The sequence below is a fragment of the Vicia villosa genome, linkage group LG5 (assembly GCF_029867415.1).
Source record: "Vicia villosa cultivar HV-30 ecotype Madison, WI linkage group LG5, Vvil1.0, whole genome shotgun sequence".
Lineage (NCBI taxonomy): Eukaryota > Viridiplantae > Streptophyta > Magnoliopsida > Fabales > Fabaceae > Vicia > Vicia villosa.
The window spans coordinates 31543616-31615704 of NC_081184.1; the positions used below are offsets into that span (position 1 = coordinate 31543616).

Consider the following 72089-nt stretch of genomic DNA (forward strand, 5'->3'; position numbering starts at 1 on the left):
AAGTTCCATTTTCTGCACAATCAAGTTTGGAATGGAGTTCTAGAAGTTGTTCATTGTAGCATTCAGAAGCAACTTGCAAATGTTATGAGTAAAGCTATCAAGACTTGGCACTTTATTCACTTGATGGATGAAATTTGTGTTGTTGATTTTTAGTCTTAGACATGAATGGATGGTGTTGAAGTGTAATCCAAATTCAACACATTTAATTTCAATATTTCCATTTCAATTTAATTTGAGTTTCATTTAGTTGTTTCTAATGGTATAAATTGGAACTCAAGTTTCCATTTAGAACATAATTCACTTTGTAATCGTTTTTAGTTTGAAAGAGAAAGTTAATTAGAATTATCTCTCTTCTTCGTCTTCATCTTTGTGAAGACAAGCTTCTTCAAGGGTTTTTGATGAAGACAAAACATCACCATAGCTTTTGGCAAAGGATTTGGATCAAGAATTCTCTCAATATACAAGTTTAATCTTCAATATATCTTGATCAATTGTAAGGTAAATAAGTTAAAGAAAAACTCACTTAGATATAATTGTGTAATCAATGGAAATATCACACATAACATGCATTGCATTTAAAAGGCTTTTGGTAAAACTCATTTCAACATAAAAAGCTTTTTTCAAAGTGTTTTTTGGTTTTGTAGTTGAAGTAATCGGTTACTGAAGCTTTGGTAACCGGTTACTGAGTTTCTCAAAAGATCTCTCTCTGGTTTTTGTATGGGTAATCGATTACCCTGGTTTCAGTAATCGGTTACCCTGTTAAAAATTTGAAAAATATGAACGTTGCAATTGGGTAACCGGTTACCCTTCTTCTGGTAACCGATTACTGCTGAAGCATCACATCTTTTCTTTATTTCTTCAGCCATACGAAATTTCTTTTTAGCCATGAGTTTGCATCTTTTTGAAAATGTTTTTGCAGCCTTTTGGAAGGGTGTTTTATCTTATATAAAGGCTTCTTTATTCCTTTTGAAAAACACACATACTATCATTTTTTCATAATCATTTTGTTGTGCTCTTGCTCTCAAATTTCCATTGTGTTCAAACTTCTTTAAAGAAAATTTTCAGCATACACTTTCATATACTTAGAAAATTTTCTTCATCATTTCCATTGAGTACGTAATAACCTTTGTGAGAAAACTTTACTTATTACCAAATATATTCAATCACTTGTAATTCTTTATGTTTGTATTGATTACATCTTATTGTTCCAAGTGTGGATATAAGATTGTAAGGTTGTAACCTTGTTGTCCATAGTTTTGGAAACAAGAGGTATCCTTAGGGAGGGTGTTCTCTTAAGGACTTATTGAAATCCAAGAAGGGTGTTCTTGGTGGTTGTCTCTTTAGAAGGACTAGGAAGAGTCTTGTAAGAGTCATAACATTATAGTAAAATCTCTTGCTTGTTGGCAAGGGGACTGGAGTACTCTCGATCTGTGAGGGGAACCAGTATACATCGTGTGTTCATTTACTTTCCGCTTTTATTGCTTTCAACACACTCAACAAGATCATAAAAGAATAAAAAAAGAAAAATCTACCATCACCTAATTCACCCCCCCCCCCTCTTAGGCGCACATATTAATTAACAATTGGCATCAGAGCAAGTTATAGGTAACTTGTTCCTAAAGATCCAGAATGGCTTCCGCAAATCAAAGACCGGTTTTCAAAGATGGTGGTTCTAACAACAAGCCTCCATTGTTTTGTGGTGAATATTTTGACTTTTGGAAAATCCAAATGAAGGCTCATCTAGAAGCACAAGGAGAAGAAGTTTGGGAGGCTATCCTACAAGGTCCTCATGTTCCTACAACGGTCGTTAATGGTGTTGGATCGGAGAAACCTAAAGCGTCATGGGATGATAATGATAGAAAAAGGGTTCTTGCTGACAAAAAGGCGATCAGTCTTCTTCATGGTGCTCTTAGTATGGATGAATTCTTCCGAGTATCAACATGTACAACATCAAAAGAAATTTGGGATACTCTTGTAGAAACTCATGAAGGTACCGCTGAAGTTAAAAGATCAAGATTGAATACTTTAAGCCAAGAGTACGAACTGTTTAGAATGAAGCCCGGAGAAACTATTCTCGATTTGCAAAAACGATTCGTACATTTGACAAATCACTTGAAGGCACTTGGTAAGACTCTTACTACCGAAGAACTTAATCTTAAAGTGCTCAGATCTTTGACAAGGGAGTGGCAACCAAAAGTGACGGCGATATCCGAAAAGAAGAATTTATCAAAACTTACTTCCGCAACACTATTTGGAAAACTTCAAGAATATGAGACAGAACTTGGAAGATTGGAAAAGCATGAGAACTTAGAGAAGAAATCCAAAGGCATTGCATTAAAAGTAGATTCAATAGAAAGCAAAATGAAAGATGCATCGGATGAAGATGAAAACTTCTTGCTTCTTGTAAAAAGGTTAGGCAAATTTTTTGGTAATAAAAATAATATTGATAATACTAACTATGTCAAAAGAAAGAAATTCTCAAAGCATAAAGATAAAGAAGCATCCACTTCATCACAAGAAGTTACATGCTATGAATGTGGGAAACAAGGACACATAAAGCCGGAATGTCCAAAGCTTTCGAAGAAGAATGGATTCAAAGGCAAAAGGGAGTTCAAAAATAAAAAGGCCTACATAGCATGGGAAGATAATGAAGTAAGTTCCTCATCGGACTCCGATAGTGACGAAAGTGCAAACCTAGCACTAATGGCATCACACCACTCCGACGATGAAGAAGGCGAGGTTAGTTATGATGATTCTCTTTTTGATAATGGTGCGCAAGGTGCAATAGAAGAATTATTAAAAGAATGCAAAATTCTCTATAAAACTATCTCATCTCAAAAGAAAATAATATAATCGTTAGAAGAGAAGGTTAAGATAATTGAAGTAGAACATAAAGATGACAAAGAAAAAATGATTAGTGTTCAAGAAGATAATGTTGCATGCAAGAATTGTGAATCACTTTCCTTCCAAATTGTCCAATTAAAACGTGTTTTAGAAAGATATGAAAAAGGGCAAATTGGATTGGAAAATGTTCTTAGCACACAAAGATACTCCAATGATAAGAGCGGACTTGGTTTCTCTAAATTTGATAAACCAACATCCAACAAGACTATCTTTGTCAAGGCTAGTAACCAACCAATTCAAGAGAAAGTGATCAAGCCTAAAGTAATGCAACATTATCCTAAAAGGAAGAACTTTGTTAAGAAGAAATCTTATCCTCCTAGATATAGAAGTAACTTTGAACCTACTTGTTTTTATTGTGGTATTATTGGTCACACACCCAATGCTTGTTATGTAAGGAACTTTAGTGTTCCTAGTGGACATTATGTATGGGTGAAGAAAGGAACTAACTATGATGGACCCAAATCCATTTGGGTACCTAACAAAACTTAATTTGTTTTGTAGGTATGCTTGAAGACCACTTCAAACCTATGGTATCTAGATAGTGGTTGTTCAAAGCATATGACAGGTGACCTAAACCAATTTTCAGATCTAAGGTTAAAGGCCAAGGGTTTTGTCACTTATGGAGACAACAATAAGGGAAGAATTCTTGGCAAAGGCAAAGTTGGTGCACCACCTTTCACATCCATTGAAGATGTTCTTTATGTTGAAGGACTAAAGCATAATCTTCTAAGCATTAGCCAACTTTGTGACAAAGGCTTCAAGATCAAATTCACTAAGGAAGAATGCTTGATCATCGATGAAGTCACCAATGAGGTAAAACTCAAAGGTACAAGAATTAATAACATTTTTATGATTTCTTTAAATGATCTATCTTTGAAAGTAAAATGTCTTTTGGTAAACAATAATGAATCATGGTTATGGCATAAAAGAGCAGCCCATATTCATATGGATCATTTAAATAAGTTAACCAAACATGATCTTGTTATTGGCTTACCTAAGATAAAGTTTGTCAAAGATAAACTATGTGATGCATGTCAAAAGGGAAAGCAAACCAAATCATCTTTCAAACCAAAGAATGTGGTGACTACAACAAGACCACTTCAATTGTTGCATATGGATCTATTTGGTCCATCAAGGACAAGAAGCTTCGGAGGTAATGTATACGCTTTAGTTATTGTTGATGATTATTCTAGATATTCTTGGACTTTGTTTCTTGTGCAGAAAAGTGATGCTTTTAAAGCCTTTAAAAAGTATGCAAAACAAATCCAAAATGAGAAGTCATTAAAGATTGTATCCATAAGAAGTGATCATGGTGGAGAATTTCAAAATGCATCATTTGAAGAATTTTGTGAAGAACATGGTATCTCTCATAATTTTTCAGCACCAAGAACTCCACAACAAAATGGAGTAGTTGAAAGGAAAAATAGGTTTCTAGTGGAACTTGCAAGAACAATGCTTAGTGATGCAAATCTTCCTAAATACTTTTGGGCGGATGCGGTTAGTACGGCATGTTATGTTGGAAATCGAGTAATCATTAGACCTATCTTAAAGAAGACTCCATACGAACTCTTCAAAGGAAGAAAGCCAAACATTGCTCACTTTCACATTTTTGGATGCAAGTGCTTTGTTCTCAACAATGATAAAGACAATCTTGGTAAGTTTGATGAGAAATCCGACGAAGGTATATTTCTTGGTTATTCTCTTTCTAGTAAAGCATATAGAATTTATAATAAAAGAACTTTAACTATTGAAGAATCTATGCATGTATCTTTTGATGAGACTAACACCTCCAAGGAGGAAATAGTTGTTTGTGATGATGATGATCCTTTAGATTTACCCACGGAAGAACTTTCAAATGATACAATTGTGAAGGCACCGGAAGAATTTTCAAATGATATAATTGTGAAGGTACCGGAAGTACAACAAGAAAGTGTTCAACAAGAAAGTGTACAACAAGAATCAAACACCAATGATCTACCAAAAGAATGGAGAACTCATAGAGATCATCCTATTGACAAAGTGATTGGTGATATTAGTCAAGGAGTTTCAACAAGATTAAATCTCAAAGATGCTTGCTTACACATGGCTTTTGTTTCACAAATAGAACCATCCAAGGTATCTCAAGCACTAGAAGATGATCAATGGATTCTTGCCATGCAAGAAGAGTTAAATCAATTCGAGCGAAACGATGTTTGGGAACTTGTTCCTAATCCGGGAAACAAACGCATCATTGGAACCAAATGGGTATTCAAGAATAAGATGGACGAAAATGGTATAATTACTCGAAACAAGGCAAGATTAGTAGCACAAGGGTACAATCAAGAAGAAGGTATTGACTTTGAAGAAACCTTTGCTCCGGTAGCTAGATTGGAGGCGATAAGATTACTTCTTGCGTATGCATGCTCACTAGACTTTGAACTTTTCCAAATGGATGTAAAAAGTGCTTTTCTCAATGGTATCATCAATGAAGAAGTTTATGTAAAGCAACCTCTCGGGTTTGAAGACTACAAGAATCCTACTCATGTCTTCAAACTAAAGAAAGCTTTATATGGACTAAAACAAGCACCAAGGGCTTGGTATGATCGATTAAGTACCTTCCTAATCGAAAAAGGGTTTGTAAAGGGTAAAGTAGATACTACTCTCTTCATTAAAAAATTCAATCGTCATACTTTATTTGTACAAATTTATGTAGATGATATTGTTTTTGGGTCAACTAATCATGAAATGTGTAAGGAGTTCTCTTCAATGATGCAAGGAGAATTTGAAATGTCCATGATGGGAAAATTAAACTTCTTCCTAGGTCTCCAAATCAAACAACTCAAGCATGGAATCTTCATCAATCAGTCAAAATATTGCAAAGAACTAATCCAGAAATTTGAGATGGAAAATAGTAAAGATAGTGCAACACCAATGGGATCTGGCACCTACCTTGATCCAGATGAACCAGGCAATCCTGTCAACATCACAAAATATCGTGGAATGATCGGCTCACTTTTATACTTAACGGCAAGTCGACCAGATATAATGTTTAGCGTCTGCTTATGTGCCAGATATCAAGCCAACCCTAAGGAATCTCACCTTGCAGCAGTCAAACGAATCATTAAATATCTAAAAGGAACAACCAATGTCGGCTTATGGTATCCTAAAGGTAGTATGAATACTTTAGTTGGTTATTCTGATGCTGACTATGCAGGTTGTAAAACTGATCGCAAAAGCACTAGTGGAACATGTCACATTTTGGGAAATGCTCTAGTGTCATGGTCATGCAAGAAACAAGCAAGCGTGGCTCTTAGTACTGCTGAGGCTGAATATATTGCAGCCGGAAGTGGATGCGCTCAAATCTTATGGCTCAAACAACAACTGCTTGACTATGGTTTAAACCTTGGTTGTATTCCTCTAAGATGTGATAACACAAGCGCGATCAACATAACAAAAAATCCAGTGATGCACTCCCGCACAAAACACATAGATATCAGACATCATTTCATACGGGATCACGTGTTCAAAGGTGACGTTGAGATAACTTTTGTAGATACGCAAAATCAACTTGCAGATATTTTCACAAAGCCGCTTCCGAAGGATGCTTTCTATAAAATCCGTCGAGAACTTGGCATTCTGGATGAAAGTGATCTAGCCTAAATCTTCACCAAAATATTAAGGTGCTTTCTTTCTATGCTTATCATGTTTTTCCTATGTTTATTTTATGTATTTTTTTGCATTTTTTGCATAAGTAATCGGTTACCCTGGGCATTTTGCGCAAAAAAAAAAAATAGTGTTTTATTTTGAGTAATCGGTTACCCAGATGAGAGTAATCGGTTACCCTGGGAGTTTTGCGCAAAAATTGTTTTTTCACTTTGAGTAACCAGTTACCTAAAACCCAGTAGCCGATTACCCTGCGTCCAGCTCTGTTTTGTTCACGTTTTTAGGTTATTTAAATGTGTTTTTTACTTTATTTTTTCTCCTATATTGCATATGTGGCATACATGCATGCATCATATTTTTTATTTTATTTCCTCTCTCCTCAAATCTCCTTTTTATCACTTCCACCTACCTCTCATAAACCTCATTCAACTCATTCAAACCTCTCATAACTTTCACATTCAATACATTCAACCTTCACATAACTCTCACATTAACAACTCTCAAATTCCCATAAACTCTACCTATTATATAATATACCTCAAACCCTCCATAACCTAACATCTCTATCATCTCCAAACCCTAACTTTCATCATGAGATCTTCAAGAAGCAACAAGCATATGGATGGAGATTCTTCAAGGCATCCGGCAGCACCTTCCTTGAAAGCTCGACGTCTCACCTTCAATATCCGCAAGAGACCTCTAATGGCAACAAAGTATGGTATGTTGCATAAATTCCCTAACACTAGTTTCCAATTTCCGGAATTGCTTAGATATCAAAAAGTGGATAGATTTGTTAGTGACCATGGAGAAGTATATGCGGATTTAGTGAAAGATTTCTATTGTTCTTTTGAAATTGGGAATGATTTATCTTTGTCTAGTGAGGTTCAAGGGAAACAAATTTCAATGACCTTAGAGGAATTTAGGGAGTTTTCAACTATTCCTACTACCGGCTTGGTTATCCTTCACGGCATGACACCTCCATGGGAGAACTTTTCTAGGTATGGCTACTTTTATGACATTTCAAGAGAATCGGTTAGGGAGAGTTTCGCGGCCAAGGCTAACACGGCGGACCGTTTGGTTTTACCGGCAAAGAATTTAACCGTAAGTGATCGAGTGCTTCACTTTTTCATTAGCTATATTTTGATTCCAAAACACTCTAACCACTCTCAAGTGAGTGATACCGAGTTGATGATTATGTTTGCGGTCAAAAACCGCATTAAACTTGATTGGGCAACTATGATTTTAAGGAATATGGAACATCAACTCAAATTGACGGGTGGCCTACCCTATGCTAGAATGATTTCTCGCCTTTTGCCTCAATTTGATATTGCTCTAAGAAGGGAACCTAAAATCATGATGACTAATGACAATGAGATCGACACTTCAACCATCACCAAAAATACCGGCATTTTTCAAAACCGGGAAGGTCGGTTTGTTTATCGAGATGTTGAACCACAACAACCAAATGTTCACTACCAACCTCCCGATATACCCGAAGGAGGATACACAAATGAAGCTATCTACAACCTTCAAATGTTAACCTACAACAAGGTGTGTGCTATGGACACCTATATGATCAACCGGTTTAACAACATGCAACTCCAAATAGATATGCTTCACAACCAAAATGAAGAGGAAGAAGAGGAGGAAGAGGAAGAGAACATGGATGAGCAAGAATAGTCATTTCATATTATCATTTAGCTTATGTTTTATCATCTTTGTTTGTTTTACTTTTATGTTATTTTCATCAAAGTTGTGTGTTTAAATTTCATGTTCTAAAAACAATGTTTGCATTATGTTAGTATGTTTTGAAATTATTAAATTTGAGTTATGTTTGGTTTCAAAATATCGTCTATATTCTTTGTAACTTTTATGCACTCTAACTTTTATTAGTCTTTCATTCCTTTTTGTTAATGACAAAGGGGGAGAAAGATCTCAAAATTATATGATTGCTTTTACTAACCATATGTAGCTCAAGAAGCTCAAGAATACTTAATTTTCAAAATCAAGAAATACTCTTACATAAAGGGGGAGTATTGGTGATAGGGGGAGCAAAAGTCAATCATAAGGCAAAAGCAATATTATTCATATTTTCATCTAAGATTGGTTTGTCATCATCAAAAAGGGGGAGAGTGTGAAGACAAGCTTCTTCAAGGGTTTTTGATGAAGACAAAACATCACCATAGCTTTTGGCAAAGGATTTGGATCAAGAATTCTCTCAATATACAAGTTTAATCTTCAATATATCTTGATCAATTGTAAGGTAAATAAGTTAAAGAAAAAATCACTTAGATATAATTGTGTAATCAATGGAAATATCACACATAACATGCATTGCATTTAAAAGGCTTTTGGTAAAACTCATTTCAACATAAAAAGCTTTTTTCAAAGTGTTTTTTGGTTTTGTAGTTGAAGTAATCGGTTACTGAAGCTTTGGTAACCGGTTACTGAGTTTCTCAAAAGATCTCTCTCTGGTTTTTGTATGGGTAATCGATTACCCTGGTTTCAGTAATCGGTTACCCTGTTAAAAATTTGAAAAATATGAACGTTGCAATTGGGTAACCGGTTACCCTTCTTCTGGTAACCGATTACTGCTGAAGCATCACATCTTTTCTTTATTTCTTCAGCCATACGAAATTTCTTTTTAGCCATGAGTTTGCATCTTTTTGAAAATGTTTTTGCAGCCTTTTGGAAGGGTGTTTTATCTTATATAAAGGCTTCTTTATTCCTTTTGAAAAACACACATACTATCATTTTTTCATAATCATTTTGTTGTGCTCTTGCTCTCAAATTTCCATTGTGTTCAAACTTCTTTAAAGAAAATTTTCAGCATACACTTTCATATACTTAGAAAATTTTCTTCATCATTTCCATTGAGTACGTAATAACCTTTGTGAGAAAACTTTACTTATTACCAAATATATTCAATCACTTGTAATTCTTTATGTTTGTATTGATTACATCTTATTGTTCCAAGTGTGGATATAAGATTGTAAGGTTGTAACCTTGTTGTCCATAGTTTTGGAAACAAGAGGTATCCTTAGGGAGGGTGTTCTCTTAAGGACTTATTGAAATCCAAGAAGGGTGTTCTTGGTGGTTGTCTCTTTAGAAGGACTAGGAAGAGTCTTGTAAGAGTCATAACATTATAGTAAAATCTCTTGCTTGTTGGCAAGGGGACTGGAGTACTCTCGATCTGTGAGAGGAACCAGTATACATCGTGTGTTCATTTACTTTCCGCTTTTATTGCTTTCAACACACTCAACAAGATCATAAAAGGATAAAAAAAGAAAAATCTACCATCACCTAATTCATCCCCCCCTCTTAGGCGCACATATTAATTAACAATCTTTAATCTTGTGCACCAACAAAAAAATATGTCATGTGTTTCTGAACTTTGAACCAGAAAAAGGTGTTTTCATTTTCATCGTATTCCTCAACCATGCTGGCCTAAGATTCATTGAAAAATCTCCTCTTACATTAGTTATTTTATTATTTCAAATTTTTTACTTGGACCTCCCCAAGACATGTCACTTGTTCTTTCTCAATAATTAATGATGCATATACAAACTTACTTTGAAACTCATGGCTATTACCATTTGGTTACTTAATCACTTGTCTCCCTTTATCCACTAGGTTAGTAGTGTAATATCAAGGCTCCAAATTAACTAATTCCTCTAACCTATTATGACTATTTCCTTTTTAAGTGTGTTGCTTCAAAGAGAAGGAATAAGAGGTGTTTTACCTTTATCTTTTCTTATGATGATGCCATCATTCTTAGTGATGTTCTCAACACCATTATGTTATTCACTTCTTAAAGGTAAGTGTTTCTTACCTTCCCTGACGTCCACAAACTTAAGTTACCTGTCCATTTTAGTCTTAGTGCAGGTTTAGTTTGACTTTTTAAAGGGTCAAAACCAATTTTAAATTTTAATTGTGAAGAATTAATTCTGGATGATTTTAAGATGTTTTGTTTGATAAAAGTAGAATTAATTCTGTCTTTAGAATTGATTCGATTTGATACTAGAATTTGAAACTTCTGCCTCTAGAATTGATTCTGAATGATTTTTACACTATAATTTATTATTCAACTTACTTTTATATAAATGTATCTTTATTATTCAACTTACTTTTATATAAATGGATCTGTTAAGAAGTGTGGTTGGGCCTAACTCAACCCTACAAAACCGGCTTGTAGGGTGAGGATTGCCCCCACTTATAAGGACATGTTCAGGCCATATATTGTCCGATGTGGGACTCTTAACACACCCCCTCACGCCCAGGACTAGACAACTGGAGCGTGGAAATAAACGGTGGGTGGCCCGCCCGATAGCGGAAACCATAGAAGGTGTTCCACCGGATCTTAAACGAGGCTCTGATACCATGTTAAGAAGTGTGGTTGGGCCTAACTCAACCCTACAAAACCGGCTTGTAGGGTGAGGATTGCCCCCACTTATAAGGACATGTTCAGGCCATATATTGTCTGATGTGGGACTCTTAACAGTATCAAAACATTAATCAATTATGCTAAATTCAATTATGATAAAATTAATTCTACCAAACTCAATTCTACTAAAATCAATTATGTTCACCGTCAATCCAAACACACGCTTAACCTAGGCTTTGTAAAACAAAAATTTTAAGCATTATGTTGAATAATAGTCACCTTGATACAATTTTTTTTCAAAGTGTACTGTAATAAAGAAAATAGAGAGTAATTATATTTTTCTTAATGTGTAAAAGTTGTAAAGTGACATATAATAACAAATACAAAAATTCATTAAAAAAGATATAATACATATAAAATTTACCCGTTAATTACATTATCAATTCTTGTTAATATACACACAAAAAATGTCACAACATTTTATAAATAGAAACGAGGTATATTATTATATAAACAAATCAAAGAAATGCAATGAGATAATTAAGAAACCGATAACATTGGTGAGAAATACATGTTATCTTTGACTTTGTATTTTGTAAAACAAACCTATCATCAACCTTTATTTTCTCTTCCAAAAGATGAAGATTCTGTAACATCCAATGAACAATCACATTTTGAAAAGAACATAGAAAAAGGTAAATGTTTTTTTATGACAATCTTGTTTTTTTGCATTACAATTTGTAATTAGTAATTAACCTTTTCTTCTGATTTTGCATGAAATTTGGTTTGTTGATCATTTCAAAATGAAGATTGTTTGATTCTTGTCAACCATGGGAAGACAGAAGCATTCTGATTCATATCCTGAGTATAGTAAAAGCCTCTTTCATATTATTAAGCATCATCCATTATGTCACCATTTCATACAAAAAAGACAGACATACAACAACTGTGACGACGACGAAAGAACGGTTACAGGTTAGTACTATTTCACATCTCGTCGCTTAGAACATCGACCATGGTTTAAAAGAAAACAGATACAAAGAACGCATGAAATATGGTCATGTATCTTGTATACAGTTTTAAGTTTTCGAAAACCTTGTGCAGGTTAACCACAGTTTAAGTGTGACAAAACAAATAGGAACCCTATTTTGTCATGGTTTAACCCTGACAAATATTTTAGATACTTTTTTAGCTACGATTTAAACCTGACAAATTTTAGGCCATATACGGTAGCCCGTCTTGCACGCCATCAAAGACGGCTCTCTGGTGCAAGACATTAAATCAACATTCATTATATACAAGATACTAAATTCATGTTAGAATTTTTTTTATCAAACTTTAGAAACCATATTAGAATTCATGTCATTTGCTTCAGACATTTGAAAACTTATTACTTAATCTCATTTGCAGGAACTGTAATTGCACAAAGGGATGAAGCTTTCTCTTGTGACAAAAGAAAGAACATAAGCCTTGACAAGTTAAGCAACTTAAATGTAAGTTCTAACCATCATATCATATTAGAATATGTCTATCGTTAGTCGGTTTGGTCATCAGATGTGTCTTACCGTCCTACGCCAGTTAGCTTAGTGTTCGATTGTGTCTTCTAACAGTAGCATCTAATTTGATTGAAGCATGACAGGTTGAAGAAAAGGTGACACCGCATTCTCCGGTTGGAAAAGGGTGTTCACAATGTGATGTTGCTACATCTAGCAGCGATTACTCGGAATGTAACTTATGCTGCAAGCATCATCGGTCGGTGAAAAATGACTTACTTGCGCCACAAGTAAATGATAAAAAGAAGCATATATTTGGTGTTTCCACTCGTCTATGCAAGCATTTTGTTGGTGGTTTGGAAACAACCAACATGAACAAGAAAATATTATTAACATTTCGTCATGATCCCGTCTTTTCTTTGGTCTATCACTTTCATAAACAACAGCATTTGCAAAGAGCGAAAATGACACTAAATAGGTCTGAATCATTTCCTTTTCCTTACTCATTATCAAGACGGAAAGAAAGATTATACACCGACAACGAAACAAAAAAGCCGGTTCTATTTGTGTCATCAAAAACTGCATGTGAACAGGTCATGCCATCGGTAGCAAAAGCGAAAGTAAATGGAAATTTCAATATGAATGAAGCATTTATAATAGTAAAAGATGTTAAGTTTTCTTCGGTATCTGCAAAGGGTCAAAATAGTCTCAAACAAAAAATTGAGAATGTAACTGGCGAGAGGGGTAAAGAAAAGATTCGCGTTGCAATGGATTCTGTCATTCATAAACTTCCTCAAGGACAAAGGCTATCGGATCGATTGAAGAATGAAATTTTGAAGAAATTGAAAGAACCTATTATTAAAAGAGAAGTTCAACGCAAAAACTCCATAAGAAGGACCGTGTCGCTTCAAGAACCGCTCGAAAGTTATTGTAAAACGCTAGAGAGCAGCTTCAAAACAGAAGCAAGAGCCTCTCAATCAGAGAAACTAAAGTTAGAAAAACAAAGGTCGCATTCGCCGTTGAGAATGTTGATACCTCTTCAAAGAATTCTTTCATTACCTGATCTTCAATCTTTTTCCTATACTTCTCAGAAGGGAGATTTTTCTGATTTTACCCCGGAAAATCAAATCATCATAGATAAAAATGATTTGGTGATCAGTAATATCTTGAAATCATCAGGTATGATATTCGTAATTTATGAGATTATTAGTACTTCTCATATAAATAGTGTCAAAGTCAGTTGTAGTTGCAGCATGCCGCAACCCGTCTTAAGTTTTTGGAGGCCTGATTAAGTTAGTTACAGTTGAATTGAAATGTGGAAAAATAAAAAAAAAGCCACATATTTTGTCATGTTTTAAGAGTGATAAATTATTTATGAGGCTCTATAACATTGATTTAATCATGTTAAATTTTAGACTCTGTTCAGTAGTCCTCATTACACGCCTTCAAAGACGGTCTTGAGTTGCAGTTACTTACTTTTTTATCTAATGTTGATAGGTTCAATTTCTAAGTCAGTTTCTACCGACAAACCAAACAATGTTGCTCAAAAAACGGAGATTCGAACCAACAAGTTGACCTATGAGATTCCTCAAATTCATGTGGACACCAAACTCAAAGATGAGTTCAACTATGTGAAATATGTACTTGAAATATCTGGATTCACAACTAATGATAGCACTTCAGCATGGCATTCTAGAGACACTCCACTTGATCCATCACTATATGAAGAAATGGAAAATGATCCTGAATTTTGTGGTAAAGTAAGTGGTGAATGTAATCACCATGTATTGTTTGATTTGATTAATGAGACAATGTTGGAGATTTATGGTAGGTCATATGGTTACCTTCCTTCTTCTATTGTAGGGTGTCATGTTCTCCATAAAGTATGGACTCTTATGAGTAAGTCTTTGTGTTTAGGATATAAAGTTGGCCAAAAGATAGATGATCATGTAAGTAGGGATTTAGCAAGAAATGATGGGTGGGTTAACATTCAATTTTATGATGAATGTTTTGGTTTGGAGGTGGATCACATGATTTTTCATGATCTACTTAAGGAAATAGTGTTGGATTTAGCTTTGTTATGAGACAATTATTGAAATAATAATAATCTTTCTTAGTTATGTACATTTCAATTTTGACTCGATTATTATTATGTTTTAATTTACAAGTATGAAATATCTATTATAGATCAATAATAATTAATCTTTGTCGGGAAGTCAGTTAGACACGTAAAGTGACTTTGTTGAATTCTAACTATTTAAGGTGTCTGAGTCTCTTATCATTTGAGTCATTAGATGTTATCTCTTAATTTTTTTTAGTAATTTTGTATTGAATATTTTCACAAGTTTATTTTATAAACCATTAGAAGAGAAGTTAATTATAAGTAACTTATTTTTCACAAGTGTATTTTATAAATCATTAGAAGAGAAGTCAATTATTAGTAGCTTATTTTAACAAGTGTATTTTATAAACAATTGTCAATTTTATCAGTGGTTAAATTTCTTAGGTTGAGTGAAATTCCAACAAGCCCGTCTAGCTCAGTTGGTAGAGCGCAAGGCTCTTAACCTTGTGGTCGTGGGTTCGAGCCCCACGGTGGGCGATTTAGCTATTTTTTTTTCAATTGTTAGACTTAATTTTTGTGAACTTACTTCAACATCCTCAACATTCAACCAATTAAGATTACTATCAATACTAACTCAACACATTTTCTCTTTTGATTGAAATTCGAAAAGGCCGAGTTTAAATTCGATAAAACTCGGAAATTTATACCAATAAACAATTGTGTTTTTGTTGAAACTAATTATATAATCCACATTTCTAATGTTAAAATCAATATGATTAATACAATAATGCATATGTTACAATCACTAAAACAAGAACATCAAACAATTGAAATTAGAACATTTCCTCTCTCATGCAAAATGAAAGGAAAAATGTAATCCATATATTAAAGGAAACAACAAGACTGTTCAGATCACACCTGAATTGTGTGTCTTCCCATTGCTAATAGCCACAATCTGTGCCACTCTGCAGCGATATGAAACTGCTTCTACCAAAAAGCTTCATTCTCTGCCCAATATCTGGCCCATGACATTATTATGCTCTTGCCAAAGAAATAATCTAACTGATAGAACTTACTCTTCCTATGATAACAAAATGATACCTATAAATAAAATGAGAGAAATACAACTTCTATGGAAGACGTCGTGAACGGAGTTTTGGGTTTTGGTCCACAGTTTCAAGTCCATAACACAGACATGATACTGACACGTCAACGCCATTTTAGAAATACAAACACATGTGTCGGTGTCAGACGCTGGACACACCTCCAATCTAAAGTGTCGGTGGTGCATTGTAAACAATGGGAAGATTGGACCAATTTCAAGCCATTCAATAACTTTCTGCAAGACTCATTTGCAATAGAATTTATTTGAATTAAGCTCCAGCAAGAGTATGTGATATCTTGAGTTTTCCATTTACAAGAATATCATAAGTAGTATCATCCGGCACTAGACCTTTATCAAGCATCTCATCATGCAGTCTAAAAGCCTCTTGCAGATTACCCTCCTTAAAGTGTCCAGCAATTAAAGTGTTATATACAAGAACCGAAGGAGTAATATTATTCCCATTCATCTCCTTTAGAATCTTGTCGGCGTTTTTTAGCTGTCCATGGTTACAGAGTCCGTTTATTAGAACTGTATACATGACGATATCAGGCACGATACCCTTGGAAAGCATCTCTGAGTAAAGATCTAACGCGAAACTCAATTTACCTTCTTTCAGAAGCCCACCAATCAATGAGGTATATATCTGCAAATCACATGGAACCTTATTCTTTACCATTTTCTGGTGCAAGTTAAGCGCTGCTTCCATGTTATTCAAATGTCGGAAGCCACTAATCATGCTGTTATAAACAACTGTGTTTGGAGTCAAACCAACGTCCAAAAGTTCGGCGAAAAATTTGCTTGCACTTTCCATGTCTTGCATCTTGCAGAAACCATCAATGAGAGCACTATATGCAGTAACATCCAATTCCATACCCTTGTATTTCATATCATTATGCATTTCCAAAGCAAGACCAATCTTATTACATTTGCAAAATCCATTAATTAAAGTAGTATAAGTGATAACATTCGGAGAAACTCCGTTTTCGCACATCTCCCGGTAGGCAGACATTGCAGATTCAATCGCACCTTCCTTGACAAATCCATTTATAATGCTGTTATAAGTAATGGAAGTAGGAACAAAACCCTGCTTAATGAAATTGTTCAATTTGTCATGTGTCTCAGACATGCGGCCAGTTTTACACAAGCCGCTTATAGCGGTGTTAAATGTATAGTCATTAGGCGTAATATTTGCAGCCTTCATTTGCTCAAACACAACAAAGGCTCTCTCCGAATCACCCTTTCTGAAAAAACCATTTATTAAAAGAGTGTATGTAACCACACTCGGTTTCAAACCCCTTTCAAGAATATCATTCAACACACTATACGCATCATCCATGCAACCCTTTTTGCAGTGACCAAGTATTAAGTTGTTGTAAGAAACTAGCGAAGGTGTAATACCCCGACTCGTCATCTTGTCCCATAATTTACAAGCCTCGTCAACCTTATTGGATTCACAGAGCCACAATAAAACAATGCTGTATGTAACAACATTAGCAATACCAAGTTCAACCGCCTCATCAAGCAATCCATACGCATTTTCAAGCAAATTCTGTTTCCGGAATCCTTTCAACAGAGAATTCAAAATCGAGACAGTTGGCTGGATTCCCATAACTTTCATTTGAGTGTAAAACTCATACGCCTTCTCCATATTCCCAATCATAGAAAACCCGTCAATCAAATTCAAGAACATAATCGCATCAGGAGCAACACCACCCTCAACAATCTCATCAAACAACTGCACCGCAAGACTCACATCTCCCCGCGCACAATACCCTTTCATCAAGCTTCTTGCAACAACCACATTCACAGGTAACCCAACGCTCACCATCTCATCCTTAACCCTCAACGCCTCTTCAACATTCCCATACTTCACACAAGCAACAACAACAGCATTATACGTCCCCTCAGACGGCACCCACCCCATCTCCCTCATCTCCTTCAACAACCCACACGCCAAATTCAAATTCCCCAACCTACAAACCGCCTGAACAACAATACTATACGCAGCCGCATCAAGCACCAACCCTCTCCCCTTAGCCTCCTCAAAAAACCTCCCCGCCTCCTCAAACTTCCCTTCCTTCAAACACCCACGCATTACCACATGCAAAGTATAACAATCCCCATAAATCCCTCTCTCAACCATTTCATCAAACACCTCGCGTGCACTACAAACCATATTCCTCCTCCTAACCATCGCACTCAAAAGTATATTCATAATTGGAACCCACGGAACCACATCATGATCCAACATAGTTCTAAAACACTCAACCGCATCCGTAATCTTATTCGCTCTAACAAAACTATTCAAAAGATAATTCAAAACCCGCGAATTGGAATCGGACTCCGAATCCGTTTCGAAACCATACCTTCCCGAACACTCCAGCAACTGCTCTACAAGTATCTTAGCAGAAGGAGTAGCATCTCCGGAAACATATTGGTTGAGCAAACTTCGAACATATCTGTGAGTCTCTGGGGTGGAAGATAGAATCTGAAGCAGTAAACAGATAACATCAACGGTTTTGATGAAGCCTCGTTTTTTCTCAACGGTTTTGAAGAATTTGAAAGCGGATTTGGGGTTAGATTTGTGGGTTAAGAGGGTTTCCAAGATTTGGTTTTGAGAGAGGCGTTTGGAGGGATGGGGTTCGGGTGAAGTGATTTTGTCGGGGAGGAGTTGTGGTGGTGGTGGGGTGGTGGAGAGATGGGAGAAGAAGCGGCGGAGAGTGTTCGGGAGGATTGAGGTAAGGTTGTTGGAAAACCTTATTTGCATATTGTCGATAGAGATTGTTCGGATGAATTTGAAGTTTTTCGGAAATGATAATGATTTATTTATTTCATTGTTTGTGAGCATGCATCGATGTTAATGATTCAGTGAGGTAAGGTTGTCGGAAAACTTCATTCGCGTGTGGTGATGAAGTGACGGCGGGGATGAGAGTTCAACTTTCAATTTGAAGGTGATCGGCGGCGACGAGTAGTGTTTGGGGAGAGTGGAGAGTGAGGTAAGGGAGGAAAAGTATCAAGCAATTTTTCATGGCTTAAATAAAATTATGACGTAATTGCAATTTTAGTCCTTTATTTTTGTTTTTTTTCAATTTGGTCTTTTAATTTGTTATTTTTTTTTATTACTGGTGTCTAGTTCCCTGGCGACTAATCCGGTTTGGAGATCGTAGTTACGGAGATTGAATCATGGTTCTCTATATCAAGTCTGACGCCAATTACCACTGAACCAACTCACGTGGTTCCCTACCCATTTGAGACTAATTTTGAAATTTTGAATGACATTGTCAATATCATACTAGTAAGATACCCGTGCGTTTTAATAAATGATTTAATTACAAATGAAAAATATTATATAAATTTAATTATATTAAATAATTATATAAAAAAGAATCTGGAAGATGAAGATAAAAAAAAAATGAAATTTTAACATTTAAAAATAAAAATTATCTCTCAATTTATATTAATTGTTGATTAAAATAAAATAGATACTTTGTTGATAATGACCCGTGAAATAAAAAATTTATTTGATCCGATATAAAATATATTTAAATACAAATGTAAAATGAACAATAATCATATGAATTTAATTGTATTAAATAATCTTTAAAAAAATCGTGAAATGAAGAAAAGAAAAAAAATTTAAAAATAAGGATATTATTTCTCTAATAAAAACAATGATTGATTAAAATAAAATAAGTATTATGTTGATAGTGACCCGCGATATTACAATATTTTTAATTTTATTAAAATTAAAAAATAAATTATTTTTTAGAGTTGATACATAAATAGAGAAAAAAATTAAAATGAAAGTAAGAAAGTGTGAGAAGAAAATTTGAGAGAAATTTGAAATTTTAATTAAGAAAGAGAAAGTGTGTAATGATCGATTAAAATAAATTAAAGGGTTAAATAAGTTTTTTGTCCCTCTAAATATCTCAAACTTCGTTTTTAGTCCCTCAAAAAAATTCCTTTAAAGAATGATCCTCTTAAAATTTTCCGTCCACACTTTTGGTCCCTCCTGTCAACTTCTGTTAATAGAAGCTGATGTGGCACGCCATGTGACAATGCCAGCGTGGCAAGATGCTGACGTGTCATGCCACGTGATTAAGGTCAACATGGTACTTGAACTTATAAAATTTCGTAGTTAATCGGTAGCTAAAATCGTAGCTAATTTGTAGCAAATTCAAGAAAAAAAAATTATCATATTTTCCATGACTCATGATTCTTCTTTCTGAGCATAGTCTTTGAATCTTTACAACAATTATAGCCAACACAATTATTACTTAAAAAAAATGTAATTACAAAACAAATAAAATCATGTTGTGATGCACCATTGTAAGATTGTTGGGTGACTTGAAAAAGAGGTTGTTGTTATTGTTTATGTTGTTTAGTGGAGTCACTATTCAACAACCATTAGGATTTTATTATGTCCATATATTGGTTGGTTTTATATTAGACTCAGTAGGTTTTATATTATATACTCTGGTTGATTTAACAATATTCCACGCATGCACCTAATAGAATTTGAAGTATACATTTGATCGATAACGTTGTTAAATCCCTTTCAAACAACAGTAGGGAACATGCATTGCATACACTCACAAATTATGTTGATCCGTATCATATACCTTTCCTCTTAAAATATTTCTTATTTACAATCCAAGAAATCTTGACAAGATACTAAGTTCATATCAATACATAGCTTCAACGTAAATTCATATACCCAATGGTTTACAATATTTAAGACAAGTAAACACGCATTTAGGCTTACAAAATGATATATCTGCTATTGTTTGAGTGAAGATTTACTCAAGAGAAGAGTGTCGTGAATAACTTTTTTTCTAAACTAACTTGAGGTGTGCATGCTGAGAAAATGATTTAAGCCACTTCAACTATATGTTTATATATTTTGGCTCACTTCCCTGTATGTAAAAAAAATGGGCATAGAAGGATCTATATTGTATCAGTCTCATGGGGTTCTGTAAGCTTTTATATAAATATCCCTTTACGAAATAAACATGTCCTACTGGGTCTATAATATAAAACCAACAACATATAATGGACATAATAAAATACTAAGTAGTTGTTTAATAGTGACTCCACTAAATAATAAATAATATAAACAACAACAACCTCCTTTTGAAGTCATCCAACAATCTTACAATGGTGCATCACAACATGATTCTGTTGGTCCTATAATTGTAGTTCTTGTAATGATAAACTTTTTGGTTTTTGAATTTGCTACAGATTAGCTAGGATTTTAGCTACTGATTAGCTACGAATTTTTATAGGTTCCAATATTTTGTTGACCTTAGCCACGTGGCATAACACGTCAGCATCTGGCCACGCTGGCATTGCCACATGGCGTGCCACATATGCTTCTGTTAACGGAAGTTGACAGGAGGGACCAAAAGTGTGGACGGAAAATTTTAAGAGGATCATTCTTTAAAGGAAATTTTTTGAGGGACTAAAAACGAAATTTGAGATATTTAGAGGGACCAAAAACTTATTTAACCCTAAATTAAATAGTGTATTGATAGTGACCTGTGAGATAAATAAATATTTAATTTTATTAAAGTTTAAAAAAATAGATTATTAATAATTTTTGTGATTAAATGAAAAAAAATTAAAATAAAAGTAAGAAAGTGTGTGAAAATGACATGTGAAAGAAATTTGAAAATTTAAGTAAGAGAGAGAAAAAGTGTGTTGGGGAGAAAAAGTTGGTTATTGAAAAGTTAAAAAGTTGGACCAATGAGAGGCCGACAATTGGCACTTGGTTATTGAAAGGTTGAAAAACTGATATGTGATTTTGTTAGTTACCGAATTGCCCTTTTTTATTTGTAAAGAAATTTTTAACTAAGGGCATAATAGTCAGATTGGTCAATCTTTTATTAATTGTTTGTATAGTAGATTGCTTAATGTTGTGGTAATGACAAGGTTCAATTTCAATCAACACTTTGATATGTTAGGCAAAGAATATTAGCAACCAAAATAAATGGCTTTCAGCTATAATAACCAATAAACATAAATTATAACTGAATAAAGCGATAAAAAACGAAAGATTTGTTTACCTAGTTCGATCAAAAGATCTACTTTGTGGGAGAGAGTAGTTCTCTAATTCACTATACTCAGAAAGTTGTTATAATATATTACAGATGAGTTACAATAAACTAGTCTTCGCATTTAGAGTTCCTAAGAACAACCTTGAAGATGCCCAAGAACAAAACCCTATTTTCTACCCAATTGTTTCCCAACCTCTTCAACTCTCAATATGTTAATCATTAAAACTAAGATTTAAAAGTATTTTTTAATTCCCTTAGATAACTCCAAAGGTTTCCATAAAATTTTTGTCTTTCTATGTTTTTCCATGAGAAGACCCAAAATCCTATAAACCCTAAGAATGTCACACTACAAAACACTGTAGAGATACATATTTATAATTACTAAAACCTAATATACAAAACCCAAAAACACAACTCTTTTTTGCCTAGAAAATTTAACAAGCCTACAAATATGATTTTTCAATCTTCGTTGACTCCACCTGCTTTCAAATACCTCCCTAAAGGTCCTTCTTTATGAATTTTGCAACATTTTAACCTCATTCAAAGCATAACATCCAAGGTTAGCATAAATGTCCCTTTGAGAAGCTAAAATCCTCCTCCTTACTTTATCATGAGTCAAGTGATAATCAAAAAATTTTGTAACCGTTCTTTCACTACTACAAGTATCCATAATAGGAAACTCCATCTCAAACTGAGTTTTCTACGTTATAGTTTCTAACAGGTTTATCCCTTAGTTTTTACTATCCTTTCTCTGAAGAAATTTTTCACCAACCAAGTAAGTTGCTTTGACATCGGCCCTTCCCTAGAAATTCAATAACAACTCAGCGGCCACATGCATTTTTATCCCTAGTTTCTCTGCAAAATTCATTATACACTTCTGAAAAAGCCTCAAGGCACTTATAACATCTTGACATCAAATCTCATCGTTCTTTCTTGTCATGAAAGCCTCCATTAGTTAATTATGAATGAATAATAACATTTTAACCATCTAAAATATATAAACCACATATTTAAGACCCTTTAGTAATAATCACTTCATCAAGCGAAATCCTCAACACTCCACGTTCAACTTTAGTGCAATAGCCTAGATCATCAAACATGCATATAGATAATAAATTTCGCTTGAGCTCTGGAACATATCTCACGTCATGAAGAAGAAATTCACGATCATCAAACATTTTAGGTATGATCGTACAAATACCATGAACCTTACAAGCCTTATTATCACCAAGGCAAACTACTTCATGTTGCACCAGCTTCAAAGTCTCAAATTATTCTATTCTTGGACACATGTGATAAGAGCAACCTGAGTCTATGTTCCGACTATCTTCAGTTTCCAAACTCGATACCACTAGTGCATCAGCATCATCATAACCATCTTCATCTGAGGCAACTGCAACTTGAACATAATCATCATTAACCATCAATGATTTTCTAACAATCAAAACATTTTACCTTTGATTTATCAAACCTATTTGATTTACACATCTCTCTAAGCCCAGTTCCTCCTCTTGAGACACTTCAACATTCACCATTATCTTTAATCTTCAAATATTTCTCTTTTGAAAGTTCTTTGGATTTTACTGTCTTCTAGACTTCATCCGAAGTGATAGTATCTTCCTTACCATAAAGAAGGGCATCCTTAAAGTGTTCAAAGGATATGGGTAATAAACTCAACAAGAGTAAATTCTTGTCCTCATCATCAATTTCCACTTCAATATTCTCAAGATCATCAATAATCTTGTGAAATTATGTCAACTGTTTTACTATGGATTTGTTCTCCACCATTCAGAATGAATAGAGTTGTTGTTTCAAACATAACCTGTGAGGCAAAGACTTTATCATGTAAAATAATTCAAGTTTTGCCCACATCAAAGCAGCAGTGTGCTCACTGACGACTTCTCTTAGAACTTTATCTTCGAGACACGAGATAATGGCGCTTTCGACCTTATCCACCATCTTGATTCTTTATGCTTTACTAAGGCGTACAAATTTAGTTTTAATACAATATCAAAACAATTTTCTTACAATGTCAATAAATTAAAATAAATCATTTATATATGAGATTAATATATATATATATATATATATATATATATATATATATATATATTGGAAAAAAAATTATATGAATATTCAATCAAATCATATCATATAAATATTAAAAAAATAGGTGTAAAATAATTTTATATTATTATATGATATTTTTATGTTAGTAGTATCACAAAATTGAATGATGATATAATTATTTTATACCATTATTACATTAATTTTAATATCATAAATATTTATGAAAATATTTTAAGAATAATACTTAATTTTAAAAAGGGTCAGGCTAACATGTGTCCTAAGGGCACATGTTAAGGATATTATAATTAGAAAAAATTAAATATAATTAAATATAATAAAATCATATTTAAAGTTTCAACACATTGAATGCACATGTTAGTTTTTTTCTAAAATTAAATATCCATAATTTTATATTTGGTGGTTAATTGTTTTATTGATTTAGTTAGACGAGATTAGATGTTTTTTTCAAGAACTAAATGAAAGTGAGATTTAGATTTTTTTTTTAAATCATTGAAAATAAATTCTATTTTTTAAAATAAAAAGGTAATTAAGCTGCCCAATTTTACATAAGAAACAAATTATGATTTGATTTTAAAATAGAAAAAAATTAGATTCGATTTTTTAGGTATTGTTTATACTATTTTTCAATAAAAATATGACAAATATATAATATTTATATATATTTATTATATTTTCATTAAAAAATAATATAAACCACACTTAAAAAATTATATTTTAGTTTTCTCATTTAAAGTATCCTACTACATACATATATTTATATCCAATCAAATCATACCATATAAATATTGAGAAAATAGAAAATGCATTTTCAGTGTAAAATAATATCATATAAATATTGTTAGGTTTAGATTTTTTCAAATCATTGAAAAGTAAATTAATTTTTTTAAAACAAAATCAAGTTATATTTACAAGGCATATATATAGGTAATAGGTTATATCATTATATATATAATCGCCGCCATCGTTGTGCACTGCTCCATTAGCCATCATATAGTAATTCTTTTTCAATACAACTAACAGGGTGTTACTAGAATTGATATCATCATGTCCACTGAATTAGCAAGACTTGATGATAATACAATGGAAGTTGAAAGCATGACGGTGATGATGAGTAACCTTATGAAGAATCTCACTAATGATAAGAATCTCAATAATGATGTCTCTGTTGAAACTCTTGCGAAGAATTTCAACGATGATATCTTTGTTGAGATTTTAAAACATTTAAATATCTTTGAATCATCTTCCGTGGCTGATCGATTTTGCCAAGCATGGCGCAAAGCTAGCGACCAGGATTGGCAAACACTTGATTTCTCGATGTTGAAATCCAATTATATCAAAACTCAAGTTGTGCCGTTTGTTTGGGTTAGTTCTCGCTTTAACAACAATTTATACAATTTGTTGTTTGCTGCATTGAACTCCAGTCATGGAAATATCAAGACTTTGATTTTTCATTACAATTTGTATCTCGCAGATGATCAATTCGTGTACACAGCTAAAAGGTAATTAAATTTTTCAGTGATAAATAAACTATTAAATTATATGATATCAGAGCCTATACTAAATTATTTGTTGGCGACATCATTCACGCATGGGGTCATTGAGATCCAAGCGTTACGGAACCTTAGAATTTCCGCTTTCATTGTTATCCATCCTTAATCTAAATTGTGGTATTTGATTTGCCTTCGTTGCAGCCTTCAATACTATCATTGTCAACTGTATAGGCTTTGAAGGAGTGAATTTAATCTCACATTACATAGAGATATGTTTATAAGTGAGGGAGAATCTTCTTCTTACAAATCGGTTTTACATTTTAGGATTTACGATTTATGGTTTTAAAATGATGAGTTAGGTTTAACTCACACATTTTGAGATTGTACAATTATTCTCTTGATTTTATCATCCAAAAATTCTTATAACATTTTAATATGATAATTTATATATCGTAATTATATTGTATATCTTGTAACAGGTGTCCACTTCTAAGACGATTAGTTTTTGTGTCATGGAATAGAATCATGAAAACATCAATTAAAGAAGCTATTAGGGGATGGAAAGATCTAGAGTCAATGACAATGCCTAGCATGTATAGTCCAAAATATGTATTTAAAGAAATTTCAAAGAATTGCAAGAATTTCAAAGAGTTGAAGAACATGGGACGTTTACATATGCGGCTTGCTTTGGCTCTCACTAAGCATCTTCCAAACTTAAAGGTTCTAAGTATTCGATGTTCAGCTTTGAATATGGAAGCTCTTATTTTAATTTTAGAAAAACTTGAACATTTACAAGTGCTCAATATTTCACATTCTTGTATTGTGAAGATCGATGATTATTACAATGAAGAGTATAGGTTTATTGATGAGATTGACCGTAGAATTATAAGTGAAAAGGCTTCTAGGTTGTGTGAGTTAATCCTATGCAAGGAAGAAACATCATGCACCATGTGTCGGAGAACAAAATATGATTGTGGAATTCCTAGGTGGTATAGGTACGAGGAAGGAATTTGGAAGGATGATGAAGTTAAGTCTCTTGCCATTTGAAGTGTGACTTTTATTGTATTTTTTTTGGAATAATTGGATGACTTGGGATTTAAGCTCCAGTTAGCATAATATATTTTTGAGTTTAATGAAATATATGTTTGAGAATAAGTTTTTTATCATAAGTTTATATTTTATTTGATTGGTTTATAGTCTATTTTCTATACTTTATTTTAAATACTATTTTAGTTTATAAACTTATAAGTTTTTTTCACTTTTAAATTTATTATTTTAACAAAACCTTATTTTTATTATTTATCATTTATATTAATTCAAAATAAATATTATGTATTAAATATTTTTTATGTTATTATTTATTAATCATTTGAATAGTGAATTTCATCACAAAAGATCCTTCAAGTACAAGACGCACTTTGAAGACTACAACATGGTAAAACTCCAATCTAAAACTAACGTCGAAAAAACAACAGACAATCCTGAACACCACAACACCTAAACTGAGACTAGCATATATAATTCGAAATACATTGCAAAGGATTAAGCATCCAAAGATGATAATCAACCGTAAAACCCATAAAATAAGATTTTAACCACCAGTACGATTGAAGCTTAACCTTTTCAGCAATTGTCATCACCGACAAACGTGAATTCTGAAAGATCCGTTGATTACGTGCTTTCCAAATTCCCCACACAACTGCTATCCAAATGACATGCAAGACAATACGATACTCCTTATCATCCCCCGCCAAAGTCACAAAATAGTCATGATGGTCCCTCCATTGGCCTTGAAAGACCGACACAAAACCAAGCCACCCTGCTAGGATCGGCCAAACAATACTAAAATGCGGACACTGGACAAAAATATGATCCTTATCCTCAATCTCCATACAACCATTAGAACAAGTTTGATTCTCCTCCGCTAAAATATTACGCCGCATCAAATTATTCTTTGTCGGTAATCTATTACAAAATAACCGCCAAATAAAAATATTTACCTTTAGGGGAACCACTTTCAACCATCAATCCGCTAATTTATCGTCAACTGTTATTTTTAGTAAATATAACTTTAATTTTAGAGTGGTCAAAATGGGTTATTTGTCCCTTGGCAGGCCCTAGACTTTTAAGGACTCGGCCAAAAAGATCATGTGTAATATGGAAAAGCTAAAAAATGGAACCTTTATGAAAAATGTTAAACATGTTTAAAATATATCCTGATATAAAAGAAAAATGTTCAAGATGAAGAAAAATCAAATTTGGAAAACCAAAAATATATTAATTTCTACTCTAAAACCCTAATCATGAACGCATGCAAAACAAAAATATCCCAAGCTAAAAGGAAAATGTTGAAGATGAAGAAATACCTAAACTAGAAAACCAAAAATATATGAATTTCTACTCTAAAGCCCTAACCATGAACGCATGCAAAGCAAAAATAGAAAGTTGATGTACCAAACCTTTGATGAATGTTGAATAGTGATGAAGAAAGATGATGAAGAAAGTTGATGGACAAAGTTGAGAGGAATAAAAAGGAAGACGAAGAGTGAAGTGAGAAGAAAATAAGTGAGGGTTGAGAGAAAAGTCAAAAAAACAGAAATTGGAGAGAGAAAGAGAGGTGGAATATGAATGTGAAATGAGGATAAAGCTAATGTCTCAAGAGGAGAAAGTGAACATAAATGGGTGTCCATATCAGAGAGGGTTGATAAGTTAAAGTCAAAATGCTTCATTTCTCAGAAATCCAGTCACTTCATGAGAGATTTCCCAAGAGTATGGACAATGATGAGGAAAATAATGAGAGTGTTAGTGTATTATTGGTGTCAATTTGGAGACTAGAGAGAGTTGGGTCATGTAATCAAGTTTATCTTATCACACGTATCCAAGGAAAGAATATTTTGAGATTTTGAAGCTGGAGGAAGGTAGAATGGTTTTTCTTGGTGGCAATAAGGCTTGCAAAGTTCATGATATTGGTACAGTCAGACTTACAATGTTTAATAATTATGGTTTTCTTCTTCATAACATGAGTTAAGTTTTAGAGCTCAGGAAAAATTTGTTATCCATAAGCCTGTTTGATGATCTAGACTATTACACTAGAGTTCAATACGGGGTTTTAAAGATTCTCACGATGGACTGATTATAACTAAAGGGTCTAAAATATGTGCCATATATTTTGGAAGGTTCCAATGTTGTTGCACGTTCATCATCAACTATTGAAGGATTTTATGACAAGAACAAACTATGAAATTTGACGTCAAATCATGATACATGTTTGGAAGGTTGTTTTTTAGCACTTTAATGAGATTTGCAGAAGACAAGGGAGGTATGGAGTAGGAAAAATATAACTTACTCTATTTTAAAGGTCGTCAAAGCTTTGTCTATTGTGTAAATCAAGCTTATCTAGGTTAATGGTAAAGTTGTGAATTGTGTCTTCAATTTCTATCAACAATGTGGGAATGGTTATGAGTTATGGTTTGTGAAACTTGGAGGACCAAAGTTCATCATTTGCAAATATATTACTCTCAGCCAGGCTCGTCAAGGGAGGAATAGTAACAACATGTAGTGGAGGTTTTAGAAATTATGGCGGAGAAAACTCAATTCAAGGTGAAGGTTCATGCTATGATACTAATAGTAAAGAAGAAGAATTACATAGGCCTTTTATTATCCATTGACCCGTGATAAGTTAAAGATGAAGACTGTATCATCTCAAATGTATGATTATGTTGGCCTTAGATGTTATGCATTCAATGTAGCTGAAGGGTTACAAAACTAAGAAACAAAGACGTTTATGAAGTCATTCAAAAACATATGAAGTCAAATATGGTTGAAGAATCATTTTTGTGTGTTTGTTAAATTAGCTAATTAGGAAAAAGTGATTAAAAACAAGTGAATGCAAGTGGCAAGATCAAAGTTCATGCATAGCTTGAACTTGTTCAAAGTTGTTGAATGATGATTCAAATCGGAGAGAGCAACATGATGGTTAGTGGATAAATTTACATCATCAAGGTTTAAAGTCAAGGTAGAGATTCATAGAAGTATGCCTTCAAATCTTGAGTGGTGAAGAAAAACAAAATATGTTTTGAGATTGTTAGAAATCAGAATGATAGAAAAGTAGTTGGAGGTCGCCGACTATGAAGGTTGACTTGGTTAACGAAGGTTGACGATGGTCTTCTCGGTTGAAGGAGTTCGGCTGGCCAGGTCGCGATCCTCAGGTATCAGGTTTGCTCGTTTTGGTTTGCAAATTGGTTCGTTAATGAGTTATGCTTTTGGCATGTTAAAGATTCGTTGGATTTCAACAATTATAAATATGTATTTCTATCATTCTTGTCTTAGTAACCTTCAGAACTTTAGAGATGATGATAAAAATAAGAATAAGGAGTCCTATTGAGAAACTTAGAGAGACAAATAAAAATTTCTTGAAGTTTTTGGAATTTGAAAAACCCGTGAAAATATCTAAAAGAATTGTAAAACATTTCTAAATACTTTAGAGTTGTATGTCATATATATATATATATATATATATATATATATATATATATATATATATATATATATATATATATATATATATATATATATATATATATATATATATATATATATATATATATATATATATATATAATTAGAGAGGTTGTGAAACATTTAAATAGAAAATATAATTTGTTGTTGTGAACTTGAATGACTATTTTTTTAAAGTTTTTTTCATAATTTTATATAATAACTTTTATAAATATAAAGAATTTGAGAACTACCCTCATCTTTAGAATAAATTAGTTTGTTTCATCGAACAGAACCAAGTAAATAGTTTTTTATTTTACTTTTTATGTTATTGTATTTTAAGTTACCAAATTATTGTGTTGTCTATGTTCATTTATTTTAATTTCTATTATTCTTTTTTATCACTTAAAGTTTTTCAAACAAATTTCTGTTTTTTTTCCTCCATGATTTGTCTTCTCAAGCTCTTTTACACTAACCAAAACAAGACAACAATGTCACTTTTTTATAAAACAATAGATTCTCTCAATGAATTCATGAAAACTACTATTTGGAGTAAGATTTAGCTTACCATAGACTATAGATCTTTCCCACCGGCACTTTTATCATCCCTAAAAAGAGGAAAAATTATTCATAAAAATGAACAAAAAGAAAATTGTTAAGGCTTAAGCCACGTTTACATACTTAGAACCAAAGAAGGGAACATTGCATATCAAAATAGCATAACTCCCATGGTAAGGATTAAGGATAATTTAAATGATGGTTGGAGTATCACATCACCTCTCTTCTTATTTTGGACAAAACTTAAATACAATTCTTTTTATTATTTTGATAAAGATAGGATAAATATACTTAAATATCATTTATTGAGTAAAAATAGGAAAAATTCGCATACGTGTAAGAGAAAATTATACACGTTGTCTTATTTTCATTGAAAAATAGTAAGAACCACACCTAAAGAATTGTACCTAAATTTTGTCCTTTTATTTTTTAGTTTAATATTTATATACATTTTAATATCACTCTCTTTTTTATGTTTAATTTAATTTATATACATTTTAAAATCACCTCTCTTTTTATTTTTAATTTAATTTATATACATTTTAAAACAAAAATGTTTTAGGTCGTCTGTAAATTATAATAGATGCATTATAAAAAAGATTGTTTTTTACAAAAATGTATTATGAAAAATTATCCGCACTCAATTAATCCAATTAATAAATATTAGTTGAGATATCTCATTGATCACATTATCTTATTGTTAAAAGTATTTGATTTATTTTGTAACTAATATTATCTCAATGATCACACTTTCACTTTCATTTATGATATTATTATCTTTTAAAAATAAAATAAAAATTATTCATGAACTATTAGCTGAATTAGATGACTTTTACCATTGATTCAAATATAAATCAATAACTCTTATTATGAAAAAAAAATATTTTTATATTTTTGGGTTAATGAACTTTTTCGTCCCTTTAAATATTTCAAATTTCGTTTTTAGTCCCTCCAAAATTTTCTTTCAAGAAATCGTCTCTTCAAAATTTTTCTTCCGAACTATTGGTCCCTAACGTCAAATTTCGTAACTAATCGGTGGTTAAAGTCGTAGCTAATCTCTAGCAAATTTGACGTTAGGGACCAATAGTTTAGACGAAAAATTTTGAAGGGACGATTTCTTAAAAGAAAATTTTAGAGCGACTAAAAACGAAATCTGCAATATTTAGAGGGACCAAAAAGTTTATTATCCCTATATTTTTTGACTACTAATTTTATATATTAAATTAATAAAAATATTTTAAAAGTAAATTTATTATTTAAATATACACTCTTACACATCGTAGATGACTCCGTTTTTTATTATAAGTCGTTTTGAAAAAATATTTTGTATTTTAATATAAGTCGTTTTACAATTCCAATGAATAATTAATGCTATTTTTTCTATTATATCCTTAAATATTTATTACTCTCTCATTTCAATTATATAAATTTATCTTCCACATGTCATTAATGAAGGATAATTTTGTAAAAAATTTCATAATTTCTCATTTTCATACAATAATTATTATTTTTCTTAATCGGTGTTAAAAGTCTAAAACGACTTATAATAAAAACGGAGAAAGTAATACTTAATTTAATAAGAAAGTTCACCGTTAAATTTCCTCAACTGCGATCGGAAAAAGTCTGAGCCTCTTGATATCAAAAGACATCTTAACTGAATTAATCGGTTTAGTAGATTGAATATCGGTGAAAAAAAATAAATAAATACATACTCTTCTAAAAATCAAAAAGTAATGTGACAGCCTATTACATATCAAGAACAAACACAAATATGGACCCACCAAACCATATCACTTTGAAACAACATCAACAACACAATACAACACAACACAACACAACACAACACAACTTCACCATTTTTCCTTCTCCTTCATGTTCTTCCCTCACTCTTAATCTCATGTCAACCGCCACTTCTCACAAGTGGCTCACAAACTGCTACAACATCCTTGAACGACATGTTTCAAACAGACCACGACAACATCATCAACAATCTTTGTACTTTATCCACCGCAGTGTATGTTATGCAAACTACTCTCACTTTTTTTCCTTTCTTTTTATGCTTTAGAAACCAGTTTATATATGCTACTGCAATGCAATTATGCAACAACAATATAGTTATTTTTTGTAACAACTATGTAGCGCCGACACCTCTGAAGTCACACATGCAACACACACTTATGCACACAGACACTTATGATTACTTTTAATTTACTTTTTTTTTTTAAAATTATTATTAGTATCGCCATGTTTGTGTTAGGGTCGTATTTGGAGTGTCTGTGCTTCGTAGGTTGCTACTAATTTTAGGTGTTATAATTATTTCTTTAAATGTGAATTGGAATTTGCAAAATTTTGATTCTATATTTTGGTATGTTTTGATGTGTTGATTTAGAGACCAATGTGTAAGGGATGCTACCTTTCGATGAATGGTTGCGTAGAAGGAGAAAATAGCGAAAGAACAAGAGAGTCTGTTAGGACTATAGAAACGCGAAGATTGGATACGGTATCATCAGCTGCAATGGCTATGTATAGTCTCAAAATGGCCATTTCTGAGCTGAAAGAAGACTCTCCATTTTGTACATCATCTGGTATAATGAGAGTGGAGGTTCCTATTGAAGAGCAAGTTGAAGCTATTGATTGGCTTCATTCGCAGAGTCATCTTTTGCTTCCTAGATGTTACTTTTCTGGTAGGGAACAGAAATCTTGCAGTGGAAAGTTGATCAGTGTTGCTGGCGTTGGTTCTGCTGTTTCCTTTTCTCAGCCACACGCGTTTTCCTATTGGGATTGGATATCTATAAGGAGGTAATTTGACTTTACTCAGAGTCGTCTTAAATTTTTGGAAGCTCTGTGTTGGTTAGATACGATTTAACTGTGACAAAACAACTAGGAACCTTGTTTAGTCACAATTCAACGATGAAAAATTTGATGTCCTGTGTTGTAGTCTACCTTGCACACCCTCAGAGACGGCTCTAACTTTATTGTTTTGTACTTTGAAGATTTCTTTCTGAGAGATGTCCTTTGATTCGCGCATATGGAGCTATCCGTTTCAATGCGAAAGCTAAGGTGTCATCGGAGTGGCTGGATTTTGGTTCTTTCTACTTCATGATTCCTCAGGTGCATACATTGTGTTCTTTCCAAAAAACTTTCTTGTATGTTTCTGTGTTAGTATTTATAGCATTGACAGCCAGAGATACCTAGCCGGAAAAAAATTGACAGGTTGAATTTAATGAGCTTGAAGGAGGATCAATGCTTACCACTACGATTGCTTGGGATAACGCTCTTTCGTGGTCATGGGAAAATGCTATCGCGGAACTTGAAGAAACACTTTGCAAAGTAAGTGTAGATAGGTTCTTGTTTTCGTGGTTCTGCAGTGGAAAAAATTGATTTTGATGTTGAAAAATCGATCTTTGTTGTGCAGATTTCTTCTTCCATTGTGAAGTTTCCGAAGCAAGCTCCTCCGACGTTGATACTAAGCAGCCATAACATTCCTAGTAAAGTAGATTGGGATCTTGGAGTTAATAGAGCTTTGCAGATGATAAAGCGAAATGATTCCTCGCTCACCAAGGTCGACTACATCTCAATCACACCACTTCCTTTTGTCCGAATATTTTCTCTCGCTTTTTTCTTTACCGTTTTTGTATCGTTTCTTGTGTTGCAAGAATCCATTTTAAAGCTCAATTTCTTCTTCCTATTGAAAACTCAGGTGGTGCTAGCTCGAAGTACTAGAGTAGTGCCGACTACTAATATTGATCCTCTAACGTGGTTAGCTTGCTTAAAGGTATTCAACTTATTTCCATAAGCTCTTCAGGATAGCTTATGACAACAACTTATAGCTTATATGAAAACAATTGAACTTTACATAAGCACTTGCATGGTTAGTGCTTATGCTAGAATCGCTTAATGAAGTTGTTTATCGAAATAGGGCCGTAGTAGCTTGTTTCTTATGTCTCTATCGAAACTAATGTAGGGTGAAGGAGAAAATGCTTACCAGTTTTTCATTCAGCCGCCTAATGCACCAGCGTTTATCGGAAATACAGTAAGTATGCCGTGTATGCGACTAGCAAGATTTATATATTGAGACCCTTATCATATTTTTACCACATACTATTTCAAGATATGTTGAAATTTCGATAAAATATATCCATTTTAATTTTTATGAACTTGATCAATAGCCAGAGCAACTATTTCACAGAAAACGGCTCCATATTACTAGTGAGGCTTTGGCCGGAACCCGTGCTAGAGGATCGTCGCTAGCACTAGACCATCAAATTGAACTTGACCTACTTACCAGGTTTACCTTGTTGATTACGACTTGAATCAAATAAGTTTTTCTTAATTGTTTGACCTACAATGGCGCGTTCGCATTGCTTGTGCTTTTTCTAATTGTTTTCTGTTTGAATTTGATCTTATCATACAGTCCGAAGGACGACATTGAATTTACTATAGTAAGAGAATCCATAAGAAGAAAATTGGAGGTATGTTTATTTTGCATGATACTTTTGCATCTTCTTACAATCATTTTAGAGCTTCTAACGTTAACATGAGGATGAACTCTTTATCGACACAGACAGTCTGCGAAAAGGTTATAATCAAGCCAAAGAAAGTGATCAGAAAACTACCGAGGATCCAACATTTATTTGCTCGACTAACTGGCAGGTTAAGAAGCGAAGAGGACGAGGTAACCAAAGAGGCTCGAACTTTTCAGTCTTTACAAATGAATTCACACCATATAACTAAGTTGTCATTTTTATTTTGCTAGTTTGAAATTTTGTCATCGCTTCACCCAAGCCCCGCGGTTTGTGGATTTCCAACAGAAGAGGCACAGCTTTTAATTGCAGAAACAGGTACATCCATTTCGATTCTATTTGCTTTGATAAACTGTTCTTACTTTTAAACACGGTGTGCAGAAGTGTTTGATCGAGGGATGTATGCTGGACCGGTTGGTTGGTTTGGAGGAGGAGAAAGCGAGTTTGCCGTTGGCATAAGGTCAGCATTGGTGGAAAAGGTTAGCTATAGGCCGATCATAGATTTAAACGATTCATGTTTGTTTCTAGCTATAGACTCTTTTTACGATGAATCACAACATGATCGAGTTTTTTTGATGTAGGAGTTAGGTGCTTTGATATATGCTGGAACAGGAATAGTGGAAGGAAGCAATCCATATTTGGAGTGGGATGAGTTAGAACTCAAGACATCTCAAGTGTGTTTCTGAACGTACCTCATTTGTTACTTTTTTCGACAGTGTTGTCAAATAGCGGCTATCGCACATAGCGAAATTTGAACATACTGTTATTTTCTACTATCTGCGATTCACAACACTGAACATATTTTTACTTGTTTTGTAGTTCACTAAGTTGCTCAAACTGGACTTGCCTCTGAGACAAAAAGTAGACTGTAAATGAGCGAGATATTGTCGTTTCGTGTTGTGTCTAAGTGACGTGACATGCATCTGCAACAACAACAATCAAGTCTTATCCCATCAAAGACGTAGCGTGGCATACATATTTCGGAAAGGGAGGAGGATTGGGCTAAATTTGTTGCTGATTTGAGAAGATTCAATTCCATAATAATATATGTTGTATTATATTACATAAGTCTCTTATTATAAGTTTTATTTGATGATTTCACACTTGCTAAAATAATATGCAGTGTATTAAATTTATCTATTTAATGTATTAGTAATTCCAAAATTTCCCTTATTATAAGTTTGTTAGACTTTTTACAAATACTAATATAAACAATAAATTATTACTTTTGAGTGGAAGTGGAAGTTTCGATTGCTCTGGTCAAAATACCTCTTCCTATAGTGCTTATTGGGATTGCTTCGGTTTGGATGTTAGAACTCTCTCCTAATCATAGGCAGACATTGTTTTACTCTTCTTATTTGATAGGGGGTTTAAACCTCACTTGAGTTTAGACGTGGTAGTTAAAATTCTTTGGGCCAATGGCTCTGCTCACATTAAGGTATCTTCCTTATAAGACTTCAAAGTCCTCTTGAATTCTTTGGTGGAAGCTCTAGATTCCTTCCTAGAAAATGAAAGAGATTAGTGGTCTTTTCTCTTTACTTATGTTCAGAGATTATGGTATCTATGCCTAGCATATCTAAAGGTTCCCAAGCGAACATGTCAATGTTCTTAATGAGCATGGCAACCAACTTTTCTTTTTTCAAATTCAGATAAGGGGTTCCCTGCTTGGTGACTTGGTGGTTTAAGGGGTCAATCTGGACCTCTTTTATGTCTTCTATTAGGGTAAGAATTTAATTTTCAACCCCTTACCTAAGGTTCTAGCTTCCTACATCGACATCATGTGCGTCTAGATCAGGAGCGGCGCCTAGGGCACCAAGTTCCCGCCTCATTTCTAGGATGTTCTGATAGAATTCTTGGGCGATCTCCGATCCCCTCTAACTACACCGATTTTCCATCAAGAAAGTATTTTAGGCTTAAATTGGGGGTGGATAAGACTGTCCCTAGTAATTTGAGCGCGAGTCTTCCAAGGACGATGTTGTACGGGGACAAGGCATCTACCACGAGATACTTTACTTCAATTTTTTTGGCGCTCACATCTGAGCCGAACATCATACTAAGAGGTATATGGCATTTTACCTGTACTTGTTTGCTTGAAAGGCCAACCTAAGAACCTTGAAATGCTCTTATTTTGTTAGGGTTGAGACAGCGCCTCTGTAAGGCATTTTATAACAAAATGCCTATTATGCTACTAGGGTCAATTAATACTCGCCTCACATTCCGATTATCATATTGAACTGTGACGACCATGGATCATTGTTGTGAGGAAGAACACCAACATCGTCTTTATTTGAGAAGGTTTTTCTGGAATCTCATCCCTTCTTCGAGATTCTGGCAGTGTTAATAGGTATGATGTTTGTTTAAAAATCTGTTTGGCGTATTTTCTTTGGGAGAAACTAGATTCTTCTCCATCTGTGAAACCTTCGACAGTAGTGTTGACGATGATATTGGATCTTTGGTTAAACATCCTCATGAGAAGATGGTAAAAGCTATAATGAGTGATAATGAGTGTGGCCCGAATCATATTTACCGGGATCCATGATGGACACTAACTGTACTTGCTAAAAAGTACAATACCTAATAACCCCTAGTGATTAAGGGTTGTCGGAGGTTTTAAGGTATGTTGTGAGGTTGAGAACTAGCTCATGTAGGGGGTGAAAAGCCTTATGTATGTGGTTTTCTGTGTGAAAATGATATTTTCCTCCTCCAACTCCAACGTTAAGGTATTTATAGTGGTTAAAACCCTGGATCCTAGGCACTTTGGGAATGGCAAGTCACACTGAGGGGATTCAGGAGAGGACACTTAATTCGTTGATGTTTCCAAGGACGTTGTCACATGACCCCTTCTTTATCGTTACAAAGTGGTGACACATCATTTTCACACTTTTCCATATTGGGCTACCATTTCCAAAGGGAGGCGACATGTTCAGTGGAAAGGGGCGACAGATCTAGTAAACACACAATCAAAGTAGAAAACGATCTACTAGAGAGGCTCTAAGGATTCATCTTAGGTCCTTTGTCTCTGCCTCGCCCCTCGTGTACCCTTTTCGGATATACTAATACAAGGATGATAATGTTGATCGCTCTAGTTATTTGCACAAATAATTATTTCCCCTAATTTGTCTCCGTATAAGTTTTATTTTGCTTATGTGTTGTGTTTTTTTATAGGTAACATATTTTTCGCCCATTGTGACGACTTCAAGGGTTTCCTCTTGTAGGCTAAGAAAAAGACGCATAAGATAACCTATAATAAGTAATGAATAATTAAAAATATTAGTTAAACACAAAGAATATCATAAATCTGTCTAACTAGTCACTTCTTAATCCGGGACAACCATACATGTCACAATTTCATCAAACATATTGGGACTAAAAGTTTGAACAAATATCACAAACATATACGACTAATGTAGCATCTAACTCAATAAATACCTTGACAATGTATTGAGAAAATATTGAGAACATGGTTCTCACATCATTATCGTTTTAAAGTTGCATGTTGGGGAAGCAAATACGTTCATCATCGTTGATTGACGAACAATGACACTCAACACTAATCAATGTTCTTCTATCACGAAGGTTGAGACGACTATTTAGTTGGTCCAACTAGTAATTCAAATCATATTGTGTAACATCGACATTAATCCTAAACAAATAGTGAGGGATCCATTTGTTGTAGTAAACTGCAATTATGTTATAGTTTATTCTGACTGTGTATAGGTAAAAATGATTTTGTTGTTTATTAATGTGAACTGCAAATGAACTAAACACATCATTTTATATAAGTTCTTGTACATTCTATTACATAGAAAGTGTTAAAGAAATCTAAATTATCCAATAAAAACCAATTACCAATTGCCTGATAACTTTTAGCTTATAGAGTATGAAGTATGACATACTCTCCTCAGCATGAATTCAGACTATAGAATCTGAATAGAAATGACATCAATGATCATGGGTTAATATCATAAAATTTGACACCAATCTAAAATAAAACATTGTTTAAAGGTACTGCTAAAAGATGCTAAAGAGATGGAGGACATTATAGTCTTAGCTAAGTGTCTTTCATACACATATACATAAAGAGAAAATTAGATAATATAACTTATATGACGCTGTTTGAAGAGATAAGAGATCAAATCAATCTACGTTACGTTGAGTGTGATTATTTTAGGTTGGATACTAATATTTCATTCAAAATTTCAAATTAGTTTTTTCATACTATAAAAATATATAAATAAACAACAAAAAAGAATTCAAGAGAAACCCAAAAGAGAAAAAACATAAAATAATAAAAGAACCACATTGCATCAATAAAAAAGTTTCAAGAAATTTCAATAGAGTAAAATCAAAGAAAACGTTGCTTTAATCCGTTTGTTGAAATTCATTTGTTTGTTAGAAATTGAATTTGCAAACTCAGCAAACACCACCAACCACCAACAACCTTCCCCAAAACGCCGTCGTTTTGCTCCCGCCGGCGAAATGGCCGAGAAAGCGAAGCAGCAACAACCGCGCTTCGCGTTCTCGTTTCCCGTAGCCGTCGTCGTTTCCGCAATCGCTTACATTTACTTCTCCACCGTCTTCGTCTTCATTGATCGATGGCTCGGCCTTTTCTCTTCACCTGGAATCGTTAACGCCGCTGTTTTCACCGCCATCGCTATCATGTCTCTCGTTTGTTACCGGGCGGCTATTTCAACGGATCCGGGTCGGGTTCCGGCTACCTACACGCCGGATATCGAAGATAACACGACCCCGCTACATGAGATCAAACGCAAGGTAATAGTTTGATAAAAATGTAACTTTTGTTATTCGTGTTTCTTGTTTTGAAATTGGGGTTTATGAAATGATTATGTATTAATGGCATGTTAATTAGTTATTGTTTTTAATGAGTTTTAATGATTAATTGGTTATTATTGATTGATTGATATCAATTAAGTACATTGTTTTTTTGTTAGAAAATGATTTTGAAGTTGGAGTTTCTTGGTGTAGAAGTTGAGCTGAATTTTTTCATAATGAGAGTAAAAAAGTGACATTTTTAGCTTCACTATAGATTTTAGGCATGGTATGTGGAAAGGGCTGAATTTTAGCTGGATAGTTAGACATAGTCTTGGTAAGGTTTTAAATACCGGTCGTGGTTGCGTAAAAGCTTTCGTGATTTTGGCATGGTATTATTGTTGCCACGCTGAATGCGGTTGTTGCCGTATGAATTAACTACAATTTGTTCTTTAACATAATAACGGTGAATAACGGTATTGGTACTTGCCGATACCATTTTGTCGCGTCCGTTTTCGCGGTTGGAACTGTTTTTTAAAACCTTGGATGTATGTACTCACTTCATAGTTTTTAGTATGTAGAAAATTGTGGTCGATTATTACTGATCCACGCAAACTTGTGGGTTTGATGCGCTTGTGAACAATGATGAAAACCTTGATGTCACAGCCATACAATTGCCGCCAACTCCCGAAATGTTGTTGCAGTATAGCGGATAGCAGTTTGGCTGTTACATTGAAGGTTAGTGGTGAGAAAATACATGAAATGTATACCACCATACACATATAAAAACTTGAAAGTAGAGGAGCATACAAAATTAAAATCATAGTTATATACATATAAAAACTTGAAAGTAGAAGAGCATACAAAATTAAAAACGTAGTATATATTATAGCTAATCCAAAAAAAGGTAGCTGCTATGAGCTGAGGATAATTCGAGGTTTTTAAACGAGCTGATCTTGAAAGAGGTAGCTGCTATGAGTTGAGGATAATTGAGTTTTTTATCGCTACCAAAAACACAATACAATGGGGTTTCAGGTGGTGCCTAAGGGCCGCTATGCTATGCAACGCAACACTGTTATTGATTACAACAACAACAACAACTGAGCCTTAATTTTAACCTTTTTATTGTGCTTGTAGGCATTTAGTAAATGAAAAAATGTTGGTGTTATGTCATGTGACGATGTATTTGGCCTTCTGTTTCCTGAAATTAATTATATTCCTAATCATCTATGACTACTGTAATGGAATGAAAATGATTTCAATATGGTTGGTTTGACTAGGAATTAAATTTTGTAGTTTCTCTCCTATAAACTGATATGTTTCGACAGACTAAGGTTTTACTTTTTATTTTAAATCCAAGTTAACCATTGCTTGTTATGGTGCCTGCTTCTATGCTGGTTTTTTAAGTGGAGTATCGTATATGTGGTCGGTTTGTCTTCCTTAAGAAGAGGTCGTCTACTCGTCTGTACTAATACGCATTCGTATTCACAATGTCATTTACTTAGTTATCGAACTCTCAAGTTAAGTTAACTCATTAACACTGATGAGTTTATGATCTTAACTCCTAAAATTAGTTAAATTGTTTTGTTTGTAATGTCTTAAGATTTGGTTTGAAAGATCTTTGAATACTTTTACAGTTGAGTTGCAGTTGTATTTAAATTAATTTTATTTTTATTCTTAATTAAAGTAAGTAGGTATAAGGCATACACTATGAATTAATATCCTACTTGGACCCTACCGATTGAAATTTCTAAGCTAGTAGGTCATTAGGTTCTTTTGATTTTATTTGTTGCCTAAGCCAAATGGATGAAAAACTGAGGTCTGAGACTGAAATACAAAAAAGAAGGGTTTCTGTTGATTTTCATTTTTTTGTGAAGGGGCTTTTTGTTTATTTTCGGTTATTTACAGCTCATATACATTTTGACACCTATGTTTGAGTTTAATGCTTCTGGTTCCATTTTCTTAAGTTTTAGTTGTTAAGAGGCACAACCACTTTAAGTTATCCGTCTTATACAATATATCATAGCAGAATTTGAATAAACCGCTATTTTTTGCGATTTGCAATATACTAGTCTCTCTTAAAGATTTAAGAAGTTGAAAATTTTACTACTATACTATGCTGATTAAAAGTAAAAACTATTTTTTTTATTCCTCTATTAAATCATATTATAAAGAGATGGCTTATTTAATTTAACATTCTTTTTTGTTGAACCAATCATGTGGCAAAAAAGGAAAAAATTATTTCTGATTTTCCAATGATTCCCATAAACATGTGACTGTATATCAGTTTTGAACATCATGAGAACTAACTATCTTGTAATGTTTTTTGGAACTGTAAGCAGGGTGGAGATTTACGATTTTGTCAAAAGTGTTCTCATTATAAGCCTCCCCGCGCACATCATTGTCGGGTTTGTAAAAGATGTGTTCTACGAATGGTATGCATGATCTACATCATCAATCAAGGTTATCTCTGATATTTTTGATACTAACAAAAAGTGTTGTCTATTGGCTGTAAGGATCACCATTGCATTTGGATAAATAACTGCGTCGGTCACGCAAACTACAAGATCTTCTTCATTTTTGTCACGTATGCCGCAATTGCCTGCATTTACTCCATGGTATGTTTGTTTATCTTATTATCTGTATGAGTTAAGTTTTATAATAGTTATGAATTTCCAACCAAGTTGTATTCGTATGAATGAAATTCGTGGCCTTATTGTTTTTTTTTTCGTGGTGCGGTACTATATGTCTATATTTGATAGTTCTTTTACTGGCAATCTTTTTCATTCAAAATTGTTTAACTTTGTAGGTCTTACTTGTTGGTAGTCTAGCTTATGATGGTTTACCGGACGACGAGAGTAATGGAGGCTCTTATCGAACTGTATATGTATGTTCTACTAAATACAAAAATGCATTTATTTCACTTCAGTAAAATTAGCAATTTTATTTTCTCATGAAATTAACTTTTTTTTGCAGGTTGTTTCTGTGATTTTACTGGCCCCGTTATCTATATCATTATGCGTTCTTCTAGGATGGCATATCTATCTCATCCTACATAACAAAACCACCATAGAGGTTATTACATGCTTTTAACTAAAATCTTTTATTTTATTTGACCAGACTGATTTCGGATTTCTCAATTAGGCAGTTGTGTTGGCAGTATTATGAAGGAGTGAGAGCTTTGTGGCTTCAGGAGAAGGGTGGGAGTATCTATAAACATCCATATGACCTTGGCCCATATGATAATTTGACATCTGTACGTATTGATTATTACGCCGCCCATATGATAATTTGACATCTGTACGTATTGATTATTACGCCGCCGCTGCTTTTATCATAATGTGTGAGTTTGAGCTTCTGATTTATTTTGTTGCAGGTTTTGGGACCAAATATCCTTAGCTGGCTGTGGCCAACGGCGAACCATATAGGTTCAGGACTTAGGTTCCGCACAGTTTATGATGTCACAAAAGGCGCATCAACATCCAAATGATGTTTTCACATTGCTTAATATATTCATATTAACATTTCTCGAGAAGAATGATTGAGCAATGACATGCTAAATGACTGGTAAAGTGCCATCCGAAATTCAATTACTGAAGTGTAGGTATTGAAGAGCTGTTTGCTGCATGTACCTGAGGCAATAATGTAATGTATAATATGCTCATATGGATATTGATGACATACAGATTTTTTTGTTGTTTTGCTTAACCATTTATTAGACATAGATTAGGCTTCTTCTCCCCCGTCTTCCGGTCTTGTTAGGTTTTGGATGATGTGGGGTTACAGTTGTAGAGTCCTGTTGATAAACCTAATGTACAAAGAAACCAGCTCATCAAGGTGCTGTCAAGGGATTGCTTAGCCATTGTGAAAAGTTGTATTTTAGTATTGTATTTTTGTGTATCTTGAAGTGAAATAATAACAGTTATATTACAGTTTTGTTGCCATGAATTTGATTGCTTATTACATGCAAAATTGTTTACAATTCAAGCATATTCTAAATATGCACAACGAATGTTTTAAAATATATCACATGCATATTCTAAATATGTACAATTGACTAGAAAGAGACATATGCTTTGAATTGCTTCATGCATACATAATCATTTACTAAGGTATATGATGTTTGTTTTCTAACCAATCTTCAACCACCACAGTTGGAATGTCAAGTGACATTGCATCATAATGGTGGTCATCCTGAGCAAAATGCTTCTAAGAGCATCTCCAATGGTGTAACTCATTTTTGAGTTCTTTATGGGTCCCACTAGCCACATCATCTTAAAATAATTTTTATAATTTTTATTTTAATTGTATAATTCTAAAAAGTTATTATTGGGCCCACAACTTTACCTCATAAACTAATTTGATTGGGTACCACAATTTTTTCATAGTTGCATTGCAATGCAATGGTACTATGATGTGGCATGTCTAGGTGGAGAACTCAAAAGAAAATACCACCATTGAAGATGCTCTAAGGATTGTGTTCTTTTGAATTTCTGTTGGTGACACTTTCTTTTCTAGGCCACATTTTCTAGTGGGTCTCTTCTTTACTTCAATTTAGGCCCACTAGTACTATGTAGAGGCTTGTCCTCATTGTGTTTTGATAATTTCTCAAGGGGATTACTTTTCCCACATGCAGTAGTGAAGAGCCACCCTTAGAAAGTCCAAAAATGTATTTGAAATAATATAAAAGTTAATTTCTGAACGTCCACATGCACACTAAAACATTTCGTAAGTGAGTAACATTCATTTTGTCAAAAAATGGTATGGAAGTTAACCGTTATATGATGGAAGGGTGAGTCCGTATGTTTAGTTCTTGACTAATCTCTAGACACATTTTGAACTTACGACCGTGTGTATTTCACAAATATCATTGGATAATACACGAGTTAAGTTCCAAAATTACCAAGTGGAAAATTGAATCTAATATCACCTTGCATGTACTTTTCATTTCATGATCATACAATCATACTTTCAAAACCCTACAAAAATCTCATTCCATTCTCAATCAAGTTTTGTACTTCAAAATTACATTCTTCTCTTTTTTCATATAAAAAATGAGCAAAAGAAGTTGTAATTTAAGGTAATATACATGCATTTTTCTCTCATTGGTTGTAAGAATCTGGTTGAGTTGTTTAAGAACGAACGTTGCATTCGGAAGTTAACTTCCGTATTATGTTGCATGTAGTTTCAGAGGTTAAATTTTAGACTGTTTTCATGTTGAATTTATATTTGATTATGTTTATATTGGTTGCAGCAGCGGTGTACCCCGATGCTCTACCAAATGCTATTGTGTCTATGGATGTTAAACCAATTAATGTCGAGGTAGATGTTGGTAAGAAATTTACAAATAAACAGGATTTTGTTGTTCATGAACATATGCTCCAATGGATCCGCACAGAGGCTGCAAAATTGGGGTTCAACATTGTGATTAGGAGGTGAGATTATAGTTCTTAAAGAAGATCAATATTTGTGACATTGAGATGTGAAAAAAGTGGCAAGTACATAAAACCCATCCGAAAGTTGAAACGAGATAACACCAATTCGAAGAAATGTGAGTATCTTTTTAAGTTGCGCGAGTAACTTAAGGCGAATAATACATAAATATTTAATGTGATTTGTGGTATACATATTCATAATTTGTGCTACAAGTTAGTGGTCATCCCATTGTATGTCATTTTAATTCTGAAGAGAATGGTCTTGTTTTTTACACGACGTTAGAGCATGGTGTAGCCCAAAAACATACTTGCAACTTTGATACGGAGAATACCTTATAATGTCTCAAATATTTAGTAAGTATATAATGTTCGTGTCCAAAACAAAAAGGAGATAAAAGGTCCGAGAACTGAAACGCAACAACTGTTGAAACTTTTGAATGATGATCATTATGTATCTTGGTATAAAGTGTTTGATGATGAAGAAACTGTTCAAGATATATTTTGGAGTCATCTTAATTTTATCAAGTTGTTCGACACATTTCTCACTATGCTCATAATTGATCGAACCTATAAGACCAACAAGTACAAGCTTCTATTTCCGAAAATTATTGGTGTTACTTCTATGGAGATGACTTTTTTAGTTGTGTTTGTTTTTTGGGAAAGTGAAAAAGTGGACAATATCACTTGGGCTTTAGAAGTGTGTTAGATTATGTTGAAGGACCAGGAAAACATGGGCTAAGTAGTTGTTGTAGATCGCGCTAACGCAATGATGAATTCAGTTGCAAAGGTGTTTCCTACATCATATGCATTACTTTGTAGGTATCACATAACACAAAATGTGATAAGTAGATTAAGCTTTTGGTAGGGACCAAACAAATCAAGGGTGAAAACTGGAAAATGGTCAAAGCTGGTGTGATATTGAAAATCATAATGAATGTCTGAAATGTTATGATAAATTTTTCCTTCGAAGAGTTATATGGTGAATCTGTAATATATTTCAGGAGGGTGTGTGAAATATCTGAATTTCTTGAAATATGTTGAAAATACAATTCTAGACCAGGTGAAGGAGAAGATTGTCTGTGCTTGAACTGGTCAGGTTAGCCACTTTGAAAATACAAGAACTAACATAATTGGATATTCTCCTGCTACATTGTAGAATTGGTATGAAAATAGTAAAGGTGGTTTTGGTAGAGATTGAGAATCTATGAACCAAATGATCCATAATAATCATTACAAAGTGTTAGAGCACAGATTTAGAGACAACAATCTTTACTCACAGTTGGTGGACAATATATCTTGAGGGAGATTAGATTTTATTTATCACGAAGCTAAGAAAACAAAGAAAATAAGCCAGATAGCTCAAAATATGGCTGGGCACTTAGGAAGACGTACAATCTTCCATGTGCTTGTTTAATTTCAAAGAAGATGAAACTTGATAGACCCGTGCGAATGTATGAGGTTTCCATGCACTGGAAAAAGACTTTGGTTTAATGATGATGGTGTGATGAAGTATTATGTGTATTAGGTGGCTTTTAAAATCATTAAATTTTGTTCAATTTCATTTGAAACTGGGATGTCCTATACGACAGATATCTCCAAAGTGGACAATTTATTCTACAAAGGAAAGTGAAACTTCGCCGGATAAAATTTTGGATATGATGAAAGAATACACCAAGATGAGCGAGTTTGAAAAATAATCAAATAATCAAAAGTCAAATTTGGATCCATTCATAGATATAGATTTAGGTGGTGACACATGTTTTTTATACATTTTAGTTTTTATCTAACAATATATTTAGGTGGTGACTCGTTTTTGTATCTATTGTTGGATTGTTATTGTAAATGATGTAATTTGGATACATTTTGATACTTTTTAATGCATATCAAACATTAATATATAAATATTAGTTCTAAAATCTTCTTTGTTAATGAAAAAGTTTCGATTTGTGAATACAACATTATGCCAAAATATTTTCTGCAAAACAATTACTAACAAGATTTAATCTAGAATTTAAGTTCTGGACAAATCTTTTTTCTTTTGTTTTTATAAATGTAAATGAGTTATTTCGGAATATCCTCTAAGACAATATTGAATTTCTAAGGTCCAATATTCATATCTCGCTTTTGTCTACTTCAACAGCGAGAGGCCTTCTCTTGAACTTAAGTTTACAGAGATCACCCGTCTTCTGGATCTAAAATCCACACTAGAGAATATAAGAGGCCTTCTCTTGAACTTAAGTTCACAGAGATCATCCGTCTTGTGGATCTAAAATCCATACTAGAGAATCTGTTGCGCTACCCAGACAATCGATGAGTTGTGAAACTCTATTATCCTTCACCCTCTATTGATAACAAATGGACCAGTTTGAGTTGAAGGCGAATGATGAATATTTAATAGTTATGTGGAGTATATTTCACCGTTATGAAAAAAAAAGATCCAATCAAATTGGATGCGAAGGTTGCGAGATTGATCTAAGATACTCTAAAGATGTTGAAATGTCTTCAACCATCACTTGATGATTAAATGTAACGTTATATTTACTTTAACGATTATCTATGTAATACTACGTTATTTATGTATGTCAAAAAATAATTTATTTTGTTCTTCCCATTTTGCATCTATTTCTAATTTCCCGTACATCGAAGTTTTATGAAATACAATTTCGAATTTGTTTTGAGCTTTTGGTGCGTCCCAAAATGCATATCCATATTTTAGGATCATTTTTTTTTGTTTTTCACAAAGGTGCATGAGCACCACTAAAAATACAATAAGCATTCCTTGGTAAATATGGAGAATTTATCCTGCCACCCCCACAGTTTGACCCGACACGCCCACACACCTTATGCATTTACCATGTTAATCCTGTAAAATATTCAAATTCATTTCACAAAACCATCAGGAGATTTTGAAGTTTTTAAAAACCTCTTGTGATTACCGATTTTTTCATAGAGACTACCGAATTTATAAGCAGTAAGTATCAATTTTTACCTAATTTTTAAGTGTGTATCGTATTTTTAGTTACAAATCATGCATTTTTACCGCATTTTAAAAAATATTCGATAAATAAATGTTTTGCATGCATTTTTACTGGATTTTTTTTAAAAAGAAAAATCAATAAAAAATTTTACATTTTTTTTTGTTTTTTTGAAAAATATGGTAAAAATGCTTACATTATACCAAATTTTCTGAAATAACCGGTAGAAATGCATGCATTTTAACCGGATTTTTTTAAAAAAATTGGGTAAAATGTATGGTTTTTATCGAATATTTTAAAAATATACGGTAAATGTATGAATTTTTATCGGTTTTCTAATTTTTTTTGAAAATAGTCATGGTTTTTACTGAATTTTTCAAAATATCAGGTAGGTTAAATATTTATGTTTTATTTTTTAGTGAGGACCAGAGGATCAGATGGCACAATTATTTCTCGACAGTGTGATAGAGTTGAAGTTGATGCAGTGAGGACTCGAGTGTGGCGAGATGACGTAGATGGTTCGTTCTTCGGGTGGGGAGAGTAGCCCCAATATATTATCATAAGAGGCGGCTGACAGGCGAGCACTTTCGTGCACCCCACAGTATCTGCCATAAAGGATCTAGAGCTGCTACTGGATAGACCAGAGGTGAGCCAAATGATGAGCCAATTGATGTCCAAGCACTAGTTTAGGATAACATGTCGATGGTGGGGGAGACATAGGTGCCCTATCCTTTTGAGATGATAGAGGTGCCTTATCCTTCTAAAATAGAGGTTACGACTACTATAGAGGCTACTTCATAGACGACTACTGAGGGGATTTCTACAGATGATGTATAGGTTACTCCTCCGGTTGAGACAGAGGTCACTACTTCGACTTCGGCAGAGCCGTCTGTACACACTGATGAAGGGTTTCCTAGAGTGTCCAGTGATTGTTCTATGCTCACTGGATATGCTGATTATGTGACATTCACATTATGGCAGGGAGAGGTATGTGTACGATATTCCAATAATATGACTTTATTTATTATTCATACGTTGAAAATAACTAATGCTTTTGACATTGTTTGATACAGGACCGACCGCCACTAAAGGTACCCACTCATAGGGGGAAGCTGAAGAAGATATTAGATGTCCCAATGACATAGGAGGTCAAGGCGATTATTGATGATTGTGCTCTTCTTTCACTAGTGGTTTGTTCACTGACCATGCTTGACGGTCAAATATTGACAACCTTTGGTGAGTGAAGGCATAAGGAGACATTTTCCTTCCATCTTCCATTTGGTGAGATGAAGATTACCTTGGATGATGTCTCCTTTTTGTTCCATCTTCCCTTGTCAGGTAGTTTCTTGACCGTTCATCTCATTAGCCAGGAGGTTACACGTATGACTGTTGTACAAGACTTGAGGTTATTAAGGAGCAGGTGATAGAGGAGTTTAGGTTTATCAAGGGTGATTAGTTTCGCCAATCTTAGATGCAGGATAGATATGGCGAACTAGTGCAATAGTCTATGTATAAGGCAGTCGCTAGGTTATATATGCTACATCTTGTAGGATGTACTATCGTAGCGGATGAGTCTCATGTATATATTGATGCGAAGTACATGTGGTTGTTTTAGTCGCCTTGAGCATGTCAATTGGGCATGTTGGTGTGATGCACTGACATCTCTATATGTTGCACTTAGATAGGCGGCTGTTTTTTAGACGAGACAACTTGTTGGTTATATGAGTTTATTTCAGGTATAAATAAGTCATTGTTTCTTATTATTTTAGTTTTTTTATGACATTTCTTGCTGGTTATATGGGTCTATGTTATTGTCCAGTGCTGGATACACAAGAAATTTTTGTTCATTTTGAAAGGCAAGTTATTTATACCACTGTTGGGTCCACACAGACCAATAGATGGAGGGGCGGGAATGCACACTCGAGAGGCGCTGACTGTAGACAGTGTCATTTAGACACCATACACAGACCATAGAGAGCATCAGGAGTTTGATGACACTTCATTTTTTTTGGTTATCTGCGATGAAAGATCTTAGTGGCTAGACACTTACTTAAGAGGTGTCTACACTAGTTTGAATATTTCCAAGACATTCCTCGACCAGTCCCTGACATTCCATTTGAGGGCATAGATAGATGGTTTGTTGGCCATATTTTGGGTTCTTCCCGTAGCACTAGATATCGTGGAGCAGATGTTCAATTCTATGTGAAGTGTGTGGATGGGTACTTGGAGTGGTACCTTACTGTTTCACACCCTTGCATCATTCCACCTAGGCATCATAGAAATGATGTTGGACCTTCTCATGTTAGGGGAACTTTTGATGATGTGTCGCTGCCTCCACTGCCTCCACATGGCGCGGATGATGCTCAACGCTTGTTGATGATAACAATCATTATGGATAAACTCATGGGTCTGGTGAACCTAGATTGTAAGGTTTATGCTTTGGCATCACATGCAACACACTTAGCCTGAGGGGGGCCTATTGATACCTTATTATCATTTTTGTATTATTTGTATATTATGTGTGGTATTACTCAGGCATTTGCATAACACAATTTATTATATAACATTTTGACGCTTCCACTATCGCACGATGAACATAACTTAATATTTGACCAACAATTACATAACTTAACAAATTAGAAAAACCTAAACACTACCATATGATTCTAGACATTTAACCATCTTGATTATGTTGTCGACAGATCTAGTTATAGTCGCATCAAACTCGATCGATCCCTTAGTTATCCTACAATGATATGTTCTCCACAAAACCTTCAAATATTCATCACTCTTCAACTCAATACGATCATATTTCACCATTCCATCAATATCAATCCATGGCGCAAGAAACTCAATCTTACTCACCTTTCTATTCTTGGTGTGGAGTAATATATTATTCAACTTGGATCTCAGAAGGACGATACATGTGGTGTTCTCCGGGAGCCGAAACTCAAAAGAAGATTTCACCCGTTGAAGTACACTTCTGCCTTAAACAAAAAGTGAGGCATTGTAAGATTTGTTCGCAACAACACATGACCCTTATTTAAACAACTTTAGATTCATTCTGGATCAAACAAAACGACCAGTGGAATCACAGTCGTACAAATTTTTCGGCACAATCTCAATTCTCAACCCTTCAATTTACACTACCGAATTTTTGACAGACTCACTAAAAATCAGGTAATAGAAGGCTGATTTTGAAATAACCGATACCTTTTAAACTACCAGATTTTTCACCGTTTTGCAAAAAATTCAATAAATTTATGTACTTTAAAAAAACTCGTATGCAACTCCACATAGCAGTTTTTTTAAATATCTAGTATACCAGATTTTCTATATACACTATCGGATTTTTTGATTTGTACTAAACATTCTACTTGTTACTATCGGATTTTTTTATTTGTACTAAACGTCCTACTTGTTTTACCGAATTTTTCGTCCGAACATTTTGATAATATTTTGACAAGAATAATATGAATATTATAGAAATATATAAAGGTGTCAAGTCAAACTGTGGAGGTGGTAGAATAAATTCTCATACATATGTCACAATGGGCCAGCATATGAATTTCACCATTGGACCAAAATTATATTAGAGGCCCCATGTTTTCCTAACATTTTTATGAGTCTTTTGGACTTTGTAATGTTCTATGGATAGACTTGCACCTCATACCCCCCAAACCTACTAACATTAAATTTTGAGTCATACTCAAACAAATTTTCACCAGAAAAAGCTTGTTCCTTTGGAGGGTTTGCATCCTTCCAAATTTCCTAGAATCACATCTTTCATTTGAAACAACCCATGATTATTTATTATATTAACATAAAATATAAAATTATTGAATGCTTACATCTTAATCCATTGACACTTGATGCAATGTGTAATATTTTTCATCAAGCAACCATTTCTAATTTTAATTTATTCATCATAATTCACATAAACAATCATGCTAAAATAATTGTAACATTCTATCAAAATTAAAATTTCAAATATTTTTGTTTACTAAAATAACACATTTTCCCTAAATAAATTGCTTTGTAGAAGAGTACACACAACTCTTCTACCATAGATAAGTACTCAATTATATGATATAGATTTTGATTCTAGAACATTATTTAAATAACAACTTAAAAATAAAGTTAAATTATTTCGAGTAGTAAAAAACATGTGTCACTATCACTAGTGAGTGTGTTAGCCTTATACTATTTTTCTTAAATGAATATTTTTATTTACTATATTTATTTATTTATAAGATGTCATTTTTAAGTTGGGTTGGCAAGGAATAAGCACGGTTGAAAGTGCTCTCTGCGTCAAATGATTATTAATCTATTAATGTTGAAAGCTACTAGCTAGTAGTAATTTAGTTAAAAATAGGAAGTAAAAAACAAATTCTTTAATTGCTTTTTTGTGTGTTTGTTCCCTATGATATAGGTCTTTGCAGTATCATTATCTGGATCTCACCTAATCATGTTTTAGTCTTAGCCACATCTCATGGGTACTACGGAATAAGCACTTTCAACCACTTTTTAGTACTTCAAACGTGATTTTGGATCAAATTTATAGCTTTTTTGAATTTTTTTATAAATTCTCAAATAATAATGTAAACTTTTTTTCTTTCTAAAAGATAATCTTATCTTAAAATTAAATACACATGGTGTTCAATTGAGAATTGGTGATGGACGATGAGGTGCATTTAGGGATGTCAACTTGTCTCCGTTAGCGGGGATCTCTGTGGAGATTTTCCGTTTGGGGCCTCAAAGACGGAGATTTTTCCCCCACGGGGATGAGGAACAAAGTCTCTCCGAAGGCACTTCGGGGACGGGGTGGCATAAATATCCTCCCTCTGTCCCAAAGTATAAGAGAAATTCTCTTTTTTGATTCATTGAATAATTAATGTATCTGGTCTATATATAGATCAGATACATTAATTATTCAATGAATCTAAAAAGTGAATTTTTCTTATAATTTGGGACGGAGGGAGTATATCATTTTAAATTATTATGTAAGTTTTTTTTTTTCATTTCATATAACTAATCTTATACACAAATTTAGAATATATATGTATTGTTAGTAAAAAAGTGAGATCTAAATGATTATTTCAATTTTTTTAGTTCGAAATTTTGGTGGTCATGACACTCAATATTATAGATTAGATATTGTTAAAACAATATATTTATCATAAAGGAATAATTTCTAAATTTTTTGTGGTTAGTTTTTAAAACCTTTTACTATTAATTTGATTTAAAATAATAAATAAAAAAATCATGTTTATGAGTCTCCACTTGAATCTTAGGGATCCGTGCGGACCCATGAGGATCCGTGGGGATCTGCGGGGACGGAGATGGGGGAGAGAATCCCCCCGTAGCGGGGATCCGAAGCGGGGATGTGGAATAAATTTGAGGGCGGGGATTGTTATGAGAATGTATCTCCCGCCCCCGCCCCGCCCCATTGACATCCCTAGGTGGATTTGTGTTTTAAAGTAACATGGAACAATACTTTCGATGCATGAAATTAGACTGATCTATAAGGTTAACACTTCATATCTACTTGTATGGTTGTTGTTGGCTCTCAACAGGATATGCCACCTGAACACTCTGACCAAGAAAATTTTCTATACAAGGAGTTTGGCTGAATGAGACTCTAATACCATAGTTGAATCATGGGAAGGTCTGAGGATCATCACAATGAACTTTCAAAATTCACTTTAAAAGAGTTGGACACCACATATTAACCAAAAACTTTTATGCATTGAATATATGAATTTTCTCACTAGTAAAGTGTTCATCATCTGTTTTCCCATTTGATGTAGGACCATGGTTTTAAAAAACGGTAGCGGTCGCGTAAAGGTTTTTGCGATTTCGGTCAGTACAGGTATGATTGCGGTCGTCGCAGTGTGAATTAACCATAATTTGTTCTTTAATATAAAAACGCTGATACGAATCGGTATCGACACTTACAGAAACCGCTTTGTCGCGGCCGTTTTCGCAGTCGCGGACCGTTTTTAAAATCCTGTGTAAGACTCATACTGACATTTGATATATCAACAGAAATGACGCGTTTTCTCTTTATATATCTAGAATGGTTGAAATCATTCATGCGTGATACTTTCGAAAATGATTGATACATTGAAAGATAAAATCGTGAACTTTCGGACAAAGTGAAGGTCCATCTATTTCGTGCCGCCGAAGTTCATTCTTGTGGACGACCTGATACACATGGCCTAGAACACATGTAATTTTAATAATCATTTTTCTAATTGAGCACTAACAATTCGATGATGAGCTGCAAAATAAAGTTAGAAACAAAATCCACAGAATCCTATGCTCGATGTGTAATAATGCATCAAATCTAAGAACTTCCCATTCTCAAAGCCAAAGGCAACATAAAATATTGTTGAGTTGTAGCTTTTTTATGTATTGTGTCTATACTTAATTTCTTTACACATCACATGTTGTAGCTTTCTTAGTCAACAAACTTCACCTAAACTATTTTTTTCCTTTTCTTATTCTTTCATACTACCAATCACCTAATGGAAGATGAAAAGCTCCAATAGGATGCATGCATGAGTATGTTCAAGTGGGAAATTATTGAGTCTAAGAAAAGTGGAAAAAGTATAGAGCTTAATGGCTAATGGAGTTGGCAAAGATTTTTCACATTTTGTGTGCATGAGAAAAGTGGAAAAGTGATTTTCTTGTGTCAACATTTCGAGCTATCGTGATTTCACGTGCTAGAAAGATTTTTTTGACAAGATAGTATGAAGAAAAAAAATTAAAACTATTTAAAATAAAAAGGTTATTTTGAATGGCTTTTATAAGAATAATTTGTATAATGTTTTTCAAAAACAATTCTCTTTATAAGAAATCTTTTCTAAAAATTAACTTTCTTTATTAAATATTAAAATTAATTTTATTATAATTCCTAACAAGTTGGCCCTAGATTTGATTTATTGAAGTCGATAATATGAATTATATGATCTCTATGAAATTGTTGACATTTACTTAAGTTAATGTGTTGATTTTAAATAAATTTTAGGTGAAATAAAAAAAGGAAAATTCTTTGGCCACCTCCCAACCTTCTAGGTCACCTCTGGTGAAAAACCCAAACTACCCCTGACTTCGGAAATGCATTTCCGAAATGCAAGAAAAAGGTGTTTTCGGAGATGCATCTCCGAAAGCGCCTTTTTTTTTTTTAAAAATTGTCTTATTTCGGAAGTTCATTTCCGAAAACAGCATTTCGGAAGTTCATTTTCGAAATACTGCACGTTTTGCAGATTAAGCAAAACAGCCCTCTCCCCCATTCATTTACCATAATCTTCTTCCAAACTCATCCTCTTTCAAAATTTCTGCAACAAGCGAGTGTGAAGTCAAAGAGATTGCCAAAGTCTTCTTCCAATCTCAACCTAAATAATCTCAAACACTAATTGGTAAGTTTATCATTTTTTTTCAATTTTTAGATCCATTATTCATTACTCTATTAGGGTGTTTAGAAATTGAAAAAATCACACTAAGATAGGTTGGTACTGATATTAGGTTGTTTAGTAGGCATAAAAGTAGTTTTGCTTTAGGATTTTGGGGTCTGCCATGGAAGTTGCAGAAAACTTCTGCGCAGGGGTGTTTCGGAAGTTCATTTCCGAAAACACCTCCATTCCCAGTTTCGGAAATGAACTTCCGAATTGTATCAGAAGTGCAAATTTTTTTAGTTCTTTATTTTGTCTCGCATATTAATCGATTTCAATTGTTTTCAGGAACATGTCAGACAACCTAGCACGCATCAGACAGGGTAGAGAGACCCAGAATGCGTCGGCTAGACGCGAGCGGGCGGCGGCGCAGCAGGCGTCAAAACAGGGACGGGGGCAGGGCCGGGGACGACGTGTGCAAGTTCCCATGGAGATGGACGAGGGTACCTCTACATCTGGATCGAGGAGTCGTCTGGCTCGGGTATCTTCTTCCCGCCAGCGAGATGAGGAGGAAGAGGAGGAGGAGGAGGACGTGGCAGTGCCATACCACGAGGCGGAGGAGGTACCAGATGCTGACCCTCCACTCGGGGAGGAGGATGATCAGGAGGAGGGCTTCCCGGGAAGGCCCAGTGACACTTCAGTGCTGCTTAACTACCGCGATCACGTCGCTCGGCGTATCTGGGAGGGAGAGGTATTTTTTATAATTTGCCCGACTACATTATTTAACCGTTTATAATTTAGACGTTTATTCAATATTTTCTTAATCGGTCTATTTAACCGGTCTATTTAATCGCTGTTGACCCACTCCCGGATCCAGAGGATCGAAGCCACAGAGTGGATGGCGCTATATTTGGGTATGGAGCCCGAAGTTGCTGACTATGAGTGCATCACGACATCTGGGCCTTATATCCGGTTCACCACACTGAGCCGCTATTTTGAGCACCACCTGGTGGCGGCGGCCGAAGCTGAGGATGCGGGTGACGACCTATTTACACATTATCACCGTGGCTGCGCTCTCCGGTGCTGGTACATGCATGTGGTAGGCGCTGCGATCTTTGTGGACAAGAGTGCGAGGTACGTCGACGTGACCTACCTCCGCTACTTCATGGACTTGACCACCGTTCACCGGTGGAACTGGGGGGCAACTACTCTGGCATACCTATACTAGAAGCTGAATGAGGCCTTCTACTGGAGGACGAGGCAGTTGACCGGATCCTGCACACTACTCAAGGTACGTTTCATTTTAATTGTTCCGTATTTATTTATGTTTCGTATTTGTGTTTCGTATTTACTTATGTTTCGTATTTATTTATGTTTCGTATTTGTGTTTCGTATTTATTTATGTTTCGTATTTACTTACGGTACGTTACATTATCGTTTTTGTGTTTCAGAGCTGGATCATCTCTTACTTCTCCCGGATCCACGGCTTTCACATTGATCCTCAGTACGTTGACGCCATGCCCAGGGCCGCCAGATACGTTCTCCAAAGGGGGAACAATGCGGTGGGACCATACCGTGGGTACCTGGACCGCACGATGCACGATGACATCACCTGGAGGACATTCAGCGACTACACTCAGGTTGTCCCCTTTGACGGCATATCTTTATATTCTGGCTGGTTGGCATGCGGGACCAGCATCATGGTCCGGTATCTCCCTGAGCGGTGCATGCGGCAGTTCGAATTTGTGCAGATGATACTCAGGTCACCTTTTGAGGCTGCTCCCGACACAGTGACCAGAGTGCAGCTCACTGCCATATTTAAGGATTGGGAGCATCATGTGGTACCGGAGGAGTATCGTCACATTCGGGTCACCCAAGACTGGCACAGTGTGGAGGGGTACGTCACATGGTTCTATCGGGTGTCACTCTGCTGACACCCGACGCTCCCGGCGCTCCTAGGCCAGCACACGAGGAGATCCTGGAGAACCAGCAGGCCGAGGATGACCACGCCATTGATCTCTTGCCGATCTGCCAGCGGATAGAGATGCTTGGGCGGGACGCGTTGGATCGAGGTGTCGTTCATCAGGGCGGTCTAGAGGTAGTCGCCGTGATGGAGATGATCGTCACAGATGCGGGCCGTGCGGCGGCATACAGGCGGCAGAGGAGGTCCCAGGGAGAAAGGGTTAGGCATACCTAGTAGTGGTCGGGTTTATTTTTTTTGTTTTCGGATTGTATCTTTCGTACACTATTATTATTTGGATTTGGATCGGATCGGTTTGTATATATTACTATTTTTATCATATTAGTATATTAGTATTTTCTGTTTATATATCGCTTATTTTATTTGCCGTCTTCCTTTAATTAAAAATACGAGGCTGTTTCCAAAAACATAAAAAAAAACACAGTTTCTGCATAATTCGGAAGTTCATTTCCGAAACCCCCCAAAATCTGAAAAAAGGTGTTTTCGGAAGTGCATCTCCGAAAACATCCCCCATTTGGTGTTTTCGGAGATGAACTTCCGAAGTCTGAGAAAATTTAAAAAAAAAAACTTCGGAAGTTCATTTCCGAAGTAGGGGTAAACTGGAGTTTTCGCTGGGGGTGACCCCCATAGGAAGGTGGGTAAAGAAATTTTCTAAAAAAATTAGAGTGACTTTAAATAAATTTTAGGTGAAATAAAAAAATAGTGGTGTTGATTTTAGAAAGAAAAATATATAAGAGAAAGTGGATTAAAAGAGATAGAGAGAAAATAAATAAAAAAATTAAAGTTAGAGAATCCAAACCTTATCAGAAATGAAACCCATATATTACCTCGCTTGACTCTACATTAAATTTTATTTGTCTCTCCATTTTAAAGTTGGTCACAAGTTCATTTAGATGGGTGACATGTTTTAAATAGTATGAAATATATTTAATTAAAAATTTGTTTCTCCTATTTGACATAGTTTATGTTAGGAGTAAATCCACATTGCAACATAATAATTCAACAATACAATCTTTTCTAAATATTAAATTCAACGACAATCAACAAAAAATATATTAAACAACACAATATAATTTTAGTATGAAAAAATCTCCGTTAATTAGGAGTAAAAAATCTCAGGACCCGTAGACCATATAAAATCTCCACTATAATCAACAATAGATACAAGCAAGGTTCTCTCTAACACTAGTTAGAGACATACATAAACATCATCAAGATCTACGATCAATCTTGGAATACAACAAGAATCAAGAGAGACAAAACAACTCAAAAATACCAAGAAATTCGCACTTTAAAGATGGGCTCGACAGACTGACTTACAAAAATCAGAATTCAATTTCCACCGTTCAAAATTTGTTCCAATATATATGTCATGAACATTGGTGCCAAAATTTTAGGACAATCCGACCGTTGGATTGTGAGAAAACTCAGATTTTTTAGAACTAATTTGTGCAGAAAATATGGTTGTGGGAATAGCGTTTTCTCTCTAACTTTTCTTGTTGTTTCTCTTACAATGAATGAATAACTTAATTCTCTTTATTAATCATCACAAATCATCAAAATATATTATAGATTTTTTAAAATACATCACGTTACTATTTTAGAGTTTGAAAATATAAAGGATCAAAATTTGAGAATTTTAAAATAGAGAATCACTTTTGTTAATAAGTAAAATAATATGTTTTGGTGATTCTATACTTTTTATCTTCACTTTTTTTTTTACGTTAAAATAGTCTTAAAATGTGATTTGAAGGTCACAATTATCATTCCAAACATGTATTTAATGTGTTTAAAAATCAAACTTTTACAAAAAAAAATTGTAAGACGATTACATCCTCACAATTAAAGAGGTACACCTTCTACTTAACACTGACAAACATATAACAAGTTCAAGAAATGATTGAACTTGTCATTGATGACTGCCTTGGTCAACATAAGAGCGGAATTTTCTAAAGTAATATATGTCTAAATGTAAGTGACTCTTTGATCTTGTAAAACCTCACATCGATATGTTTGATCCTAACATGATACACTTGGTTGTTTGGAAAATAAATGACATTCTGACTATCACAATAAAAATGAACTTCGCCTTATTCAACACCTAATTTTCTCACCAATCACGTAAGCCATATAAGGCTTCTTTAGCAGCTTCACTTTCGTTGTGTACTTTTCTTTATTTTTTGACATGGCCACTATGAATTAAACAATAATTTCTAACAAATAAGTCCTCATCCTAAATTAAATACATACTCTATTGTAGACCTCCTCTCATCCATATCACCAGTATAAACTAAATCAACATTTCTTATAAATGAAGGATCACCCTATTCGCTACTAAATATGATATCATAAATCTTTGTGTCATTCAAGTACATGAAAAATCCACTTGAGTGCTTCCCAATGACTATTTCCTGGTTTGGACATAAAATTAAAAACTTGATTAAAAACTTGTGTCAAATATGGCATAGTGCAGACCATAGCATACATTAAACATCTAACAACACTGTCATAAGGAACCTTTGATATATACTCAGGTTGTGCATCTATCTTTAGACACTAATCCAATGAGAGGTTAAAGTGATTCACCAATTGAGTATTCACGATCTTTGAGTTACTCATGACAAACCTATGTAGCACCTTTTTAGCGTAGCTTTTTTTAGAAAGCCATAATTTTCTAGCACTCACATGCATGTGAATTTCCATACAAAGAATCTTAGAAACTTACGTCTGTCATGTTAAACTCCTTTCTTTCAGTTCATTTACATCATGTAAATGATTAGTAATTGGAAAATAAAAGAGTTGTCATCAAGACTCCTAACATAAACACAACATTCATACTTAGACCTTATGTAACCGATATGAAGCATGTATTAACCAAAATACTTATACCATTTAAAAACTAGTATACCATATTCTGTGTCACTGAACCCCTCTAAATACTCCATGTAAATTTGCTTATCTAAATTACTGCGAAGATATGTTATCTTCACATCCATATGCTTTAAATGCATGTCGCAATTGGCTACCAATGACAACACTATGCTGAAAGAAATATGTTTGATGACTAGAGAGAAAATCTCATCATTATCCACACCCTTCTCTTGTGAGTACCATTTTGCTACCAGATGATCCTTGATTTTCCCCTTCTTTTTGTGTTTTTTCTGGTTTTTCTTGAACACCTACTTATAACTGATGGCCTTTTACCTATAGGAAATTGAACAAGATCCCATGTCTGATATTTCTTCAAGGACTTTATATCCTTTACTGTTGCACTCATCCACTTATATTTCTCTTGGATATAGCCTCTCGAAGGGTGGAATGGTCTCTAGAACTAGTAAAAAGTGCATAGGTTGTCAAGAATTCATACCCATATCTTTCTCGTGGCTTACTTCAAATGTGATCTATGTCATATACAAGAATATAATTATGTACTTCACTTGCAACTTCGGATTTATGGTCAATTTCAGTATCAGAGCCTAGTTTCTATTGTGATTTAGACACTGCCTACATATTATTCACTAGTGGCGGATCAACATCCACCTAAATCTTATGTTTGTTGGAAGTTTCTCGTTCAGATGTTAACACATATTTTAAAATTGACTGATTGAACATTAACTATTCATAAAAAAAACATCTATGATGACTACCAACTTATTTTTAATTGGATCCCATAACTTGAACCCATTCATAACTTTTGCATAAACGACAAAGACACACTTCATCGAACTTGTGTCTAGTTTGGTTCTTCACTAGATGTATGCATGTAAGTTAGACACCCAAAAATCCTTAAATTGTCAAGATTAATAGGATTACCTGTCCATACCCACTCTGCAACCTTCCCTCTCAATGAAGCCTCTGGTATTTTGTTGACAAGATAACACGCCATGTTCACTGTTTATGTCTAGAAACCATTTGACAATCCAATATTTAACAAGAGACGTCTTATTCTTTTAGTTATTCTTTCTCTTTGACATACCATTATGTTGTGGTGTCTTATAAATTGAGAAACGTCTTTGAATAGTGTTCTTCACATAATCTCTTGAAATTTAAATCAGTGTATTATGTCTCATTATCTGACTTCAAACACTTGATTTTTCTACCTGTTTGATTATGTACCTCTCCCTTCCATAACTTAAAATTGGTAAAGGCTTCAAACTTCGTCTTCAAGAAATACATTTAAACCTTGCAAAAACTCATATTTTGGAGCCACGAAATACTTGGAACCACCCAAGGAAACCTCTTTGGTAACCCCCTGCACATTTGAAAGCACATAGTCTAAAATTCCTTATGTTTTAAGCTTTCAAGTCTTAAACTGAACACAAAATTATTTCTCAAGTACACAATACTTGCACAAATACATCTTGCAACTATGAACACCCTTCCATATATTTCTCTTATGAAGTTCCATCATACCATACTCACTAAGAAGACCCATATGCATATGCCAAAGTTTAATTTAATCTTTATCAGACTCAACTGATGCAACATCACCTAGAACAATGTTTCCCAATAGTTCGCAGAAGTTACATGCAATCCTCCTTGCTCTCATAACAATCAATGCACCTTTTCAAATCTTCATAATAACCCCATCTCCATGAGACCTGTAGGAGAAACCATTTTCTTGTAAAGTACCGAGGGAAAAATCAAATTCTTCCTCAATTCTATAATATATATGACATCATTAAGTGTTTGCACGCCACCATCTTCCATGGAAATTATAATTGTCTTATTTCAATTATAGTACATGTTTTATCATCACATTGATAAATAAATTCAAAATTATCTGACCTTAATATAGTGAACCATTCCAAGTGCAGTGCCATGTGGTAAGAACAACCAGAATCAATAATCTATACATTTGTGCACTTGCTGGAAGAAATACACAGTATATATGCTTCACAGCAAAATCATTGTTATGAACCACATTTACAAAAATGGATGTGCCCTACTTTCAATTTGGACAATCCCTCTTTTAATGTTGTTCGATTCTTGAATTTAGATCCCTTCTTTCTAAAACCTTCATTACCCTTGTTCCACTCATGATCTTGACCCCCTTTTATATACATATCATCGCCTTGAGTTCCTTCTTCCTCTATACTTTGTCTCATTTGAGAAGGAGGCAAAAGTGTAGAAGTAATCACACCAACACTGATAGCATTTTTTCCGAAGGTAAGAGTAGTCACCAAGTGGTCATAAGAATTTGTTAACGAGCACAACAAGATAATTGTCTTATCTTCGTCATCAATGTTCACTCAAAGCCTCACCAAATCAATGATTATATTATTGAAGACATTGGCATGTTATTACAAATAAGATCCTTCCTACGTCTTCATAGTGTATATGCGCTTCTTTGCAAACAATTTATTCATCAACGATTTGACATATAGTGACTCTCTAATTTGTCCCAAACCTCGATCAACATTGTTAGGTTCGAAATATGATCATCATCTCGTCTGAAACACATAGGTAAACCAATCATCGGTCTTTTTCTTCATCTTTGCCCAATCATTATTCGTTATGTCGATTTCGTCTCACACAATGCATTTTGTAAACTTTGTTAAACTAACTTATCCTTAACCCCATTTGACATAATATGAAATTACTCATCTTATCAAATCCCGTCACCTCAAATTTCTCACAAACATTAATCTCTATTTAATACCAATTGTTAGAACATAAACTAAAATTGAAGACTAAAAAAGAAAGGCATCCTAGTTACCTAGTCACAACCAACCGTTGGCCTTAAGATTGGTTTGGAATTTTCACATGAGTCATATTTATCAATTAAACCATATAATGTATTATTTAAAACACACCACGACACTCTTTTATAGTTTAAAAATATAGAGATAAAAAATTGAGAATCAATTTCTTAATAGATAAAAACAATTTTTTAATAAAATACAATCTAACTATTGAAGTGAAACAAAATAATGAATCCAATGGTCTTAACATCATAATGTCACCATTTTTCATAACCTACTATGTCACCATTTTTATACTTCTTTATACCACATTTCAATTTGTATCTTATATATAAAAAAAAAAAACATTTCAAGTTGTAGTTGAATTTGTGTTTCACAAATAAAAATCAAGTGACATCAATAGTAGTATAACTATTTTATTAAGTTCCCTAAAAAAAGTAGGCTGCTAATTTCTATATAAAAAAATACAAAAAATTGAATATATTCCACACACAAACAAACTTAGCAAACTTAATAATAATCAATATTAAACTTTCAATAATGAGAAAATTTTAATTGAAATGTCACAATCAAAGCCAACCCAGGTGGTTGGAATTATTGAAGGTAAGTGAAAGATTGAAAAGTAGCTTTCAAAGACACATAACAAAGAAGAGTAATTGTTAGGGTTTTGACAAATATGTAACCATCATGTTTTTATTTTAAGTTTTTTTGTGACACAGAAAGAATCAATAAGCTAAAAAGTCTACACCACACTATATTAATCACTTTCTAGCTCTTTTTTTTCATCTACTTGAGTTGTGCTTTTTCCATGGTTTGTAATTTTTGGTTCCAAGTATTTGAATATTAAATATTGGAATTTAAGTGCATAAGATCTACATGGTCATTTTCACCAATTATTGTAGGCACAGTCTTAGATTATTTTATTTAGTAAATAGGTGTCATAGGGTCCAAGTTTTCAACCACCCAACTTAAGACAATTTTACCACTTTAATCAACTTTTAATAATCAATTTGATAACTGTTTTAAACTTAGGTATATAAACATACTTTCACCTATAAAAATTGTAGATATTGTCTATCATCAAATATTTCACGAGTATTTAGATTTTCTGGTAAAAAAAAATAATAATCAACAAAAATTAGGCATAAAACATAAAATTGGAAATTGAATTTTAATTGTCGATGTGAGGACTTTGTTTATTTTATATAAAAAAAATTGATTATTAAAATTTATCAAAATTTTGGTGAACTCTTGAAAATCCACACACTTAAAAATAATTATAATAATTTTTTTTCTTCACATTTTCCATATAAAATAAATTTTACGATTGTCCATTTAGTTTGTCTATTTTGTGCAAATGGTTAAATGATTTATTTTTGTATAATTATCTCCTTGATCAATTCAACTACACTAAATAATCATAAAAATTTAAATTTAGTGATTATATTGAAACTATACTATTTATATAAAATATTTAAATACATTTATGTTTAAAAATATTAAAAATAATATGCTATTTTACAATTTTTTTGATTTATTAACCTAGTGACCAACACTACTAAATAATTATAATTTTTTAAAGGAGGAGTGTGGTGATTCAGGATTTAAACCTGATCACCACATAATTATCTTATCAACGAGTCTATTAGGATATAACACTGATTACTTTATTATTTAATTTAAATTTTTTTCTTTTATTGATATGTCTGAATAATAAACCAACAAATCAAATGACGAAGTGATGGATAAATATGAATTAATTTTTATTATTTAATTTTAATGTGATTTAAATATTATTTTATAATTTAAATTTAAAATAAAGAAAATGTAAATTTCTAATCAATCAAAATTTCAAAAAGAAATATGCATTATGATATCACCTAATAACTTGTTAGCTAATTATTTAGAGTTACTAGACATATATTAACAAAATAAATTTCACAAAATATCAATGGTTGAAAATAATTTTTAAATGACGGAGTATATCCACAAAAATATGAGATCAAAATCCATTTAAACATTTTAAAACCTAAATTATAAGTTCCTTATTACAATCATTACAACAACAAAATTCTAGATTAACAATATTGCATGGAGGAAATTTATTGGATAATATAGTCAATTAGTGGAAGTAATACGGCATATCTTGACTTAGAAACTTAGGATATAAATTCCTATGGTCAATATAAAAGAGGTGTTTAATATGTAAAAGATCTCTCAATAATTGAATGAAAACTCTATTATACTTAGGTTCATATCAATATTTCACATCCCTTTAATCATGGAGGGTTAACTTAATTAATCAAAAATTTTGAGGATAATTATGCAATCAAGATTGCTGATGACATATTATTCTATTTGCTTGGCTAAATTATATTGGATGTTATAGCAATTATTTTATGAGTCTACGTGTATGCTCTACATTGTGGGGGCTTGTTATACAAATAATTGTTGTTCAAATTATTATATATGATATGGTAGAAGTTGTGGATGACCTTAATCTTTGGAGTTTGGCAGTTTTTGTGAAATATCACTAACAATTAGATGGAATTCATAATTTGATTTACTCCAACTTTTCTAAGCCCCCACTCAAAATATTTAATATAGTTTCTACAATGTTCTTTTTGTTTTTAATATTAAATGTGGACATCTTAAAGAAATGGGGGTTGCTATGATTACACCAAAAATCTAACACCAAATGAATATATCGTATGAAATACAACATGATCTCATTTATTTATTTGTGTTAGTATGATAAAAAAAATAATGATTAAACATTTTAAAAACATAAAATTGTACTATTATACTATACAGTGTAGGTGTTACAATTAGTTACGACAATTAGTGTAAAAATAACATTTCTCTAAAGAAATATAATATTCATAGATGCAAACTCGTAGTATATTTATATGAGGATGATAAAGGGGTGCCAATTCACAAGAAATTGAGATATAAATTGTTGTTTGTCATATTGATTAATTTATACATTTTTAACAATTTTTCATTTTATGATCCAAATTTTATATACCTTAACAGAAAATTGTTATATACAATTATAGCTCTAAGTTGAGTAGAGAAGGGTATTTGAAAATGGTTAGAATTTATATACATGATATGATTATAATTATCTTTAATTTCTTTGATGAGGTTTGTGGTAGACTGTTGAATGTAAATCAACGACTAGGAAGGAAGGAAGATGGTGCTCTTGAGCGGTGCTACAAGATGAGGATCTACATATACGTCCATGGAATATGCACCTTGATTGGGTCTAGCCTACGGGTTGGGCCTATCTTAATGGATTTTTGACGACGTCGGAACAGTTGACCCTAAGTCCTTGCCATCAATCTTGAAGCGCTGATTTTTTATACAGAAATATGAACTATTGAGAGAAACTTCTCAATGAGAATATACCCCTGGGGAGAGAGCTCTGTGAAGGCGTCAAGTGGGAGTAGTTGGTATTGGAAACATGCACATTTAATGCACTTTGTGCAAACAAAACCTTATTGTAGCGTGACCTCCATGTGCCCCTATGCACGTAGGGTAAAAAAGTGATACACGTAGGCCCACTTTGGTGAACTCAAGTGTCGTTAATGTTCCAAGAATTCATTTGAATCATTGGATGTGAATTTTAACCTTCTAATGAATTATGACCATTAAACTCGAGGATCATTTTTCCTATAAAGAGGAAACTTTGAGATTCAATTTCACTTTGCGACTTCTTCTTTGGTTCAAAAGTTTAGTCAGGGAGAAAACTTTGTTGACCATATTACCTCATTGCTAAGAATTATGGAAATTTGATTGCTTTGCTCGAACCAACATGAATTCTCACATAAGTTCTTCACGCAGATACATTAAAAGACAAGGTATTTGCCTTTTCTTCTTTTATTCTTTAAAGATTTCTTTTGTTCTTGAATATGGAGAACCTAGGAAACCCATATCTAGGTATCCATTTTGTATACCTTACCGATGTAGAAATTAAAGATGTTGATTCTAGCACTAAATCAATGAATGCTAATTATGATGATAAGGAGTCTTATCTCACTTGTATCGAGATGAGACACATCTGGGTAGGGTTTAATTTAGGGGATGACAATATGACTAACTCCATTGTTGTTGAAAATTTAATGGATAGCCCCTAGGTGCAGAAGGTTGCTAGGGGTTTAGAATACAATTCAAGCGTAAGGTTACTATAAATGAAGTGAAACGGTGGTTGGAGGAAAGGGTCATATGTATGACTTATAATCACAACTTTTTGTCCTTGAGTTGTAAAGAAGACATGATGAAGAAAGTGTCATTATCAGTTTTAGAGTTTCTTATTGATGCTGACGAATATTCTTAAGTAGATGACGAGATTCTAGGGACCCAAACTTTCTATATAGTTTATGGTAGAATGGAACTTGTGTACCAGTAAATTGAATCATCATCTAATTGGCAAGTGACACTCCTCATAGGAGACAAATTCATATGTACTCTATCTAATATGTGTTGGCTGCCTATGTATGAGTGTTTGTTTTCTCAAATACATTCAACATCTTTGAAGTTGAAATTCTCATTCATTTGAAAACGTCCCTTTACAGTTTCATCCTATAAATTTGTGTTTGCAAATGTCTTCCAGTACTAGAGTGAGTAAAAGAATAGACTTCCTATGTTTGTCATTTTGTTCCACCTGTTTCAGAGGCTAAGGAAGTCTGTTAACCCCTACCACCCTCAAGGGTTGATTTCTTTGAAGAACGACCAAATTTGTTTAAAGTACATATGGATTCATTCAAGAATTTCAAGGATAAGTATTTTCTATTGTACCCGTTAACCTTATTGCACATAAGAGTCTTGCAAGATTTTACTAGAGGCACTTGTTGAACAAAAGATCAGTCTGAAGGAGGAGGAAACCCAACATGTTGGACATAATACTCGCCCTTCGCGACCAAAGTGTATGTACAAGATCAAAAAATGGCGATTTTAGAGCCATTTTGTACAAGCTCATGGGACATGTATTTATAAAGACAATGAATTCTCTGAAGAAGAACCGAGGTTGAAAAAAGCACATGTAAAGTTTTGAGATAACTTCCACTGCACGAAAAATTGTTGATCCTAAGGGTGTCGAGCCACTCAAGAAGAAACCTCGATATGTTTACACTCACCTGTTGTTTGAGGAAAACAATAAAGAGTAAAGGAAAATGATTTTTGGTTTGAAGTTAATCCTCCATATGTTTTTTTGCTTTATCTTATTTTATATTTGTAATCTAGCATATTTTCATCTCTTTTACAAATGTTATCAACCATTTTTTTAAGGTAATGGCTATAAAAAAGGGGGGAGGGGCTTACCCTTCTCCATCTATAAAACTAGTAACATCTTCTAATACCATTTCTAGAGATGTCGTGGAGCTAGATGTTCCTATGGAGGTGGATTTTTTTGTAGAGGAGGTAGATATCGAGAAGATAAGTGATGGAATAAAGATGGTTATTCATGTGAATAAGGTTGATACCAGGGCGGTTCCCCGTAATTCTGAGAAGAAGGATGATGCTTCAAAGGCCACAAGTGACTCTTCCCATAGGAAAAGGTTGGGCAAATAACTGGTAACCGGTGGGGACTACATAGAAAAAAGAGAAAAGAAATCCTAAACCAAAGAAGTTGATTATGGGAAACAACGACCATCTTCACTCTTCCTCAACATTCACCCCCTTTCCACCTTCCATCTGTATTTGGGAACAAGGGGACTAGGACTAGTAAATACTTACATCACATAGCCTAGAGTGTGACTCTATATATCTATCTAAGTTGAGCATAACTACTTATTGCGAGATGATTGCATAGTTGTTTTATCATATGTACAAGCTCTTAACAATAAGCTCTATGATTGTTATTGGGAAGGGTAAAGTCTTAACCTCGGGGAAGCTTCGCAAAGAGAGGGATACCTTAAGAAAATGGTTGGAGACTCCTTACAAATAAGGTGAAGGCCCTTAAAGAGCTCAATGTTGAAAAGAGGAGTACCAAACACTCTGATAGGCTAGTTAAGTATGAAAATCATCCCAAAAAGTTTCGTACACCCTTTAAATGAAGAAGAAGGTGGAAGAACTTGAGGATTTCACTAACAAACAACATAAATTCATTAGTGAAAAAGAGGTTTCTTTTAAAAAACATTAAGAGGCTTTAATTCCCAAGGAAAATGTCTTCATTGAGGCTAACAACACCCTCAACCAAGCCTAGAAATCTCTAAAGTTGAAGGAGGTTGGTTTTAGCAAGGCCCAATAAGCTTCATTGTGAGGTCAATTTTTTGGAGAAGAGGCTAACCCCATTTAGAAAATAGTAGACGACAAGATTGACCATTTTGAGACTGTGTAACACCTTCGTGTTGACCAATTGACTCCTAACATAAGAGGGAGTGAATCATGATATTTGAAATTCAAAAACCTATTTATTAAAATATTTATTTTTGAAATTTTTTATGTTATAATAAATAAACAAACTGAGAAATATCAGCAGAATAATACAAAGGAGAGAGAAACATAGCGGAAAGAAAATAAACAACTGAAAATAAAGAAGATAAAGGATATAAATATCACATTAGAGAATTATTCCGATTTTACCTAAACCATTGAGTCTACTCTAGTCCCCAAGAGTTTTCTCTAAGATATCCACTAAAATCAACCTTGAGCTTTTAGAGGTTCAATCCAAACAAAATTCGAAAACATACTTGAACTTTTACACAGGATCAACCCACAAACTTTCTAACAACAACTAAAGCTTTTGCATAAGATTAACTTAAAAACCTGCAGCCAAGTTTTTTTTATAGATTTAGCTTACACAAGAGAATTACACAATTAAATAAAGCAAATTTCAGCATAATACTAGTATAACATAACTCTCAAAATGAAGGTTTCATTCTCTTGCCGCTAAGGCAACTCTAGTGAAAAAAAGAACTTTAGAAGAAAAATAGAAAAGAGAGAATAGTAGAAAGTTTCTATTCACAAAATTGGTGTGTTTTGAAATGAGGAGAATCCTTCTTTATATAGAAAAAAAATCGGGCACAAAAAGGAAACAATCCATGAATCTTTTTAATGATTTAATTGATTAACCCTAAGTGTTAATCGATTAACCAACCCGAATTAGGAGTTTTGAGTTTTGACGCCACCCAATCGTTCAACAACCTATTTAGTCGATTATGAGGCATTACAAATAGGTTTAATCAATTACAAGAAGATCTTAAGCGATTAACCAATGTAATTTACCTTCCTAATTGATTAACCAATTAAGCGTATGCCCGTATTGGTTTTAAGAGATTTTATCAAAATAGAAGTGAGGTTTGAAAAACATTGTGTGTGATTGCCTCAGTACATCAAGGCTTACTCTTGTTCGTTTTACAATTTATTGATCAAACTAAACTGTTAAGCTCAAGATCAGTCGAGCTTTCACACTTTCTCTCTTTCAAAACTTCAGGTCTTCAAGTTCATTTGCTTGATTTCAACATTGTCTAGCACTTCAGCTGAAACTTGAATACATCTTAATGATGAGGTTTCATATATCTCTTATTGAACAAATGCCATCATTAGTAATCTTTGTAGAGTTGATATCAACCCCCTCTTTAACAGTTGTCACAAATAATTCTTTTTTGGGATTGTCAACACCAAAAGATGTTTGTCTTAAGAGTTGTCGTCACCAAATTTATTTTGACAAGTATCCTCAAACCAACATTTTTTATAGTTATCATCATGGAAACCAATTAACGATTATACATGCATGTATATCACATAGTTGTCGTCACCAAAGCTATTATAATGTGTTTTGCGGTCTCAAAAAGAAGATGTTGTAACACGTGGCAATCAATGATAGAGAGTGAGTGAATGCAATTTGATTAAAAAATTTCAAGAACTCTAACAAATTTGTATCTTTGTCTCTCTAAGTTTTTTACTACTCTTTTATCTATCTTTAACTTGAAGTTATAAAGATTGTCAAGACAATAAACATACACATTTATAACTCTTGAAACCTAATAAATCTTAAACGAATCTAAAACAAAATCCATTAACAAATAAAACAGCAAAGTGATACGGCCAATCTTTTATTTATAGGTTTTTTCTTTACCCACCTCCTTATGGGGGTCACCCCCAGCGAAAACTTCATTTTACCCCGCTTCGGAAATGCATTTCCGAAATATATTTTTTTCTAAATTTTTTCAGACTTCGGAAGTGCATTTCCGAAAAAAATCCCAAAAATTGGGATTTTGACTAATTCGGAGATGCATCTCCGAAACAACAAAAAAAATCTAAAAAAATTCCAAAAATTAATTTTAGGATATTAATTAATTCACATATCATAAATTTGATATAATTTATGAGTAATGAATAATAATTATATATTTTGATATAATTTATGAGTTATGAATAATAGTTATTATATATTTCTATCCTGATTCATATTTTAAAATTTAAAATAATTTTAATTAAAAAATTAAAATAATTTCACTTACAAAATACGTTATGATTTTTTATTTATATATTTATAATAATTGTTATATATTTATAAAAAAAATTAAAAAAAAATAGTGTTTTAATTTATATATTTATATAATAATTATAATAATTATTATATATTTATAAAAATTATTATATATTTATATATTTATATAATAATTATAAAAATTAATAAAATGAGTGTTTTAATTTATAATAATTATTATATATTTATATATTATATATTTATATATTTCTCTTACAAAATTAATAATTATGATTATATATTTATATATTTCTATTCTGATTCATAATTAAAAATGAGTTATAATTTTTTATTTAGTTTAAAAAAATTAAAAAAAGATTTTGTCTTAATTTTATTTAATGAATAAATTTTATATTTAATTTTATGTAATTCAAAATTTACTTATGAAATTAAGATGTTTTTGATTTATATAAGATAGTAAAATAATTTTTAACTTTAAAATTGTTTAGGAAATTTTGATTCACCTTGATTTTATTGATTCACCTTCATTTTATTGATTCACTCTCATTTTATACCTATTAATTGTA

General features: G+C 33.4%; 5 protein-coding genes, 1 long non-coding RNA gene and 1 other non-coding gene across 9 annotated transcripts; 6 read left to right on the top strand and 1 right to left on the bottom strand.

Annotated features, from left to right (window-relative positions):
* The first annotated feature begins 11494 nt into the window (after positions 1 to 11494).
* LOC131606467 (uncharacterized) lies at positions 11495 to 12425 on the top strand. The gene is made up of 3 exons (XR_009284844.1): positions 11495 to 11625; positions 11740 to 11905; positions 12341 to 12425. It is a non-coding gene; the product is annotated as an uncharacterized LOC131606467 (long non-coding RNA).
* A 29-nt stretch (positions 12426 to 12454) lies between these two features.
* On the top strand, positions 12455 to 14543 carry LOC131604456 (uncharacterized). Its single transcript, XM_058876891.1, has 3 exons — positions 12455 to 12463; positions 12570 to 13602; positions 13921 to 14543. The coding sequence occupies exons 1-3, from the start codon at positions 12455 to 12457 to the stop codon at positions 14505 to 14507; spliced, it is 1629 nt and encodes a 542-aa protein (XP_058732874.1). The 3' UTR covers positions 14508 to 14543.
* A 406-nt stretch (positions 14544 to 14949) lies between these two features.
* Positions 14950 to 15022, top strand: TRNAK-CUU (transfer RNA lysine (anticodon CUU)). Its single transcript has one exon. It is a non-coding gene; the product is annotated as a tRNA-Lys (tRNA).
* Positions 15023 to 15318: 296 nt separating this feature from the next.
* Positions 15319 to 18609, bottom strand: LOC131601530 (pentatricopeptide repeat-containing protein At3g54980, mitochondrial-like). The gene has a single exon (XM_058873378.1). It carries the CDS (start codon positions 18436 to 18438, stop codon positions 15859 to 15861), a length of 2580 nt encoding a protein of 859 aa, XP_058729361.1. The 5' UTR covers positions 18439 to 18609; the 3' UTR covers positions 15319 to 15858.
* Positions 18610 to 24781: 6172 nt separating this feature from the next.
* Positions 24782 to 26274, top strand: LOC131604457 (F-box/LRR-repeat protein At3g48880-like). Its single transcript, XM_058876892.1, has 3 exons — positions 24782 to 25236; positions 25707 to 25947; positions 26056 to 26274. The coding sequence occupies exons 1-3, from the start codon at positions 24782 to 24784 to the stop codon at positions 26272 to 26274; spliced, it is 915 nt and encodes a 304-aa protein (XP_058732875.1).
* Positions 26275 to 32052: 5778 nt separating this feature from the next.
* LOC131606468 (isochorismate synthase 2, chloroplastic) lies at positions 32053 to 35969 on the top strand. Of its 2 annotated transcripts, none has more exons than XM_058878689.1 (14): positions 32053 to 32296; positions 32672 to 33081; positions 33276 to 33393; positions 33496 to 33612; positions 33698 to 33844; positions 33983 to 34057; positions 34247 to 34315; positions 34452 to 34570; positions 34697 to 34758; positions 34851 to 34957; positions 35039 to 35123; positions 35187 to 35284; positions 35387 to 35479; positions 35625 to 35969. In XM_058878689.1, the coding sequence occupies exons 1-14, from the start codon at positions 32054 to 32056 to the stop codon at positions 35679 to 35681; spliced, it is 1800 nt and encodes a 599-aa protein (XP_058734672.1). In that variant the 5' UTR covers position 32053; the 3' UTR covers positions 35682 to 35969. The 2 variants fall into 2 exon arrangements, with proteins under 2 accessions (XP_058734672.1, XP_058734671.1); XM_058878688.1 differs by having other exon boundaries at positions 34697 to 34754; positions 34847 to 34957.
* A 3099-nt stretch (positions 35970 to 39068) lies between these two features.
* Positions 39069 to 43523, top strand: LOC131601531 (probable protein S-acyltransferase 16). Of its 2 annotated transcripts, none has more exons than XM_058873379.1 (7): positions 39069 to 39578; positions 41918 to 42010; positions 42092 to 42193; positions 42385 to 42462; positions 42552 to 42650; positions 42724 to 42831; positions 42952 to 43523. In XM_058873379.1, exons 1-7 carry the CDS (start codon positions 39285 to 39287, stop codon positions 43063 to 43065), a joined length of 888 nt encoding a protein of 295 aa, XP_058729362.1. In that variant the 5' UTR covers positions 39069 to 39284; the 3' UTR covers positions 43066 to 43523. The 2 variants fall into 2 exon arrangements, with proteins under 2 accessions (XP_058729362.1, XP_058729363.1); XM_058873380.1 differs by having other exon boundaries at positions 39072 to 39578; positions 42736 to 42831.
* The last annotated feature ends 28566 nt before the right edge of the window (positions 43524 to 72089 follow it).

What these genes read in the sequence shown, in the direction of transcription:
- LOC131606468 (XM_058878689.1), top strand. Translation starts at nt 32,054, where the DNA reads ATGGACCCACCAAACCATATCACTTTGAAACAACATCAACAACACAAT. An exon ending in CGTGGTTAGCTTGCTTAAAG is followed by an intron (nt 34,058 to 34,246) that starts GTATTCAACTTA and finishes AAACTAATGTAG; the next exon opens with GGTGAAGGAGAAAATGCTTA. An exon ending in GCTTTTAATTGCAGAAACAG is followed by an intron (nt 35,124 to 35,186) that starts GTACATCCATTT and finishes CACGGTGTGCAG; the next exon opens with AAGTGTTTGATCGAGGGATG.
- LOC131604457 (XM_058876892.1), top strand. Translation starts at nt 24,782, where the DNA reads ATGTCCACTGAATTAGCAAGACTTGATGATAATACAATGGAAGTTGAA. An exon ending in TTCGTGTACACAGCTAAAAG is followed by an intron (nt 25,237 to 25,706) that starts GTAATTAAATTT and finishes ATCTTGTAACAG; the next exon opens with GTGTCCACTTCTAAGACGAT. An exon ending in AGCATCTTCCAAACTTAAAG is followed by an intron (nt 25,948 to 26,055) that starts GTTCTAAGTATT and finishes TGTATTGTGAAG; the next exon opens with ATCGATGATTATTACAATGA.
- LOC131601531 (XM_058873379.1), top strand. Translation starts at nt 39,285, where the DNA reads ATGGCCGAGAAAGCGAAGCAGCAACAACCGCGCTTCGCGTTCTCGTTT. An exon ending in TACATGAGATCAAACGCAAG is followed by an intron (nt 39,579 to 41,917) that starts GTAATAGTTTGA and finishes AACTGTAAGCAG; the next exon opens with GGTGGAGATTTACGATTTTG. An exon ending in TTGCCTGCATTTACTCCATG is followed by an intron (nt 42,194 to 42,384) that starts GTATGTTTGTTT and finishes TTAACTTTGTAG; the next exon opens with GTCTTACTTGTTGGTAGTCT.
- LOC131601530 (XM_058873378.1), bottom strand. Translation starts at nt 18,438, where the DNA reads ATGCTCACAAACAATGAAATAAATAAATCATTATCATTTCCGAAAAAC.
- LOC131604456 (XM_058876891.1), top strand. An exon ending in TAATATCTTGAAATCATCAG is followed by an intron (nt 13,603 to 13,920) that starts GTATGATATTCG and finishes TAATGTTGATAG; the next exon opens with GTTCAATTTCTAAGTCAGTT.